Raw genomic sequence first — 72089 nt, forward strand, 5'->3', positions numbered from 1 at the left:
GCAAACTAGGTAGTACCAAAGGACTGCCTGTGGATACCTTCAAGGAACGTTTGGAAATTTGGGATGAAATGCGTGAGAATATCGTTCGTGCCAGCTGTAACGCTTTCCAACAACGATTGCAACTGCTTATTAAAGCAAAATGAGAAAAATTAGAGTTGGACTTGTTTAGGACAAATGTTACTGGATATACTTTACGCGAAATATCACTCAAAATTAAAAATTATGCAAGCGTCTTATTTTTATCATTATTTACTTTACTGACAGTTATTACTACTCCGCATATCCATAGCATATACATATCCAAAACATTTTTCTTTCAAGCCATTAAGTTGGTATAGGTACAAGTCAAGCCACTAGCTTGCGGACGACGAGGCTCCGTCATATTATTCTTTCTCGAATACAAATGAAATTTTGAAATGAAAACGGTTGCATTTTTAGTTTTTAATGTTCTTGTAAAACTTTCTTTTAGCTCAAAAATATTAAACTTTATTTGTCTTCGAGATAATGTTTCACCTCCACCGAATCGGTTGAACCCTGTTTCACAATTTCACCCAGAGCACTAGCTGGAAACGTGTCAAAGATTTTTGCCGCCTTCAGGAGCTTTCGCAGCCGAACTACCAAGTGGCAATGAAGCGTCCCCGAAACTACACATACGTGACTAATCGGCGGAATAGCTTCGTTCTGAGCGTGCGAGGCGAAGACGAAGGGGATGGGATCCTTAGCATCCAGCAGAGTAGGTACAAGAATTGTCTGATGATGCGTATTTTGACTGTTATTTTTCAGTTTTACCTAATAGTTTACAACCCATTCATGACGACACTTTTGCGGGCGACGTGATGTTTGCGCTGGGGGTTGAAGGATTTCTATGTGCGACTAATCGGTACGCCCTTAAGGTTTCTGTGCTGAACTTTTACCTTCGTTGGGTTGTTGGTATAATCACAATTTGAAGAGATTAAATCAGTCAGGCTGTTAGAACCGAGAATAATTAAATATTCTTAGCTTAAAGTAATCCTCCTCTTTAACATCGATCGAAGAATTCTTAAGGAAATCCTAAAGTAGTTGGAGTAGAATTGCAATTTCCTCATTTTCCACTCTCGGATAAATAAACCGAAACAATCGACACCACCGGATTTGATGCTGTGTAGAGAATGGAGAACCCCTTTTTTCCAACGGAAGACACATTCCACACACTGTGTGTAATTCCTTTGCTCAATCACACTTCATTTGCAGCTTTGTTTCTCATACCATCGCATTGGACCGACCCACTACAAGGAGCAAGCAAGGAAGACATGAACCTTCCGATTCCCAGTTGGGTACAGACGGAATGGATTTTTTTATGCCGAGAGTCGTCGTCGTCGTCGTCGCCGTCGACATCCTATTTCTGCAGCTCATCTGCCGCATTGTTTCTCTGATTTCACCTTGCAGGAAATGGAAGCAACCCGCATATCGCTAGACACGACATCTCTAGTGTTGCCGATACTGATGCGAAGACGAAAGCGAATGGAGTATAATTCCAAAATATACCCTTTTTAAAACCGCACTCGGATTGGAACTCTGACTGCCAAGGTTACCGTTGCCGAGGCAGTGAGTCTAACAAATAAGTTTGTTTAAAAGATTTTTAAAACCATAAATTTTTTTAGTCTAATTAACTGTTTAATAAAGGTTTTAAATAATTCATACTCTTATTTTTATGTTTCAAAATTGTAACATTTTTACAATTTCCCTTTGCTCGGACAGCGTGAATCGGGAGAATATAATGTTTTCATTTCAACACTTACTTACGGATACTGATTGCTTCTAACCCGCACCCCCACCATGCATGGGAAGAAAAGTACAATCACGAGACAGTAAGGGGAGCATGCATTTACGGCTTTATTTTTTACCATCCTCACACATGCGGAAAAATGGCTTAACTTGCAACTGACTGTGTGCCTACGAGTATGGTACGATGTTTCTCACCTCAGGACACGACCGTTTCCATGCCGGTGCCGATTGTCTGTGGTGTCTTGTTTGTTACCGTGCAGCGCAGCGGTGCTGTTCCGTAAATTTGGGATAGGATTTTAGCCGAGCCAGGTTTGGAAAATGGCATTTGCGATCGGGTTCCGGTCGGCTTATGACGACGCCGAGATTGCAATGGAAAGTCACAGCTCGGTAATCTTTTGTACAGTATACGGATAGCTAGAAAAATCGAAATCTTTTCTTATTCACCGTACCCTTTTTGTACACAGAGAAGGGACGGTCAGTAAAATATAATTAATTATACTGTTTTTTTTCAATTCCGCTATCGGAACTGCAACAGACGGTTTCCTTCATTAATATCGTCGATGCGCATTTATTTTCCTCCTCCTCACGCTTCACAAATAATCACTGTTCATTTTGAACCCAGTTTCGCATTACAGATTTTCCAGTTTAATATTTTCTTAAAGCCGTTGGGACCAATTTAAAAGAAAATGTATATGTAAACCTTTAGAAGGCTTTGTGATTGTTCTGCGTTAGAGCATCGTACTCGGCTTGGCTACTGAGAGAAATTTACTGACGGGACTTCAGGTCCATCGATAGTTCGGTACTCTGAACTCGGACGCTGAAAACCAAACACTAATCGTATCCGTACTAACGATACAACTATTACATATGCAAACTTACCATTCCATACTGTAAGGAATGGTAAGTTTGCATGTGACTTGCAACAAATGTATGAATTGATACTCCCCAATTACAAACTCAACATAGCTTTTGCCAGCCCAAGCTCCTACCTAGCGCCTCCACGTGGTAATACCCGGTAATACTCTATTGAGTAGCTAAGCTAGGAGGTACGATGCCGCGTGGTTCCCAGATGCAGACGGCTGAGCCACACGGCCTTGGTAGCAGGTAAGTATAATATGTTATTTTAATTATTTGTTTCGTTTTAGCTCATCAAGCACCTCCTATTGTACAATTGAGACTCTAACCGTAACAAGCTTAAATAATGCACATGGATATCGTAAGGAAAAATGAAATTAATTATTGGATATTAGAATGATGGAAACTGACGCAATTATTTTTCATTCGAAGAATTGATGGTGAGATTGTTCTATTTTTCCCATATATTATCCATTTAATTTTATTTTTAATATTTTATTCATATCGTATATTACTGGGTACAAGAACACCTATGAAGAGTTTTTGCGCATCCTCTTAAAGTAGGTGATCAACTAACGTACCCATTTCTACAATCGTAAGGACATGGCCAGGTGTATGGTGTACTTACGGGTACATCATATCAACCACTCATGTTGTGTACGGTTGTCTATGCTATGCTATACTATGCTATTGATACTCCCCAATTACAAACTTACATATAAATTTTGTTTTATAGTTATGGGCAACAATAAACAGCTAACGCTTTTGTAGACTTAATGAAGAAGTACCGGCGACTGTAGCAGAATTCGGATTCTACAAATGCCACTACACTCGGAAGCTCGTCCGTTGATCTGACTTGGTACATACAGTTGAAGGGTAAAAATGACAGTTCGTGCTTTTTCTCCCATCGACCGGACCGGTAAATGTTAGAATTAGTTCCGATACCCTCCGAACACACAACATCCAAACCGCCGTTAAGGGCTACCAAATTATCTCAGAAGAATTCGCAAAAAATTCAAAATCTTCGTCTGTGTGCAAATGAACTAAAAGGGGGTCCCATATACACTTATGTCTCTTTACTATTTATGCTAGTACGTACAATTTTTTGCGTTTGTGTTGAATAAAATCAACGAGTTTCTAACCTCCGATCCTCTGTATCCTCTCTTGCGTCGTTTGGAACAAGTGTGTGAAAATGATCTCATAGTCGCCTGTGCCGACGATATTAGTGTTACGCTGCTTATCACTGCACCAAAAAGTTACATTACTCAAGACCTTCTTGTCCTCCAAAATGTGGTATATAGCAGCAAACTTACAACCAACGGCAGCACACGTTGCAAAACTAACTGCTACTATGAGAACTTATCTTTCCGGATAAGTGCTTGCGCGACTGTTCCGATGCATCAGTTGACTCGCAGTAGAGAAGATGGAGGCCTTAAACTGCATATCCCAGTGATGAAGTGCAAAGCGCTACTTATAAATCGCCATTTGAATGAGATTGGCTCTCTTTCCTACTATAGTTCCTACAATGCCCACGAAAATCCCACTCGACATTCCCTGTCTCAAGCAAATCCTGAATAATTATTCAAACCTTCCCTTTCAAATCCGCCAAAACCCTACCACTGTTCTTATCCATCGTTTTTTCCTGGAACGCCCCGATAGACCAAAAGTGGAAATAGCAAACCCAGGAACCTACTAGCCCCGAATATGGAGAAATATAGCTTCCCGGAGACTATTATCTTCGCAACGCAGTGCACTCTACATGTGGGTAAACCAAAAAGTCCCACATCGACGGCTAATCAATATTATGGGACGCGTAGATGGAGCTTTCGCATCCAGATCCATTTTCAAAATTCGACGAAGAGATTTCCCGTTGATAATCAGCTTAACTGCCCTTTTCCGTGCGGACCGGTCGCAACTGTGACGAATTCACTCTCGAACAACGTTTTTAGTCTCTGCACTTCTAACGCTTCGTTTTCTTTCGGTTTTTTTCACGGTTTTCAACAGATACCGTCTCGACAAATCTTTTTACTGCACAGTATGCGAATCTTCTGTTTATACCGAGTCAAACATCACGAAAAATAGTGCTGCATGCAACACCGTTTCAAAGTTAATTTATTATCAACGACCGTAACTCGAACATTGGTATGTGTACGCCGAACTAGACACAATAGTAAGTAAGTAAGACTTAAGTCATGATGACACACACACGCATGGTATTAGTTTGATTATATTAATTTTATATGCCGTTGTAAGCATAAAATGATTTTTGCTCGAATATGCATGTGTCACACTGCACATGAAATGCGTGTAATTATTCCTCATCACGTATATCGCCTCCAAATACTACGGGTATGCTAATTTTACAGTTCAAATACGACTTATAGCATGCATATCTGTACGCAATGCCTATTTTTTTTACTTTTATATACACACAAAAAAGGCTAGCTGGGTATTAAGTGAACCTTGAACCACAGAGAACTGGATTAGACTTCCAATGGAAATTAGAATATATGGTAAATTTAAGTATCGGAAATGCACGGCGAAAAACGAGCAGAAGATCTGAGAGACAACACAGTAGCAATGCATTTTTCTCTTTTTATTTTAATATGGTTTTAATCATTTTGTCAATCACCGCAATATTACATTAATAGATACGTTTTCTTTCTCCCTTTTTCGGGTCATCCAGCTGGTCCCTTAGTAGCGTAACTCTATACCGGGCCCTTTTAAGAATGTTGTCATCATCAGAGTTTCAGAAAGACCTCAATCACCAGTCCTGCCTGACGAGACAGGCAATGGCGCCCACTAAACCACTAAAACACGGATAGAGCCCCAAGCATAGCCGACATGCCGAAGGCGGGCTCCACGAACTGACTCTAAGATCTCTCTGCCAAAGACCTGATGATGAGGAAAAACAATAGAGAAATCGAATTTGTAAATGTGCTTTACCTTGAACATTTTGTACTACTTGAAATGAAAAATGTAGTATAGAGAAGAAGTGGAGATGTCGTCAGTTCCATCTGACACCGGTTGTCCACCCGCCTTCAATTTTCCAACACAAACAACCACAAATGAATCAATAGGAAGGCAAATTTCGGACCATCAGTGGTTATCAACTTTTCAGAGCTCTACCCTGATGACTTATCAGGCTCGACCGCCGGAACAAATTTCAACCCTGGCATTTATGCACTGCCCCAAGATGGGTCTACGAAGTAAATTGAATGCAGCAAGACGTGGCCGTTCGCGGTAGTCGACAGAAGCTTTAAACCATAAAGCCGCATCCGCTTTCTTTGAGCTCTTTTTGGACTTTCCTTGAACTCTTGATCCGTTTTTCAACTCTTTTAAGATTTGTTCCGGTTTCATTCTAAATTCTTTTTGGATTCCTTTTGATTCGTGTTGAGCTGCTTCTGGACTCTTTATGGACGCTCCTTGGACTGTTATCGAAATCTTTGGACCTTATTGGCTTCTTTGTGGACCCTTTTGGGTTCTTCTTGGGTTCTTTTCAAACTCTTCCTATAAAGATTAAATTCTTCTTGGAATCTTTTTAGACTTTTTGGAGCTCTCTGGATTCTTTTTGGACTCCTTTTGAAGTTCCCTTGGACACGTTTTGGATTCTTTTTTGAATTTCGGTGAATCCTTTTTAAATCGTTTATAACTGTTTTTTGACTCCTTTTGAACTACATTCAAGTCGCTTTTTACGTGAAGGATACGTCCCGCGTAAATCAAAACCGCGTTAAAAAAACCACGTAAATTTCCAAATTCACGTAAAAAACTACGTACATTCCAAAATTCGCGTAAAAAACCGCGTAAATTCCGAAAATCGCCTAGAAAAACCGCGTAAATTCCAAAATTCGAGTAAGAAAAACCAAAATTTCGCGTAAAAAAACTGTAGATTTCTATACTAGGTGAAAAAATAGACGTTTTGAGCACATCCGCGTAAATTCCGAAAATCGCGTAAAAAACCGCGTAAATTCTGAAAATCGCATAAATTCCGAAATTCGCGTTAAAAAAAACGCGTAAATTCCGAAATTCGCGTAAAAAAACCGCGTAAATTCCGAAATTCGCGTAAAAATAGTAGTGTAAAAAACCGCATAAAAAGCGATTTCAGTGTATTTTTCAGTTGCTTCCTCTAGACTCTTTTAGAATTCTTTATAGATTTTTGAGACTCCTTAAGGACCATTTTTGGGCTGCTTTTGGAGCGCTTCTTGGACTATTATTGGATTCTTTGGATATTCTTAGCTTCTTTTTGGAATCTTTAGATTGCAATCTTTGGACTCTTCTAGGACTTTCCTTGAACCCTTGAATCATTTTTAGACTCTTTTAGGATTTCTACACGACTCTTTATAGGTTTTTTTGGACTAGACAGCTTCTATACCCAGGGACCACGTTATGAAAATTTGATCCAATTTTAATGCAACCATTGAGACCCGACACGCATCACATCTTTATTGGTTTTAATGCAGCATACGATACAGTCGATCGTGACCAGTCCAGCTATGGCATATTATGGACGAACATGGTTTTCCGGGTAAGCAAATGTGACTGATCAGAGCTACATTGGATCGAGTAATGAACGTTTCGTGCGCATCTCGGGGACACTATCATGTCCCTTTGAGACGCGACGAGGATTGAGACAAGGTGACGACTTATTCTGCATGTTGTTCAACATCGCTCTTGAGGGGGTGATCAACGAAACGTAAACTCAAATCTCGTTTTGCGTCCACTATTGGGGGGACTATGTAAGAGTCAGTTTGATAGATTTCTTTTGAATTACTTCATTACATTACATAGCTTTACATTATTCACCGAAAAGGGGGAAGGTGTGATGCACAAGTTGTGCATACGCCGTCATAATTCAGTACATTGTCATCCGAAAGTCGCTGTTTAGTGCGCTTTACGGTTCGGAGGAATCATTCGACCACATCTACTACAAAATGATATCGAACAAATCGTTCGGCAAACGGTTCATCTAGCCGATTCGTGTATTGGCCTCTAGGGTAGTCATATTCAAAATATATTTAAATAAAAAGAATTATCTTTCGAATAAAGCCATTTTTATTTATGCGGAATTCAACGACTCTACAAAACTATCACTTCATTGCTCTTCACATCACTCATTCTCCCTGCGAATTTGTTCCTCCTGTTCCGGCGTAAAATCATTTTTAATGTTGAACGTCTGCCGAATCTCCTCCGGTGTTTTATCCTTCGTCATATTCGTCACCGTTTTACTGCAAGTGTCCAGCAGAGCCTTAATATCCAGATAGTTGGCGACCAAAATCAGCTCGAACAGAGTACTCTGGTCGACGCGCAGAAAATCCTGATCCCAATGGCAGATATCGTCCGACGGTTTCTCCCGATTTTCATCCGACGATCGGTGCCGGATCGTCCTTGTGGTAAGTGACTTCAGTACCACTCCAGTACCTTCCGGAGTATTACTGCGGCCACGTTCGGCAGCGAAACGAATTCCTCCTTCGTAAAGTCCAGACCAAGATCTTCGATCATGGTTTTCAACGTTCCGGAACATTTGACGATGTCGACGGTTGTATGGAAAATATGGCCGTCCAAGGATTGCAGTTTAATGGAATTGCTGGCATTGCTAGATATTTTTTTAGTGTGTCTTGTTAACTTTTATTAACGAACAATGAAATTGTTGTTTTCAACGAAACTGATGCTCTTCAACCGAATGTTGAATGTCTTTGTTGGTGTCAATTGACATTACTTATTCAAGTCTTAAGGTAGTTGAAGAAGGAGCACCGGTAATATGGTAGGTAGAATAAATATTAGAAATATTTAATGCATTAGAATTACTTTTTTATGCAGGAACTTTAGCTTTTCTGAACCTTCTAAACAAAATAATTTAATGCGCATATGCTGCAAACCAACGGAGATTGCTGAAAATTTAGTAAATATTCTATGGGATATTTTATTATGGTCGCTATAGACCAAATCGATCAGGATGGCCTAACAGTAAAACTACAACATTTCTGCTCACGGATGTATTGTTAAGTTAACAAAGCTGGCGAACTGATTTAGCTTTTTACCAGACCAAGCTGTATGCTTTATAGCTTTGTAGCGAAACGTTTCATTAATTTATGGCTTTGGCTACCAAGCAGCAAAAATCGTAATCGGTTTTATTGCTGCTTTCTGATAAGACTACTTAAGCTTAAAATTATAACAAGCTTATGATTCTTAAAGAGGTTATAAACCCCTTCGGAAGATCTGGGTCCCTTTGTCGGAAGGCAGTTTTATAGCAGTCATCAGGAAGTACTGGTGGAGCTCGTAGATTTCGTAGATGGTAGAAACCATATCCTACGGATAGTAAACTTTTCTGGTGACTTGGTAACTGCCGGTCTGCCGCGTTTACAAATAGTACCGCAGGGTAGCAATTTGGGACCACTGATATTCTGTGTTTGTATACGATGCAGCGTTATTACTCAATTACGGAAGGCTTTTTTCGTTAATGACCTAAAAAATCTATCTTATATTCGGATGAATTGAGGACTGCAGAATGTTACAGGAGCTCCGGAACTTGTTTAGTGACTGGTGCGTAGCTTTCATCGCACTAGAAGCGCTATAGTGTTTGATTACGAAATTACCGAAGCCAAACAACCGTCCAGTTAGCTTCAAGGTACGATGCTGGTCGCTTGTTGGACCAGCGACGTCGCAGTGGTCGCATGTTCGAATCTCGGCTAGGCGGTGCTTGCTAGATAGAGTCAGTGGGAACGTTACACTGGCCCCGTAATTTTCCTGTAGTCTAAACAGCCGGCTGCGAAGTCCGTCGATAAAAAAGGGTAATGTCTAATGACGGGTTAAGTCCACGGCTTTCCTTTTTTTGCCGGAGCCAAACTGAATAGGGTAGAACCGCTGAAGGATCTTGGAGTATTACTTGACGACGAGAAACTCACTATCTAGTCCCACATTTCTGCCATAACTGACAAGTCCAGTCGTAGTCTTGGGATCATATTTAAGAACGCTGGTGAATTCAATGACCCACTTTGCTTCAAGGCTCTCCATTGTTCTTATTCTGTCGACCTTGCAGACACTCTGAAGTTACTAGCATCGTTTGGATAGACCCATTGAATTTGTTATCGAAAACTAGAAACGTTGCCAACAGTATATTGTTTTGTTGTCGGCCCACCCAGTGTAATCAGTCATTGATTAGAAAGCATTTTTTGTCGAACCAAAATAGAACAAATCCTATTAAATCCTAATTAGAGGAATAGTTTGTTAACGGTACGAGTAAAGCAATGGTTTATTTCATTTGTTCAAGCTTGTGCTTCGTATATAATGCCGGAGATGATTTTTTATATTGAACCTCTGTCCCGAAAATCATTCATAAAATTTCTACCAGCAGCTCCAACACTGTAAATCTAGCTTAAAAATATTCCTCCAGCGACGACACCAGTTAAGTTAATAAAGTAGCTACTCGACCATAATCACCACACCGATAACCTTGAAAGCTGTCTTCATTAACAACCCCACTTCCGGCGGACGATTTGTTTATCTCCTCCGACTAATGACCAGCCGTTACCGTTGTTGCTGCTCTATCTGCTTATCTCCGACTAACTAAGTAGTAGAACATTCTAATTTTCATTCATAGAATTGTGCTTCCCTCACGCCAAGATAGCCAAGAAATGAAAAATGACCGCTCATTTTCTTTCCCACCACAGAGGCACACCGAATTCATTAGCATAATTCTGTCGTCAAATTTTAATGCGTCCCCATCAATTCGGCAGGCCTTCGCCAACGGCGACGACGGTGGCGGCTCAATTTTCCTATCACTGCGTCCAAATCTAAACCGTCAAAAAGCTGCTACTCAAATTGAACCATCATTTTTTCCTCCGGTTTGTTTGTTCGTTTGAAAGGAAAAACCTTCTACCGTTATCAGATTTCCACACCGACCGACCGACCGTCGGCATTTCAGCAAGCGTGGGAACCAAAATTACGCTGGAATTTCGTTCTGGGAAAACGCAAGCCGAAAGGACGGCTCTCTGTTCCGTTCGTCCTTACTCGCCCAAACATGCCAGCACACTGCCGTGTGCTTCGTCGTGGTCGACCTCGGATTCGTCCCCCCGGGGGGTGTAGCCTTTGGATGAACACTTTCTGCGTTCGTTCGGGCGCTCGGTCCGCGTTGCCGGTCGATATCTTTTCGAAGCGCGGCGACGGCATCTGCGCAGTCCGTCTGCGGGGCCCATTGGGTTGGCGTAGCTCAAACTGCTGGGGAGTCCTGTTGTCCCGCTCTTTCCCCCCTAGATGAAAGCACTGTGCAAGGTGCAGAAACGAAGAAAAAAATCACTGCTGCACTGCAAATGACAAGATATTAACGCCTTTTTCTACGTGCTGGGGACGTGACGAAGGCAGGCGGAACTGGAGTTCATCCACTTCGGCCCTGCTCCGGAACCGTGTGTGTCGTGCGGTTAGAGCACTGATGACGAGACAACACGGGGAGGCAACGAGAGCGACGCTTCCGCTTGGTTTGACGCGCGTTCGGGGTTTCGGGCAAACTTGAACCACGCGCTCTCTCTCTGCTCGAAAGCTGTGTGCGAGCCCAGTTTAGTTGCAAACTTTGCCAACGTCACCGCCGAGCAAATCGCGCGCACCGCACAGGTAGAATTCCGGAACTGCGGAGACGTAGAGCGCCAGCAGGCTTCGGTACCCATCGAGTGTGTGCATTTTTTTTATAATTTTTACCGTGCGGCACCCGCCGGAGTGCGGATTCCTAGCGTCGGGGACAGGGAAGGCAGGGAAAGATAGACAGGTAGTGATAGCCCACGGATTCGGGATACATCTTGCCAGGGTGTGGAAGAGCCGGGCTGAAGGAACATCAACAACAATAAAGGAAAACTAGTGCAACAATAAGACGGCTTAAAATCGGGGATTCGGCTGTGTTCTTCGAGAAGAAATTGCGCTACCGCTGGTGCTGTGCTGCCGGGGAGGAGAATTTCCAGGCAGCGTAGAGCACGGTGCTGCAGCAGGACCATGCGGAAGAGGGTGAGTGGTTTTTCATTCTTTGTGCTTCGACGAGGGGCAGCAAGCGGGGGAAGCGGCTAGATAATAACGGTAATAAACAGATAGCCTTAGTTGTTTGTCTCGGAGTTACTTCAGTAAGGAAGGCGGGGGCCCGGGAGGAGAAACGAGTATCAACAGTCAGTGTCAACCTTCGGATTCCGGCGGAGGGAGGTTGAGTTCGCCAGTGCAGTTTAAACTAGTCGTCGTTTAACGGGAGTGGATCGACCTGCAGGAGGGCAGGAGGACGGCTCCGCTGTGGTGCCCGTTTTAATCTTTTGTCATCTCGAAAAATGTATAAAACCATAAACGAATAAAATGATAAAGGAATAAACAGGATTGGCCCGAAACTCGGTTCGGTACGGGAATTACTCGATTGTAATCCGTGCTGGCTGGCGGTGAGGGGACTAGTTTGGAATCGGGAATGCAGTTTATGTTTTCAACCGGAAGCTGAGGTTAGAGTGTTGTTTTGATTTTAGATTAAATTCAACTGAATTGAGTAAACTAAACTACCAAATTTGAACATTTTGTCGATTCACGAATTTTCTTTTTCAAAAAACTATTAAGATTATTATTTAAAAAGTTTTGCCAACGTTACGAGTTTTTTTCTGCATTCTAAATGAATAATTTTAAAAACAATGATCAATGTGAATTTTTAGGTACTTTACAGTACTTTTTCTGCTTATTTAGATCACCGTGACACTAATGTTATTAGAACTTGTTGATTGTTTTCGGTGAAAATCAAAAATTATTGATTTGGTGTGACGTTTCTGCCAAATGTTTTCCTTCGGCCATCATCAGACGTAATAACGCGTCAATTCTGCAACATCACTCACAACAGTTGAACTGGGTTATTTTGAATGCAATCTCAATGTACTTTCGTTTTATTTTCGAGCAAAGATGGTGGCACAAAATTATGCATTCCCGATTCGGCATTCTTAAATTAATAATCGTGTATTTTCTGTTAGAGTCGATAGAATTGTAGCAGCTGGCCCTGCAATTGTCCTGTACTCTAATAGCTGGCTGCGAAGTCTGTCGTATAAAAACAGAAGGTCAAATTAAGATAACGGAATGTAGCACCTAGGCTTTGCTTTTTTCAGTATTTTCGTATATTGTCAATCTGGTAACTTGCAAATAATGATTATAAAATAATTTTAAATAATTTTTCAGTGGTCTTTTCAAAAGAGATTTTCATGATTTTCTTTTGTTTGCAATTTACATCCATGCGTTTTTGTCATGCTATCGGAAGGATTATTTGTGGAAAAGTATAGGCACATCTAAAAGGTTGCCGAAAGTTAAATGTAGTATTACGGACTAAAGTAGGAAAGTACTGTTAATTTTATTCAACACTAGCTGACCCGACAAACTTCGTATTGCCACAAATTAACCTGTGTTGTACATAAATCATGAATCTTGGATGATCTTTGTCACAATCTCGAGTTTTGCAAGTTTCTGAGGAGTTCAACCTTAGATGATTCAGTTACGTAACTATGAAAGCATCCCAGGTAATTAATAAGCATCACCAATGCTATTTAAATGTAGGCTAATAAGCATTAAAGTCGCCTTAAATGCTAATTAAATGCTATTTTGGCAAAATATACAGCTACTTTACTGATAACCTTCTTATAGTGCTGACAATGCTAATTTACAGCTAATTACCGACACGAAGAATTTGAATACAATTTTAGATGCCAATTTACAACACCTATGCAGTCAAAAACATAATATACAACAACGTGCAGTATAAAATGCCAGATACGCTGATTTGCTGCTTATGTTAATGCTTATTAGTTACCAGGAATGGGTAGTTCAATATACAAATTATACAGTAAAGTAGAAAACAACTCCCCTGTCCCCTCATTGCATAGCCAGAAAGCGGATAGTAATATTCGCCATGATTGTACAACATTTCGCCGAATATAATTTTGCGAAAAACGTGAAGTGGAATGTACCATTTCACGGAAAACTTTTTTGTGGAAAGTCCCATTTCGTGATCCTCGCCTTACTCGCAGTCAGTGTTGCCACATATTCATCTGTACTGGAAGGTAAAAAAATCTTTTTCATCTGTACTTTTGCTTTCAAAAATCTGTATCACAAAGTTGGTTTGTTACATAAGGAAACCTGGTTTGTTTGCTTTAAAAAATACAAAAATCGCAAATTACTGAATTCTTTGATGATATTGGTACATAACCTTAAAGACAGACACGTTTTGTTTTGTTTGCATTCATGTCAAGAGGTGCTCCTCTGTTGATTTCAAGTAACAAAACTGAAAGAAAAAAATTAGTTTTTGACACCCAAAAAATCTGTACCCATCTGTACTTTATGACAAAAATCTGTAATCTGTACCGTACAGAATCTGTACCAAAAATATCGGAAAAATCTGTACTTTTCCAGATAAATCTGTACATGTGGCAACACTGCTCGCAGTCGCTCGTTCCAGGAAACCCAGGTAGACCTAGCAAAACAAATAAACCTAGACAGTAGTGATTTCTGCGGGGAGTTGCCTCCCCCCAGTGGGCGGCGCTTCCGACGACGGGTCACCGGCAACACTCGCGGCCGTCTCGTCCTGAATGATCTAGTGTTACTATAGATAGCTTTTGTGGTCTTGTTATTGACTAATGTTTTATGGAAGAGTCTCGAATTTCTAGAGTTCGATTAGTTTTTGAGTTTCGCAAAAAAATCTGTTTTATTTGTATGGGAGTCCATATCCCCCTACCACAGGGGTGAGAGGTCTCTAACTATCATAAAATAAATTCAAGACTCCAAAATCTCCCACATGCCAAATTTGGTTCCATTTGCTTGATTAGTTCTCAAATTATAAGGAAATTTGTATTTCATTTGTATAGGAGCCCCCTCTTAAAAGGGGAAGGGGTCGTAATTCACCATAGCAAAAAATCTTGCCTCCAAAACCGCTTACATGTCAAATTTGGTTTCATTTGCTTGATTAGTTCTTGAGTTATGAGGAAATTTATTTTTCATTTGCATAGGAGCCCTCCCCCCTCCTAAAGTGGGGAGGGGTCCTAATTCATCATAGAAAATATTTTTGCCTCCAAAAACCTCCGCTTGCCAAATTTGGTTCTATTTGCTTGATTAGTTTTCGAGTTATGAGGAAATTTGTATTTCATTTGTACAGGAGCCCCTCCTCCTAAAGTGGGGAGGGGTCCTAATTCATCATAGAAAAAATTCTTGCCTCAAAAAACACCCACAACCCAAATTTGGTTCCATTTGCTGGATTAGTTCTCGAGTTATGAGGAAAGTTGTATTTCATTTGTATAGGAGCCCCCCCCCTCTTAAAGTGGAGAGGGGTCCTAATTCACCATAGAAAATATTCTTGCCCTCGAAAACACCCACATGCCAAATTTTGTTCCATTTGCTTGATTAGTTCTCGAGTTATGAGGAAATTTGTATTTCATTTGTATAGGACCCCCCCTCCTAAAGTGGGGAGGGGTCCCAATTCATCATAGAAAAAAATTTTGTCTCCAAAAACACCCACATGCCAAATTTGGTTCCATTTGCTTAATTAGTTCTCGAGTTATGAGGAAATTTGTATTTTATTGGTACAGGAGCCCCCCCTCTTAAAGTGGGGAGGGGTCCTAATTCACCATAAAAAATATTCTTGCCCTCGAAAACACCCACATGCCAAATTTTTTCCATTTGCTTGATTAGATCTCGAGTTATAAGAAAATTTTTATTTCGTTCGTATAGGAGCCCCCCCTCCTTAATAGGGGAGGGGTCCCAACTCATCATAGAAAAAATTTTTGTCTCCAAAAACACCCACATGCCAAATTTGGTTCCATTTGCTTGATTAGTTCTCGAGTTATAAGGAAATTTGCATTTCATTTGATAGGAGCCCCCCTCCTAAAGTGGGGAGAGGTCCCAATTCATCATGGAAAACATTTTTGTCTCCAAAAACACCCACATGCCAAATTTGGTTCCATTTGCTTGATTAGTTCTCGAGTTATGAGGAAATTTGTATTTCATTTGTATGGAAGCCCCCCCTCTTAAAGGGGAGAGGAGTCCTAATTCCCCTTCTAAAGAGGGGAGGGGTCCCAATTTACCATAGAATAATTTCTTGTCACCAAACACACCCACATGCCATATTTTGTTCTATTTGCTTGATTTGTTCTCGAGTTATGCAGAAATTTGTGTTTCATTTGTATGGGAGCCCCCCTCTTAGTGGGGGGAGGGGTCTCTAACCATCACTAAAACCTTTCCTGGCCCCAAAAACCTCTACATGAAAATTTTCACGCCGATTGGTTCAGTAGTTTTTGATTCTATAAAGAACATCCCGACAGACAGACAGACAGACAGACAGACAGACAGACAGACAGACAGACAGACAGACAGACAGACAGACAGACAGACAGACAGACAGACAGACAGACAGACAGACAGACAGACAGACAGACAGACAGACAGACAGACAGACAGACAGACAGACAGACAGACAGACAGACAGACAGACAGACAGACAGACAGACAGACAGACAGACAGACAGACAGACAGACAGACAGACAGACAGACAGACAGACAGACAGACAGACAGACAGACAGACAGACAGACAGACAGACAGACAGACAGACAGACAGACAGACAGACAGACAGACAGACAGACAGACAGACAGACAGACAGACAGACAGACAGACAGACAGACAGACAGACAGACAGACAGACAGACAGACAGACAGACAGACAGACAGACAGACAGACAGACAGACAGACAGACAGACAGACAGACAGACAGACAGACAGACAGACAGACAGACAGACAGACAGACAGACAGACAGACAGACAGACAGACAGACAGACAGACAGACAGACAGACAGACAGACAGACAGACAGACAGACAGACAGACAGACAGACAGACAGACAGACAGACAGACAGACAGACAGACAGACAGACAGACAGACAGACAGACAGACAGACAGACAGACAGACAGACAGACAGACAGACAGACAGACAGACAGACAGACAGACAGACAGACAGACAGACAGACAGACAGACAGACAGACAGACAGACAGACAGACAGACAGACAGACAGACAGACAGACAGACAGACAGACAGACAGACAGACAGACAGACAGACAGACAGACAGACAGACAGACAGACAGACAGACAGACAGACAGACAGACAGACAGACAGACAGAAATCCATTTTTATATAGTAGATAATTCAAAACATAATTGTGAACAAATTGGAATCTGTTTCTAAAAAAATCTCTAGAGGCATAAATTCATTATTTATTTACTTTGAGTAACATGGCTAAATATTGATGCATAAGCATCAGTAATTAAAGAGCAGATCACTGAAAGGTCATTTACGCGCGTTCAACTGTACTTTCGCATAGCAATTACTTGCTCATGGGAAGCTTGGATAGTGATGATACTACTAGTGGATTTTGCTTGCAGTCCACTTACATTCTGGTAGTGTACCCATACAAATGAAACACAAATTTCTGCATAACTCAAGAACTAATCAAGTAAAAGGAACCAAATTTGGTATGTTTGGGATTTTGTTCTAAGGTGAATTAGGACCCCTGCCTTCTTCAAGAAGGGGGGATCCCATACAAATGAAAACACCAATTTCCTTATAACTCGAAAACTAATCAAGCAAATGGAGCCGAATTTGGCATGTGGGAGTTTTTGGAGGCATGAATTTATTTTATGATCGTTTGAGACCCCTCACCGCTGTGGTAGGAGGATAAGGACTCTCATACAAATAAAACAAATTTTTGCGTATGTGTCTGCTATGTAGCAAGCGGTAAGCTGTGAAAGTAGACTAGCAAAACTTCTCGGAGCAAGAGACAGTGTACCGACGCCGCTGACTTATGTGCCTGTTGTCATTCATATCAAAAGAGAAGGACATTCGAATGGCACGTCATATTTGCGATGCACGTGCTTTGGCAATGTTATTTGTAACCAATGGCCCTTTTCAAGGCCACAAGCGAGTTATAGTAAGATTATTGAAACATGTCAAGCTAGGCATAAACATATTTAATACAATAATCTGTAGGCTAGTCATTCATTACTATTTCAACCTTTATTAGGGACACAAGTGATTTTTAAAAGAAATCTCTATGTCTTAATGTTAGCAGGCGTTGTACTTAAGAGCCCGCATCCACGTGTTTTCAAAGCCAGCATTGCATTCAATGAAGAATTTAATCTGAATATTTCGCTCTTCTCTTTTAAACATTTACTTAAACAATTGCACTCACAGATTCAGACCTTTCACATCTGCAAAAAATATTCCTGCCTCATCTGATCCAGCGGGGAATTTCAAAAAAGTAACAAAAAATGGCGATGTCACAAATGACGCAATCCCTTGAGTTAAAGACCGTACTCGAAAATAGTGCAACAGACAAAAATTATCAATCATTTATTTTAAGTCGGATATTTTTGAAACCCTCAGGGAATAAATAAATACATATTAGCTATGTTTTTGGCGTTGATTTATTCAACCTCCTCTCCTAGGCTAGATGCGCACACCTTAGACTTAACGTTACCCATCAAATCCAGGGCAACACTTGCGCCATCTGTTTTACATACTTTCATGCACTCTTTGTTTAATTCGTGTTTTTTTTTTGAAAACCTTTCCTGTTTTCCGGAGCTTGCCCTTCATAATCGCCTAGAATTTTTCTATTGGGCGAAATTCTGGTGAGTTTGGTGGTTTGCCTCCTTTGGCACAAAAACAACATCGTTGGGTTCCTACCACTCCATTACCGGTTTCGCGTAGGCACGATGCCAGATCAGACCAAAACAGAGTGTTACCTTCGTGGGACCGAAAAAAGAGTACCGTACGCTTCTGGAGGCATTCTTCTTTATATATTTGGCTGTTGATGCTTCCGGTCGTTATGTACGGCTTACTGAATTTGCCGCACCCATAGACCGCCTGCCACATCAAGTGCTTCTTGGCAAATTTGTCGACCTTCTTCTTCCGGAACTTCTCCGGAATATCCAGGCGGGACTTGTCGACGAAAAACTTCAGCCCGGAGATCTGCTTAGAGCCCGTTTTAATGTACGTCTCGTCGTACATTACGATGCATTTCGGCTGCACCAACCACTCGCGATACAACTTCCTGGTGCGTGATTTGGCCACCGTATTCTGTTTATCGGTTCGGGAAGGCACCTTCATTACCTAGGAGACAAGCAATTCGGCCCACTTCGTTGTCTGCTGGACGAACTAGACGAAAGAATTGACCTTCTTGGCTCGAAACTGGCTTCTTCTCGAAAGGTACAGATTGTGCTTGAAGTAGTTCCTCGACTTCCATGCCTTTACGGGGTCGGTCGTCTGGGCTTTTTTTCCGCTGCCAGCTCGCCGCTGGGTCGTCTGGACTCCTTAAACGATTTTACTACACGGCATACGGTCGAATGGTCGATTTCCAACAATTTCACAATCCATCTGTGAGACTGCCATGGATTTTCCACGACCGCGCCCATAATATTTTGCCAAAGCACTTCTTGCTTGGAAGCCATCTCGATAACCGATAACGATAACACTCTAAAATAGTTTTACCCAAAATTTCATTAATTTTTACAAACGCAATAAAAAGTTATACACAAAAGAAAGTGGCTCAATATGACAGCTCTGGGTGTATTTCAAATATCCCGGACTTGGCTAAGCATTATTGAATGCGACCGACATTCTGAAAGTCCAGTTATTCAAGTCAAGTCAAGTTGCGTAGTTTGATTTCGAGATTTAATCAAGCGAACGAGATTGTAGCTTGTCTGCTTTTTACACGAGAGTACCGCGTGTGCATTCCTGTTTAAGTAGCTGAGGTTAATGGTGTAGACAGTAATGCTAGATTGACCTTGAAGGACCATTCCTAGTAGCACAGTTGTTACAAATCAGTTGTGTCGACCGATATGTGACCAATTTTAGTCATAAATGAGTTGCTGCAACTAAAAGTGTCAAATGTGTGCTGCTTGGGTTCTAGACTTTGGAGTTGATCTATTCATAGATTTCGTTGTCTAGCCGGTACCGATGCTCGACTGCAAGCAATTGAATCACTTGATAGCGGTATTACAGTATCCCTTCAGATTAGTTTCGAGCGACATCCGCCGAGTCCACTTTATTTGGCCACGCATGCGTGGCCAAGTTTCGTCTACCGTTATTGTATCTGCGAAAAAGGTGATGTTGAGGTGAAATTCTGCAGCTGATAAAATTAAGCGCTTTCAACACACCTTCGCCAAAATGCTCGAAAATGCGGCACTCAGTAACACAGTCTCCTTAATCCTCTATAACGCTTTATTATCCTACTAGTCAGACATTGATGATCCACTCGAGAGCGCTTCTTCTGCTATCGCTGGAGAGTGTAATAATGGGAATAATCTTTCTCCTCTTATACTTTCCAAGGTTAATTTTAGGATGTTGTTCATCCTAAAAATTTAAAATCGACATGTTTCCGATTTTTTGCTTAATTCTGTCGAGTATTAAATCTAAACTAATTTTAATATTTTAGGAATTCTCATTTTTTCTATTTTTTATCATATTTTCTTTTCAATTTTACTAGTTTTGCGATCATATCCTTTTGTGATTTCGTGTCAACTTATATATAAAAATGAATTTCTGTCTGTCGGGATGTTCCTTATAGAATCGAAAACTACTGAACCAATCGGCGTGAAAATTTGCATGCAGAGGTTTTTGGGGCCCAATCGGCGTGAAAATTTGCATGCAGAGGTTTTTGGGGCCAGGAAAGGTTTCAGTGATGGTCAGAGACCCCTCCCCCCACCAAGAGGGGGGGGGGGGGCTCCCATACAAAGGAAACACAAATTTCTGCATAACTCGAGAATTAATCAAGCAAATAAAACAACATTTGGCATGTGGGTGTTTTTGGTGACAAGAATTTATTCTACGGTAAATTGAGACCCCTCCCCTCTTTAGAAGGGGAATTATGACTCCTCTCCCCTTTAAGAGAGGGGGCTCCCATATAAATGAAATACAAATTTCCTCATAACTTGAGAACTAATCAAGCAAATGGAACCAAATTTGGCATGTGAAGGTTTTCGGAGGCAAGAATTTTTTATATGGTGATTTAGGACCCTCCCCACTTTAGGAGGGGGGAGCTCCTATACAAATTAAATACAAATTTCCTCATAACTCGAGAACTAAATCAAGCAAATGGAGCCAAATTTGGCATGTGAAGGTTTTCGAGGGCAAGGATATTTTCTATAGTGAATTAGGACCCCTCCCCATTTTAAGAGGGGGGCTCCTGTAGCAAAGAAATACAAATTTTCTCATAACTCGAGAACTAATCAAGCAAATGGAACCAAATTTGGCATGTGGGTGTTTTAGGAGACAAAAATTTCTTCTATAATGAATTGGGACCCCTCCACGTTTTAGGAGGGGAGGATCCTATGAAATACAAATTTCCCCATAACTCAAGAACTAATCAAGCAAATGGAACAAAATTTGGCATGTTAAAGTTTTTGAGGGCAAGAATATTTTCTATGGTGAATTAGGACCCCTCCCCACTTTAAAAATAGGAGCTCCTATACAAATGAAAAACAAATTTCCTCATAACACGAGAACTAATCAAGCGAATTTGAGGGACCAAATTTGACATGTAAGTGGTTTTGGAGGCAAGTTTTTTTTCTATGGTGAATTGAGACCCCTCTCCTCTTTAGAAAGCGAGTTATAACCCATCTCCCCTTTAAGAGGTTAGGCTTCCATACAAATGAAATGCAAATTTTCTCTTATTTCGAGAACTAATCAAGCAAATGGAACCAATTTGGCATGTGGGAATTTTAGATGGCAGAAATTTTTTCTATGGTGAATTACGACCCCTTCCCCTTTTAAGAGGGGGGCTCTCATGCAAATGAAATACGAATTTCCTTATAATTTGAATACTAATCAAGCAAATGGAACCAAAATTGGCATGTGGGGCCTTCAGGGGGCAGAAATTGGAGATTTTGGAGTCTTGAATTTATTTTATGATAGTTAGAGACCTCTCATCCCTGTAGTAGGGAGATATGGACTCTCACGCAAATAAAACAGAAATTTTTGCGAAACTCAAAAACTAATCGAACTCGAGAAATTCGACTCATAAAACTCGATTTAATAAAACATCAATAACAAGACCACAAAAACGATCTATAGTAACACTAGATCATTCAGGACGAGACGGCCGTGAGTGTTGTCGGCGACCCGCCGTCGGCAGCGCCGCCCAGTGGGGGGAGGCAACCCCCCGCAGAAATCACTACTGTCTAGGTTTATTTGTTTTCCTAGGTCTACCTGGATTTCCTGGAACGAGCGACAGCGAGTAAGGAGAGGATCGGGAAATGGTACTACCGTGTACCCCCGTTGGTATGACCTTGTTTAATCTGAACATTTTTAATCTGTACCCCGGTGGTATGAATGCGTTCACACTAAAAACCGATCAAGCGTCACACACAATTGACGTTAAAGTTGACCGGTAAATTAAAAAAAAGCAAAAAATCTTAATGCGTTTCCTCTTGCTTCGGAGCTTTGGCAATGTAGCTCATATGCAACTTACCTCTCTCCAGCACTCAAAATAGACCATTTTAGTCGAAACTATCGAGCCAATTTCGTCTTCTACAAATCGACCCTTTAGAATTCGCGCATGTTTGAAATGTTTTCAAAACGTTTGTTTTCGTCAAAACAACAAGTTCATAGGGTGCGCGTCTTGCGCGTATGTGAAAATGAATAGAGTTACCAAATATTCAGATTAAAAATGAACTCGCCCAATCTGAACGAGCTGTTTTTCATATTAGCGGGGGTTGAGTGTATCCATGAAAAAGTTTTCCGTGAAATGATACATTCCGCTTAAGGTTTTTCGCAAAATGATATTCGGCGAAATGTTGTACAATCATGGCGAATATTACAATCCGCTTTCTGGCTATGCAATGAGGGGACAGGGGAGGTGTTTTCTACTTTACTGTGAGGAAAAACTGCAAATTTGTATATTAAACTACCTATTCCTGGTAACTAATAAGCGTTAACATAAGCAGCAAATCAGCATATCTGGTATTTTATACTGCACGTTGTTGTATATTAGCTTTTTGACTGCATAGGTGTTGTAAATTGGCATCCAAAATTGTATTCAAATTCTTCGTGTCGGTAATTAGATGTAAATTAGCACTGTCAGCACAGCACTATAAGAAGGTTATCAGTAAAGTAGTTCTATATTTTGTCAAAATAGCATTTAAGTAGCATTTAAGGCGACTTAAATGCTTATTGGCCTACATTTGAATAGCATTGATGATGCTTATTATTTACCTGGGATTCTTAAATAGTTACGTAATTGCCAAAATGAATCATCTAAGGTTGAACTCCTCAGAAACTTGCAAAACTCGAGATTGTGACAAAGATCATCCGAGATTCATGATTTATGTACAACACAGGTTAATTTGTGGCAATACGAAGTTTGTCGGGTCAGCTAGTTTTTTATAAAAACTGTCTTCAAGCAACATTTAAATCTTATATGGACACATATTTTTGCTGAAGTTTTCAACCATGCAACCAAATAATGTTCTGCTTAGTAGAATTACTCAAAATATTTCTTCTAGTGAAACATAACAAAATAAATTCCAGCAATCGTCACTCCACTGCACTGCATGCACACCTTACGGGTTCACGCACTCACACAGCTCGATCTCAAGCATCGATTTCTTTTATTTTAACCCTTCACCAAATTTGATTACCATCATAATAAAGCGCATAATTTCTTCGAAACCCGACAACCCTCTTCCGTTGTCGACCGTCGTCCGGTCCGGTCGGTGTCGGTAGTGTTTATCGTGGCGTCGTCGTTCAGCCCTAATGCGGTGTTAGCGAAGGACGAAATAAAAATCAACCCCTTTCCCGATGCGGGATTGAAAAGTGAAACTCGCGCTCAAACATTTTTGTTGTTCGATGGGCAGAGGGAAAAGCGAGGTGGAAAAGTATCATGCGTGTAGGTACCGTACGTATGAGCGTACGAGGTGACTTTCGACCGTTTCGGTCCTCAGCCGTTCGGTGAGGGTGGTCAGGAATTGCGTATCCGAACGGGCGAAGGTAAACAACAATGTAAGCAACCGAGAGGGTTGCGAACCCGATGGCACGATGATGGCACGGTATGGCTGGTGGGTGAGAGAAGCAGCGAAAACCTTTTGTTAATTCAATACCTTGAGCAGGTCGGGCCGAGTTTTCTGCCTTTGTCTCCCGGTTTGCTTGCTGCTTGCCTGGTTGACTTCTAATTTTGGGTTCGATACCGCACTTCTAATAGCAGCATCCGGGTTGGTCATCATCATGCGTTCAGCCGGAATGTCATTATCGTTCGGTGGAGATTTTATGGGGTGCTGAGTGGTGATTGGAGGAGGTAACAGATGAGGGCTGCTGTTTAATAAGGAGCGATCGATTTTTCTCGTATGTTTTGTAATGTTTGCGTAGAAGAGCTGCGATTTTGCACGAATTATCAGGCAACAAATAAGTTTTATTTTAGGCATATTTATCTACTATTTTGTTGAGTTTTATGATACAAATTAGGTGCAAAAAACTTACGAGTGGCACTGATTGAGCCATTGTTTCGCTACAAATTTTTCTTCCCGACTTCAAGTTAACATAAGATAAGGCTAAAGCCGCTTCATTACTCAAACTGAGTGCCCTTCAAAACTAAAGCGAACCCCGATGGGAGATTGGTGCATGATAAATTATGCGTATTTGTGCGTACACACGCACCCTCTACATGCGTGCCAGTGGACGGGGGACACCCAGCGCTAATAGAAATTAATGGATTCCGGACATGAGCCTCTTCACTGAAACAATCTTCCTCTTTTTTGATGTTCTTTGTTCCCTCAGGTTCCTGCCATGTAGGAAACCCGGCTGCTACGGCTGCTAGTTGCGAACACGACGTCCGTCCGAGATATGCACCAGCGGCCCAAAGCGGTGCACATCCGAGACGACGAAACCCATTCGGCTAGCCCCGTGGATCTGCGGTCTCGTATGGATGATTCATCGCCACCGCCAACGGAGCACAGCCAGCAACAGAAACCGAGACAGCCCAGACCGTCCACCGACCGTCGTAGTGGCATGCAAAGAACTTCCTCCGGGGTAGTTTCCGTATCCACCGTCAGCAGCAGCACCGGTCGAAGCGTCGACCAGCATCACCACCGACAACAGTCACTTCAGCAACATCAGCAACACCCGCATCCGGGCAGCTATCGTCACACGTCGTCGCACGGAAGAAAGTTGAGTCCCGGAAGTGACGGTGCGGTTAGTTCTTCAACGACTACCACCGCCGGTGGCGGTTCCGGTAGCCATCCGCAAGCCGAAGCGAACTTGGACCGTTCTGCCGTAGCCCTACTGCGGCACAGTTCCTCGGATTCATCGCCATCGGTCGGTGGATTGTCTTCCGGATTGAAAGGTGAGTCAAACCTGAATAAATAATGACGTCCTTGTCGGTGTCGGTTGTCCGATGGTACGTCCTGGTGGAGAGTTCTTTTTTCTCACACATTTGTACCTCCATTTGGTCGATGATCGATCTGAAACTACCATCGTGTAAGAAGAGGGAAACAACATCCAAATGTTCTTCTTTGCCGAAGTCGATGGAAAGTCACTTCCAGCTTCCTCAGTCCACACCGACAGAAAGATAGGATGGACGTGTTTGGAATATTTGCAAGCACATACATACGAGGGGTCTTTGGTCCTCCTTCAAACATGTGTTACACTGAAATCGGTCTGATTAGAATTCTTTGTCCGGTGCTCTTAACTCTCCCCCTCCCACATACTTTGTTCTTCCTCAAGCCGGAGGATTCACACTCACCCAGCTGATAAGGACCTTGTTTCGGTAGCCGATGCTTAGCCTCTCTACAACAGGAAAAGGGTGTTGGTTTTATTTTTCTTTCCCCCGTCCCATCCTGGACAGGGACATGGATGTAAAAGGTGGTAGCCGTTGGACGCTGGATGATGAGCTCGGATTTTCCCCTTCTGCTGACGGCTGACGGAACGCAAAAAGGTACTCTAGCAGCAGCAGAGGGGGGAAATCATACAGGTTAAAATAGTTGCTTATTGATGGGACGATACACGCGTGTGGATGGTAAATTCATTTACAGAACCATAAAATAAGGACTTAACAGCGGCGGCAGCACAGCGTGCGCTGCGACGGGGAAAAGATTCACTCTCCGTTTTCGGGAAAATATTTGCTTAGGATGCCAGGTACGGGATTGGGTTTGTGAGCATGTGTGTTTGAAGAAGATGAGCTAATTTGAAAATTGGCTGTGTTTTTTTGGGTTACTTCCAGGAGAGTTAAGATTTAATTGCAATTTTGATGGAAAAATAAGTGGCTTCGCATAACATTAGCTGAAAATAATATGATTTTTTCTACCTTTCGCATTGCTTAACTAATTATATTTCACTTAGGGATCAAAGATATAGCAATTCTAGACGAAGTAAGCAAACTTCACTGATCACTTTACTGTCCGGCCATAGAGGACACGACACAGTTTAAAAAAATTAGGTGTTTTCATCAAAATCTTGTATTTTTATGCCAAATTTAAACTGTTTCGGAAAACAACTTTATCACGCCTACATACATACGCCTCATAAATATGACATCTTTTAGGACAACTAACATCAAATAGTTGCAACTGTACTTTTATGAAATTTACTCGATTCTCTTTGTTTTATTAGTTGAATCGTTCGACAGTTCTCATTTGTTTACCTTTTAAAACAAAGATGTCATAATTGGTACTCCATAAAATCTTGCAATTTACTATTGTTACATGCTTTCCGAATATTTTTATAAAACTTTGTTTTTGGGAAATCCTAGTGTCCGGCCACAGAGGACTTCCCCATAGACACTAATCTCGTTGGCAACATTTTTCATATCCATCGCCTCTAGAAAAAATACAGTTGATTTTCTATAATCATACATGGATCGCTCTGTGCTTCTGAGCTATTCGTCATTTCGACTAAAGATTGCAAAATTTGCGGGTTCTGCTTTAATGACCAAGGTGTTTAGCGATTCGTCATTCATCTTCTGGTCACTGGGGTAGACGGCCAACATTGTCTACTTTACGGAGCTAACCATGCGCTCCCATGTGCCGCCCATATTGAAAGGCGAACAGTTTCCGGCTAGGCCTCGGTGACTTGCAAAGCAGCGAACAATTTTGTTTACAACCCGCACGAACAAAAAAGATTCACACAGAATCTCCGCGATTGCTCGCATAGTAATCTTGTGAAGAAATTTTGCCTTGCTTATAGAACCAGGATTCTTGTTCAAAAATCCAATAATGGAATCCCTAGGATACGTACAACTCGGTGAAAGAATCACCTTTAGTATGAAATAGTAATTCTGAAAGCAGGAGTCCTGGTGTGTTTGTAACGAAATGTATCGCTCGAATGGTAAGATAGGTCACGAATGCCTCGTACCTTTTAGCGTTACTGCATTTTGATTTCATTACTAATCTGAAATAATTCAGCCAGACCTAGTTGAAAGCTCCACCGGATGAAATATCCGGTGCTGCTTAGGCAGAGGTACTGAGAATTTCCCTTTCACTTTTCGTCCTTCCACTTGCAAAATACCCATTCCGTTAAGGCAGGGCGTCAGCTGGTACGACTCACTAAATTAGATTAACCCTACTTGACCGGTTCTTGGTCGATCACGGTTCCGTGAGAGCATCGTGATTTCGGTTTGAAGTTTTTATCGCTATGCCATCCCCAGCTAGCATTTTCATATGTATAAAAAAGATAAAAATCAGCATTACGTACAGATATACAGGCGTATAATTCGTATTTGATGCGCAAAATTGGCATATCCGTACTATTTTGGAGGCGATATACGTGATAACGAATAATTTTGAACTTTCCGACTATATAAGTATTTATATACGATAATATCCGATTAAGCGCGAGTCGCTCCGTACTACTATACGATTTTACGCTGAAAATCGTATGTATGTCAGTTATTATCATTATATACGATAGAAAATCAACTTGGTCCTACTTTATCCAGCTTTAGTTACGATTTCGAGTTTGTTAGGAGATATTTACGATAATTTACGTACATTGATATACGAGTTGGTGCTCGTCAGCAGCATAAAGCCGGAGTTGCTTGTGCTGTTAGTCGTCTCCATTCAATTCAATCTTGGGCCACTCATCTCTAATTTTCCAGTCGTCTCAGCAGTCGCAAATCACTTTCGACCTAGTCGAGGCATCTTGCACGTTGAGCCCCTCTGTTTCTGATGCCAGTGAAGCTGTTGAGGAGCTCTGTTTTCGTCGCAAAGTCCGCAAAGTACACCTGGCTTCCCGCTTTGAATGAGCTACGAGATCTCCTTATTAGTATTGTTTTCAACGTTCACCAGCGATCCCGAATACACGAAGCCATCTACCACTTCTAGTTCGTCACCGTCAACGGTTACTGTCCGTGGGAGGCGTACAGTTGTTTCCTTTAAGCCTCGATGTATTTGGTCTTTAACACATTTATTTTTAGCCCAAACCTCATAGATTCCGCTTTCAATCTGGCGTTGATTGTGAGATGTCAGATTGTCTGATTGTAGAGTCATCTGCAAAGCCTTCGAGTTGGCTACCCTTGGTGAAAATCGTGGTTCTGATTTCGATGCCCGCTCATCGGATCACCCTCTCAAGAGCGATGTCGAACAGCATGCAACATAAGCAAAGCAAAGCCTGGGTGCTAATTCCGTTATCGAAATTTAACTTTCTGTTTTTTTATACAACAGACTTCGCAACCAGCTGTTAGAATACAGGACAGTGCGGGGTCAGTGCTACGATCCTATTGACTCTAATACGAACATAGGACGACTGGCTTATTAGACCAGCGTCTTACCTCGAGGCCAACTGGGAGACATAAGCCGTCACCTTGACTCAACCCTCGCCGTGTCTCAAAGGGACTCGAGAGTGTCCCCGATGTGCACAAGCTTCCAATGTAGCTCTGATCAATCGCGTCAGTGTATCCGGAAAACCGGGTTCGTGCATTATCTGCCATACTGCCATAGTGGGTTTCGATCGACTGTATCGTATGCTGCTTTGAAATCAATAAATATGTGATGCGTGGACACGTTGTACTCCCGACATTTCTGCAAGATCTGTTGGATGGCAAAAATTTGCTCCGTAGTGGGGCGAGCCCCCATGAAGCCTGCCTGACAATTCCCTACGAAACCTTGTGCTATCGGTGACATCCGGCGTAACGGGATCTAAGAGAGTACCTTGTAGGCGGCGTTTACCAGCGTTATGCCGCGATAGTTACAGCAATCGATCCGATCACCCTTTTTGTAAACGGAATAAACCACTCCTTCCATCCATTCCTCCGGTACCATTTCCTCCTCTCGAATCATGGAAATTACCCAGTGTAGAGTCGTTGCCAGCGTTTCTCGTCCATGTTTATAAAGCGGTCCTTACCAGCGGCTTTGTATGAAGACCTACAACCCGATTTCTCCATCTCTCGTTGAGGTTCGATAAGCAGATCCTCCAACTTGGGTAAAGAGAAACGGTACACATACTTAATAAGCGTTACTTCAATGCCCCTCATTTACCTAATTTTTGGCTCTTTTCCCTTCACGTCTTGTCCCACTCTGTTTGGATACTATAAACACCTTTGTTTCATAACTTTCTTCTACTGTCCCCTTCGCCGATTGTAAAAAAACTGTCGCTGTAACAGAGAACAAAAAATATTTGCAATGAGTCAAAAGTAAGGTGTTCAAACTACTACGCCTCCTTTACAGTTTGACTTCATATTCCAATAGATAAACACATTCTGGAATAAGCAGTTGTTTCATAGCCACGAATTTTCCACAAAACTGACAAAAACCAGTCATCTTAAGAGAGTTCTCGCCCGGTACTTAAGAACTAATTCCTTCATATTTCGATTGCCTTACTTTTCCAAACCCTAGCATGCGCTTTGAAGACTCGTACTGCACTTTCTATTTAAGTGAAACGGGGCCACTACTGACAAGAGGTCTTCAAATATTGGAACTTTTGCACCTAATTGGTTGAAAATGGTTAAAAAATTAGAATTACACTTTTGATACCTCGAAATAGTGGACCCCTTATTCGCCAAGGGGCCTAACAGTTTCAAAAAAAAGTTGTAACAACGGAATAAAAAAAATTTTGTCGGCCATCTTGGATTTGGTCGCCATATTGTATTTTATCAAAAATCGCCGTTTTCACCATGAGCCCCCTAACCAATTTTCATTTTGAAACCACCATTGGAAAGCTGAGAAAAACTGCTACAAGAAACATTCATAAAATTAGGTGTGCAATAGCTTTAACTGAATAAAACAACCAGTTATTTGTAGCAAGGTTTACAATTTTCATATAATTATTGTGATATTTCCAAAATTTGCTATGAAACAAACTACAAACGACGCGGTTTTGTAAAGAGCCTTATCTCTCCTATAAACAAAGTGAAAAAAAATTGACGGCCATGTTTTATTTAGCCGCCATGTTGGATTTTATTCCTCCAACCGATTTTAATTTTAAGACCACCATCGGAAAGCTAAGCAAAAATGCTAATTTTTTCACACACGCGTACTCATTTTAACGAACACGCCGGCGTAGGCATCCTTTTCGGACTCTCGCTCTTATTTATTCATGCACTGCAACGAGTTTTTATGAGTGTTTGAAATGCAGTGCAGTGCACAGCATACACCCGGGCAACATTACAATAGATCAATAATATTGTGGTCAAAGTGATAAGCCCATAAAAAAATAGCTACAGTCGTCACTGCCTTTTGTCGTTCCAGTCCGAGCTGATGATAGCGATTACTACTCGTGACGGCTCGCACTCCCACCCGTGAGTAGAATCGAGGGCGAAAAAGAAGAAGAAGAAGAAGAAGGAAGGAACAAGTAATGCGAAATTTATATTCCAATGCGCCACCAGCCTCACGAGCAGTTGATTCCCCACGAGTTTTTTGACTCGCTAATAAGCTAGGCAGGAGGGAGGCCCTGTAGCCGCAAGGTTACCGAGTCTGCCTTGACAAGCGAGTGGTCATGGGTTCGAATCTTAGTAGAATCAGGCCATTCGATGTTAAGTGACTTAGCATAGGTTTATTCCCAGGCCCCTCCTCATCCTTCCTGCATTCTGCATTTACTAACAATGAAAGCCTCTTGCCAGGGCAAGTTGTAAGAGTGTTACTTGCTTGAGGTGCTAATGTAGCCTCTTGTTCAAGGGTAAATTATAGCTTGTTCCTGGTTCTAGGAACGAGATTGGTGATGCATAAGCACTAAGGAACACATACATACACACATACACACCCTCACTCTGTGCTGAACTCTGCTTTACCGACCATGAAGCCTTTAGCCGGGGCTGGTTATAAGAATGATACATCCTCGAGGTGCGAATGAAGCCTCTTGTCTAAGGACAAATTATAACTAGTCTCCGCACTACCTGACTATAGAGCTAGATTGGTTGAAAAGTAGTAAGAAGCGTAGAGGGAAAAAAGGGGTGAAAACACACCGACACTTTAAGCACGGATAATAGCAGTTCGCTCATTCTGTAGCGATACTGCAATAACAACGAAGTGCGGACCAACACCTGGATAAGATCACAATAGATCAAAATGCTGGTCGTAGTGATAATATCCACACAAAGAGAAAAAAAAGCTAGTCAGAAAGACGATGGGAGGATGTGTGTGTGCGCGAGTGTGTAGGTAGCAGAATATCTGCACATAGCAATGGCAGCTGTTTCTTTTACACCTGCGTGTGCGGTGTAAGCGTTGAATGCTATGTTTCTCATACTGTTTCGCGTGCGAGTAGGCATCTTTGACATCTCGCTCGATTCGCAACATTGATTCACGCTTAATGTGGAATTATTTGAATTTTGGTTACGCTAAACCAAGCGACGGTTTCTGCTATTGCCGATATTTTATTTCGAAGATTTAAATTTTCTCCTGAAAATTTCTTGACGGAATTTAACATTGAGCAGATACCAAGCTCAAGACGCAGTCGGAATTTATTTGGAGAAAATACGTGAGACGTTTTTTCTTGACCGGTTTTGCAGCGTGTGATAGAGCATTATCATGTAACAAAATGACTTTGTGTCGTTTTGTGGTATTTTGGCCGTTTTTCAACCAAAGCTCGATTTAATTTGGATATTTGCTGTCGGTAGCGTTCAGTATGGACGGTTTCGCCAGGTTTGGGTAGCTCAGTAGTAGATTGAGCCCTCTAATCCCACCAAACACAAAGCATTATCTTTTGTTTCAATTAGGCCGTGCATTTGATGTGTTGATGGACGCCAAGGACGCTCAAAATAAATCCACTTTCGATCGCCAATAATAATCCGATGGAGGAAGGATTTATTTTATACCTGGCGAGCAGCATTTCACATGTGATTTTTGGTTTTCCAGTTGTTTTTCGTTCAGCTCAGGCGGAATCCATTCAGACCACTGCGATTTTCCAAGAGCTTGTTCGTGAGACATTTCAATTTTGGCGATTTGGCGTCACAGGCTAAAGTTTTCCTACGATAACAAGTCAAATTTTCTAGAACCGAGGGATCACTGCTGTGATTGCTGTTACAGCTTACTGGTACATCTAAAATGATAACGAGTTCGCCTTAGTTCGCTGATCAATGTACCGCGTCGTAGGGCATAATTCACATAATATATTGGGGAACTGGCTGTTCAGTCTTTAAATGAAGTAGACAAGTTGTTTTCTTTTACGCCAACGTTTCGATCTTATGTTTAGAACTTCTTTAGGGCTTCTAAAATATGTTTTTACTAGTTAATTGTGACCTATCTTGTAATTCGTGCGTGGATTACAAAGTTTTAACTGTCTCTTTTAGCCTATAGTGTTGTCAGTCTTTGGGTTTAGATGCATAATGGGCTGGTAAATGTTGCATAGTCAATATTATTGATGTAATTGATCATATTTGAACTCAATCGTTTGTCTATAATCTTTCAAATAAGTTGATTGTGTTACAATTTCACTTATTTGTAGCACTTTACTGGACACGGTCCAAACTCAAAAACATTTGCTTTCAGGAAACACACAGAAACCCCTCGAATATATATTTTTCCAGGTAGAATAGAAAACATGGAAAGCTTCCCATAGTGTAGTGCGTGGTGGTCACGGTATAAGCAATTAAGCATAGTGCGGGCTAAATGTGATCTCCCCAATAGATTCGCGGTCCGAAATGACTTCTGACAGTAATAAATTCAACCTATAGTTCCCGTCCACCATCCATCAAATCAGTCCGCGGGACGCAGTTTGGCCATCACTGGTGTAGATAATCAAAAAAACAGAATTAACTTAAATTAGGATCAATCACCGTAGACACTCACTGTAGTAGATTTAATTTTGAATTAATTTAATATTTCTACTGACACATTAGTAGGTAGTAAGTAAGTAAGACAGTTTTTTTACATTCAGGGATTTTATTTTTTCTTCAACAAAATTTTGGTCTTGCTATGGGAAGACACTTTACACTCTCACCACCCCTGCAAGCTTCCAAAAATGTCCAAAAATGACTACGAAATAATTTATTCCATCGACCTAAATTTCGTCATTTAATTGTTTTTGGCAGTATCTAAACTGTTACAAAAGTTCATTTCTTATTACTCATTTTATAAAATATCGTTAAAAGTCTCAGAAAACCGTCTTTTTAGCGAATAACTCAACTGCAAATTAAGCTCATAAAACTCCTTTTTTTTCCTTTTTTCCTTTTTTTCGGGTTATCCAACTGGTCGCTTAATAGCGTATAAAACTCTGCGCTGGGCCCTTTTGTGTTGTCAACAAAGTGTGAGGGAGACCTCAAACATCAGTTCTACCTGACGAGACAGGCACTGGCGCCCACTAAAACACAGGTAGAGCCCCAAGCATAGCCGTCACGCCCATACCCACAGGCGGAGGCGTTTCGGCCCTGCGCGGACTCCACGAACTGACTCTAAGATCTCTCTGCCAAAGGCCGGAATGTCATATTTTAAATATAATGATGATGATGACGATGATGATGATAATGATGATGATGAGAAGAAAAATAATAGATCGAATTTGTAAATGTGCTTTGGACTTTTTGTACCACTCGAGTTGCAATATGTGGTATAGTGAAGAAGTGGAGAATTCGTCAGCCCCGCCTGACACCGGTCTTCAACCGCGCGCCCGCTTTCAGTTTTCCAACACAAACAACCACAAATGAACCAATAGGTAAAACAAATTTCGGAGCATTAGTGGTTATCAACTTATCAGGGCAAATTTAATCTTTCATCCCCTTAGTATTCACAGTGCATTCCCACGATACAAAGTAAATTGAGCGCAGCACAAGCTGGACGTTCGCGGTAGTCGACAGAAGCTTCAAAATATAGAGACTCGCCCGCCTTCCAACCCTCGAGACCAAAGTGCTGTAAAGCTCTGGGCTTAAACGTCTCTTTAAGACTCGACCCCTTCCCATCGACAGAGCCCGCGGACGGCCATCAGAGCTCAGGACAGCCACGGGGCCAGTGCAAAAATCCTACTCTATCTAGCAGCACCGCCTAGCCGAAACTCGAACACGCGACACGAATTGACCTAATTTTCCCATCTGCTACCTAAGAAGTGCTATTACCCGTAATCATTACAGAGTGGTCCTTCGGCATCCAATCGGATCTGGTATCCCGCTTACATCCCCTTACTAACCCTAAGCCCCCGACCAACTCAATCAATCCGACATTTTTCGGAGATATTTGTGACAGTTGTGATAAATAAGGATGAATCCCAGAAAACTTCATCTATTGTCAGAGATCCCCATACTGGCCTTATTCTTAAGCGGAATAAAAGCACTTTCTGAACAACGCAACAATCACATTTGGTAAATTTTTACCCCGAGTCCCACTTGAAATCACAAAAGTATTTTGATATATACCCACATTCAGAAGTAAACGTGACCGCTGTTCATTTACTGATTAGTTAAAAAGCCCTACACCACGACAAGGTTCAGTTTTATCGTAGGGGCAAATTAAGCTCATAAAACTCTTAACAATAATTTTGCAATGTAGATACTTTTACTATGCTGTTGATGGGAATCGCTTGTTTGTCTAGTGTGGTCGTGAGGAGGTAAATTTTTCTGTTCTGGCGGTTTTCAGCATAGGTAGAGCAGAGTACACTTCGAATGGAATTGTTGATCCAACTTGTCGAATGCTCATTCTGGTGATATTTCCACGGCACAATAAAGCCCGAAGTATGTACTTCCGTACATGTTCCTCCTCGTTTCGGCCCAACTAAAACCATCGTACACATACCTCCTAGTACCATCGAAAGCCATCTAATTAATTCAAATTGTTGATTTTGATAATCGCAAATTTACTCAGTAACTACTGTACGCTGCTGTGTACTGCAACTGTAGATGATTTTCCCTTTTTCCCATCGGCCGAAGGCCGAAACAGGTTCGTTCGTTCGTTCATCATTGCAAACTACGAGGAAATTGTTGTAGGTAGCGACTCTGTTTGCCATTTGCCGCTCCGTGTGCTTATTATTGCTGTGTTTATCTGTTTCGGGAAAATTTTGCATCCCGAAACCACTCACTCGAGCCCGGTCGGCTAGGACTCGAGATCTGCTCTGGTTGATAGCGGTGTGGCACGCCGGAGTTTTCGAAAACGGTGAAATATTGTTTGCGCACTCGACTTTCAAAAACCCGTCGTCCCGTCCCGTCCGATCCGATCCGCCGTCCGACACAGGTGTGGTGTGGTGAAACGATGTAACTTTTCCTCTTGCTCTCCCTGCTTGGTGCGGTGCGGTTTTCCTGCGACGTTGTTTGCTTTGGCACGTGATCCGTCGTCGTCGTCGTCGTCGTCGTCATCGCCATCCTGGCGAAACATGATTTTAATTAGTTGATTCTCAGTGCCGTTGTTTTTTCCGAAGAGTCGTTGCTGGAAGTTGTGAATTGGAACCATTGGAATTTGGTCACTGAAAAAGTTGAACCGCAGAATTTTTGTTTAAATTCTATATGATCAACGGGGTTTTTTGTTTTTGTGATTGTTTTCACAGAGTCTAGCAAGTGTCCAACGCCAGGCTGTGTAGGGCTTGGTCACGTCACCGGACTTTATTCCCATCACCGAAGGTGAGTTTTGAATCAGAGAAGTTTCTAGACTTGCTTTCTAATTGTTTTGACTTTCACAGCTTATCTGGATGCCCTCGAAGAGATAAGGTCTCTTCTGAACGTAAGTAATAATTTGAACATACAACTTAAGAAGCGTGGATAAGCTTGTGTATCTTTTCTTTACTCAGTACTTGCCCTCCACGAAACGATTCTAAAATGTCCAACCCCCGGTTGTAACGGTAGAGGTCACGTCAGTGCCGGCCGTAACTCGCACCGTAGTCTCTCCGGTTGTCCGAAAGCGGCCGCCAGTAAGGCTGCTGCCCGTGAACTCAAGTACCAGAATGGATTGCTCTTCCGACAGAAGCTTCACTCTGCAGGTAACTTTGCACTTCAAGAATTTTTCGGCTCAAGACTTAAATAACCAAGTTTACAATTTCAGTCCTAAACTATCAACAGTTGAACGAATACAGGTCATCACTGATCAGCCAGACGCAGCACAGTCGCAGTTTGTCCCCGATCGATCTTCGACCGGAACAATTTTCACCCGTAGACAACAGTACAGTTGACGAAGAGCCCGAAAACCTTAAGACCACCGATCGGCGACCAGACGAACCTACCGAATCTGGACGTAGCGAACCAGAATCGGCCAAAGAACTTAATCCGGTTATTAAGACCGAAAAACCAGACTTCGACGGTGAACTTTCCTCCGGAAACGATCGACCGAACATGTTGGACGCTAGCATGAGCTACGATCGTCAGGTGGACTACCGCTACAGTCACCAACAGCATCAACAGTATACGAGCAGCAGTCACATGGGTGGCTCCGCAACGGCAGCATCCGTAGGCTACGAATTCGCCGGCTACCCGAGCCGACCGTACGATACGGGAGCCTTCGAACGATACGATCCACGGTACGGTGCTGCACCGTACGTCGATCCCCAGATGATGGAAGACTACAGTTCACCGTCCTCGGCGGTGGGGTTTCAACAGGCGCAAGGTCACACATCGACAACCGTTGGCCTTGCGCCGGGGCAGCCCTCCACACCGACTACTCCGGTGCTCAAGTTGGAACCGGACGAGAACAGCAGCTCGACTGGACCGCTCTGTCCACGGCCACTGTATCATCCCACCAGCAGCACCAGTATCAACAGCAACTCTACCAGCAGCAACAGCAGCAGCAGCAATATTGGTGGTACGGTAGTTGTTCAGAAAGCGACTCATCAGCAACCGTCTTCAGCAATCAATTTGAGTGTCAAGATCAGTTCGGAAATGGATTTAGTCGGCACTACCAGGGGCAGCAGTAGATCACCGGCCGTTGGTGATCGTGCACCAGTGATGGACCTGTCCGGAGCAAGCGTCTCTTCCTCAGGTGCTAATCGACAGGAACAAAGCGCCGCTTCTAAAGTAACCAGTCCGCAACGGCAAACGCTGGATTTGAGTGTCGGTCGACTTCCCAACAGGTCAGTCTTCCATCCAATTCAATTTATTCCTAAACCAAGATTGGATTTCTCAACTTCCACAGCACCGTCAGCCCACGGGCCAATCAACGAGCTTCAACAACCGGGTCACCGGTTCCCAAGTCCCCCCAAAACGAACCGATGGATTTCAGTGGACCCGCAACCCGACCGACCGCCGGACTGGGCTTTGGCTTTATGGCTCCACCGCCGGTTGCTATGGGCTACAGTCGAGATTCCACCCCGGACAGTGCTTCCTCGCATTACATCTCCGACGGCTATCGAGATCATAGTGGTAAGCATCCAACCAACCATTCAACATCCACAGCACAGCAGCACAGTAGGGAAGCATTAAAATTATTACCTTTCCTTCCTGTCGCCGCACTGGTTGAGCGACTCTCACACATCAAAAGGCATCAAAGCGAAAAATCGCATCCAACGAACTGGGCAGAGTAGAGAATGTCCATCAAAGAGTGATGATTATTACTAGCCAGGTGGAAATCCTTCCCATTCTCCGGTCAGCACCAGCACGGCATAGTTAATGGTCCCAAACGAGCTGGTCAAGATGAAAAAGAATGCATATTTTTCCTGTTTTAAAATATTTCTACCCTCCCACCGTCCGTCCGTCCGTCCATCCATCCATCCGGTCATACCGAACAGTTAAATACAATGCGACAAAAGAATTTCCCTTCGGCTAATAACGGGAAAACGCTTTGCGAGCCTTTTATGTCACACCGACCGAACCGACCGGAGGGAGGATCAAAAATCTAAGGAATTTTTCTGCCACCTGCGGTGGAACCGGCCAGAAACCGGACAAGATTTCTAATTATGTATCTTTTTTCCCGACTTGGACTTCAGCTTACTCATCATCGGGTGGCTACGGAATGGCTGCTATGGAGTATGTGGCCAGCTCCGGTTACCCGGGATACGGTCCACCGGGACCGTATCAAAGCTGCAGCCCGTACGGAGCACCTCCACCACCATCGAGTCACCATCACCATCACCACCACCACCATCATCTGTATCCATCTTCGGGAGCGTACGGCACTGCAACTGGTCACCACTATTCGATGCCACCACCCAGCCACATTCCGTCGCAGGATCGACTGTTGAGTGATGGGTAAGTGTTCAGGTTTTCCCTCCCCTTTCCGCTTCAAAAAAAAAGCGAGACGTGTGTATGCGTAAGGATTGACGGTTACACTTTCAGCCTGGCCGGGCTGAGCAGAACCTATCAGCATGTCAGCTCGCAGGAGCTGCGCTGTCCGACGGCCGGCTGTGACGGATCGGGACATGCCACCGGCAACTATTCGTCCCATCGAAGTTTGTCCGGCTGTCCGCGGGCTACGAAGCCGAAAAACAAACCACGCGATGGCTCCGAGGCGGAACCGTTGAGGTAAGTTTTGAAGCTAGACACCTTCCGGTATTGAAATGCAAATGAAGATTGGAAATTTGAAATTGATTAATGAAAACTTGAAAATAGCACTCATAAAATGGAACAACCGGTAATTAGAAAATTATGAGATTCATTAGAAATGTAAAGGCTCAAATAGAGTCAATAATAAAAACAAATGTGATAAATAGGCAAAATTTAAGACAAAGTGGATTTATTTTGTTGCTTTTGCTGCACTAAAACTGCTCAGAAACTGCTTTCGAATTGCTTTGGTGCAGCCCTCAAACTGCTCTAAATCTGCATTGGAGTTATTCTGAAACTGCTAGGAAAATTTTGTAAAACCACTCTGAAACTACACGCAAAGTACTCTGAAATTGGTCTGAAACTGCTTTCAAATTGCACTGAAATACCTCAGAAAATATTTTAAAATTGCTTAGAACCAGTTCGGAAACCTGTCTTGAAAATACTCTGATACTTTTCTCAAGCTGTTCTGAAAGTACTCGGACAATTTTATGAAACAACCGAGAAACTGTTTCGAAGTTCGTCCGAAATTGCTTTTAAATTGCACTAAAGCAGCTTTGAAACGCTTTCGAAACTTCTCCCGGTGTATTGGTTAGCATTCACACCTCTCACGCCGAGGGCCCGGGTTCAAATCCCAACCCCGCAGAAGTCACGATTGACTTAAACGTGTTAAACTGACTATTATCTAACAAAAAAACTTATCTTCTTTGCCCTGAAACTGTTTAGAAAATCTGATAAGAGATTGGCCCGAAAATGCTTAAAAATTGCTCAGAAACTGAGAGACTTGTCTGAAACTTTTCTGAATCAGGTTTGAAATTAATCTGAAGTTGCCCTGAAACTACTTAAAAACTGCTCAGAAAAGGTTTCAATACTGCCGTGAAACTGCTCTGAAATTTCCCTGAAAGTAACTGAAACTGCTATGAGACATTATCGAAATTGCTCTGAAACTGCTCAGAACATGCACTTAAACTACTCCAAAACTGCACAGAAAAAAACTGCTCTAAAAGTGCACTGACACTGCTCTGCAACTTATTTGCAGCAAACCCTGAAACTACCAAGAAACTACTCTGAATGTTGTCTGAAAACGCTTGAGAACTGCTCTAAACTGCCCAGAACCTGTCCAGAAAATGCCCTGGAAATACTTGGAACTATTCAGAAAGCGCTCTGAATCAGAAACTGCTCAAAGCCTACACTGAAACTCTTTTGAAACCGTTAAGAAATTCCTTTAAATTTGCTCTAAAATTATTTAGAAACTTTACCAAAACTGTTCTTAAACTGCTGTAAAACTGCATTGAAACTGTTCAGGAACTAATATGCGACCTATCCGAAACTGCTCTGAAACTCCTGAGGTTGCATTGATTCAAGACTGATTTGAAATTGCTCTGAAAGTATTTAGAAATTGTTAAAAAAATCAAAAGTTGCTCAACTGTGAAACTGTTTTGAAACCGCTCAGAAACTACTTTGAAAATTTTACGAAACAACCCTGAAAGTGCCCAGAAACGGCACTGAAATTTGTCGGAAACTGCTGTACAATTATTCTAAAACTTTTGAGAAACCTTACCAAAACCACTACTCTTAAACAGCAATGAAACTGTTCAATTGGTTTGAAAATACCGAAACTGCTATGATACTTGTCCGTAACCGCTATAAAACTTCTCTGAAGTTGTTTTAAGACTGCTTTGAAGTTGCTCGGAAATTATTCAGAAAAATGCTTTAAAACTGCCCTGAAACTGTTCGAAAAATGTCCTGAAAATACTTCCCAAGTAACAATTGGGGTTCTATTACACTCTTATGATGGCATTTAAGACTAAAATTGGTCATAAAAACCACCATAAGAGTACAATAAAACTCACATTGTTGCTTGGGTTGGAACTATTCAGAAGGCGCTCTGAGTCAGAAACTGCTCAAATCCTACACTGAAACTCTTTTGAAACCGTTAAGAAACTACTTTAAATTTGCTCTAAAATTATTCAGAAACTTTACCAAAACTGTTTTTAAACTGCTGCAAAACTGCATTGAAACTGTTCAGGAACTGATATGCGACTTGTCCGAAACTGCTTTGAAACTCCTCTGAAGTTGCTCTGAAATTATTCTGAAAATGCTTTAAAACTGCCCTCAAACTGTTCAAAATATGTCCTGAAAATACCTGGAACTATCCAGAAAACGCTCTGAGTCATGTCCAATATCAGCTCAGAAACTCCTTTGAAGTTGCTTTAAAACTACTTTGAAACTGTTCAAAAATTGTTAAAAGTACGGAAGCTGCCTTCAAACTGCTTCAAAATTCCTGTGAAACTGTTCTAAAACTGTCCAAAAACTAACTTCTTCAGAACTGGTTTTACGCAGCTGCTTTGAAATTTTACAGCAGTTGCTCTGAAATTTTAAATGTTTTAAATTTGCTCTAAAACTACTCTGAATCTGAAATGAAACTACTCGGACAATGCTTAGTGAATGTTATGAAGCTGTTTTGAGGATGTTGCTTTTAAAATGTTTAGCCCAAGTAACAATTTGGGTTTTATTGCACTCTTAAGATGGCATTTAAGACCAAAATTGATCTTGAAGACCACCATAAGAGTACAATAAAACTCGAGTTGTTGCTTGGGAGATAACATAAAAAAGTCAAAATTAAAAAAAAATCAGAAAAGCTGAAAACTGGAATTGTAACCAATTAAAAAAAAGCAAATAAGAATAGCATAGGAAAACTAAAACAGCTACACATTCAAAGAAAGTGAAGAATAAACAGCAATACATACCACGAGTGAGAGAGAGAAGGACTGAGAGAACGAGAGACAGACAGAAAGAGAAAACGAGAGAGAGACCGAGAGAAATGAACAATCAAGACCGAAAGAAGAGAAAAAGTAAGACCAAAGAGAAAACTCAAGACCGAAAAAAGTAAAATCTAGACTGAAGAGAAAAATTAGGAACGAAAAAAGACAAAAAACAAGGTCGAAAAACTAGAGAAACAAGATTAAAAGATAAAAATCATGACTGAAAAAAAATCAAGTCCAAGAGAGGAGAAAAAAATCTAGACGGAAAGGTAAGAAAAATTAAGACCGTGTGAAGAGTGTGAATCAAGCACGATCACAAGAGGAAAATCACGACCGGGAGAAAAAAAAATAATACGAAAAGAGAAAAACCAAAAGCAATAAAAAACAAGAATCACGACCGAGAAAATTGAAAACTTAAACCGACAGAAGACAACAAGCGAACAAAACAACAAGACGAAGGAACGAGAAAAATTAGGAACGAGAAGAGAAGCAACAAAGCCGAAAAACGAGAAAAACAAGAAGCAACGAGATTGAAAGAAGGTAAAAATCAAGTTTGAAAAAAAATCAAAACCGTGCAAAGAAAAAAATCCAGACGGAAAGATAAGAAAAATTATGACCGTGTGAAGACAAAAATTAAACACCAGAAAAGAGAAAAATCACGTCTGAGAGAATAAATTAAGACGAAAAGAAGAAAAAGACTAAAACCAGTATAACAACATAAAAAAATCAAGATCGAGAAGAGTCAAATTGAATGTAAAGAAAGAGGAACAACAGGACGAAGGAACGAGAAAAATTAGGAACGAAAAAGAGAAAAAACAAGGTCGAAAAACTAGAGAAAGAAGAGTAAAAGATAAAAATCACGACTGAAAAAAAAATCAAGACGGAAAGGTAAGAAAAATCAAGACCGTGTGAAGAGTGTGAATCAAGCACGAGACAAGAGGAAAATCACGACCGGAAGAAAAAAAATAAAACGAAAAGAAGAGAAAAACTAAGAGCAATAAAAAAAAAGAATCAAGAGAATTGAAAATTTAAACCGACAGAAAACAGTGGATCAACACAAGACGAAGGAAAAGGAAAAATTAAGAACGAGAGAAGAGAAAAAACAAGACCGAAAAAAGAGAAAAACAAGATTAAAAGCAGATGAAAATCAAGTCTGAAAAAATCGAAACTGCAAAAAAAAATCCTAACGGAAAGATATGAAAAATTAAAAGAATAAGAGAAAAATTAAGAACGAAAAAAGAGAAAAAACAAGGTCGAAAAACTAGAGAAACAAGATTAAAAGATAAAAAACACGACTGAAAAAAATCAAGTCCGAGAAAAGAGAAAAAAATCAAAAATCAAGACCGAGAAAATTGAAAATTTAAACCGACAGAAAACAACAGGAACAACACAACAAGAGGAAGGAAAGAGAAAAATTAAGAACGAGAAAAGAGAAAAAACAAAGCCGAAAAACGAGAAAAACAAGAGTAAAAGAAGATAAAAATCAAGTCTGAAATAAAAATCAAAACAGTGCAAAGAAAAAAATCCAGATGGAAAGATAAGAAAAATTATGACCGTGTGAAGGACAAAAAGCATAGTAAATGACCCTTTGGGTTAAAACCACTCTAAACAAAATAAGCACCAGAAAAGAGAAAAATCACGACCGAGAGAAAAAAAGACGAAAAGAAGAAAAAGACTAAAACCAATATAACAATATAAAAAATCAAAACCGAGAAAAGAGTAAAATTAAACCTAAAGAAAGAGAAACAACAGGACGAAGGGAAGAGAAAAATTAGGAACGAGAGAAGAGAAAAACGAAGACTGAGAGAAAAGTGAAGACTGCGGGAAGAGAGAAATCAAGACCGAGAAAAGCGGAAAATTAAGCCGAAAGAAGAGAAACAAGGGAACAAAATGAAGGGAAGAGAAAAACTAGAAATGAGAGAAGAAAAAAATAATGACCGAGAAAAAAATTTAGACCGAAAGAAAATAATTCAGACCTAAAGAAAAGGAAAGCAAGATAAAAGATAAAAATCAAGGCAGAAAAAAATTTAGTCCAATAGAAAAGAAAAGTTAAGACCAAGCAAAGAGAAAAATCAAAATCGCGCAAAGAAAAAAATCAAGACGGAAAGATAAAAAAGGAAGACCGTGGGAGGAAAAAAAGTCAAGAAAAGGGAATAATCAAGACCGAGAGAAAAAATTAATACGAAAAGAAGAGAAAAACTAAGACCAATCAAAAACAAAAATCAAGACCTACAAAAAGAAAAAGTAAAATCGAAAAAACATAAAAATCAAGACAAAAAAAGAGAAAAATCAGGAACGAGATAAGAGCAAAATCAAGACAAAGGAAAGATAAAAATCAGGAACGAGACAAAAGCAAAATCAAGACTACAAGAGAAAACCATAACCGCGATAAGAGAAAGAGAGATAATAAAGACCGGGAAAAGAGGACGAAGAGAAGCAAGAGAACGAAGGGAAGACAAAAATTAGAAACGAGAGAAGAGAAAAATCAACACTGAAAGAAGAGAAAAAATAAGACCGTGGGAAGAGAGAAATCACGACGGAAAGATGAGGAAAACCCAGACCAAAAGAAGACAAACATTACAACCGAGAAAAAAAATTAAGACCGAAAGAAGATTCAAACTAAAAGAGGATAAAAATCAAGACCAAGGAAAAGCAAAAATTAAGATCGAGAAAGAAGAAAAATAAAGACCGAAACATAAAACTCAAGGCCAAGAAAATAGAAAAATCCAAAACGAGAGAAAAGAAAAATCAAAACTGAAAGAATAAAAATCAAGACCAAGAAAAGAGAACAATTAAGATCGACAGAATAGAAAAATCAGCACGAAAGGAAGAAAAAAATCAGGAACGAGAGAAGAGCAAAATCGAGACTGAAAGAAGTGAGAAATCAAGACCGAAAAGAGGAAAACAAGATTAAGGGAAATGAAAAATCAAGACAAAAAGAAGAGAAACACCGCAGAAAGAAAGAAATCAGAAGTTATGATTCAGAACCGAGGAAAGACAAAATTAAACCAAAAGAAGAAAATTTATGACCGAAGGAAAAGGGAGAAATCACGACGGAAAGAGAAAAATCAAGACCGAGGGAAGACAGAAATTAAGCCCGAGAAAAAAATTAAGACCGAAAGAAAAAGATCAAGTTAGATAAGAGAAAAATGAAGATCGCGAAAAGAGAAGAATCAACGCCACAAGAAGAGAAAAATTAGCAGTAAGAAAGCAGAAAAATTAATACCGTGAGAAAAGAAAAATCCAGACCGAAAGAAGGCGAAAGTCGAGGCCGAGAGAAGGCAAATATCAAGACCCTGAAAAGAGAAAAATCAAGACCAAAAGTAAAGAAAAATCAAGTGCGAGGGAAGACAAAACTCAAATCCGAAAAAAGAAAAATCCAAAACGAGAGAAAAGAAAAATTAAAACTGAGAGGGGATAAAAATCAAGAACAAGAAAAGAGAAAAATTAACAAAAATCGACAGAGCAGAAAAATCAGGATGAAGGAAAGAGAAAAACGAGAGAAGAACAAAATCGAGACTGAAAGAAGAGAGAAATCAAGACCGAAAAGAAGAAAACAAGATTAAGAGAAATGATATATCAAGACAAAAAGAAGAGAAACACCGCAGAAAGAAAGAAATCAGAACCGGGAAAAGAGGAAAATTTAACTGAAAGAAAAGGAACATCAGGACGAAGGGAAGAGAAAATTCATGACTGAAAGAAAGAAATTTGAGACCGAAGGAAGGGACAAAATCACGATGGAAAGAAGAGAAAAATCAAGACCGAGGGAAGACAGAGATTAAGCCCGAGAAAAAAAATTAAGACCGAAAGAAAAAGATCAAGTCAGATAAGAGAAAAATCAAGATCAAGAAAAGAGAAGAATCAACGCCACAAGAAGAGAAAAATCAGCACTAAGAAAACAGCAAAATTAATACCGTAAGAAAAGAAAAATCCAGACCGAACGAGTACGAAAGTCGAGGCCGAGAGAAGCCAAAAAAAGAAAAATCCAGAACGAGAAAAGAAAAATCAAAACTGAGAGAGGATAAAAATTCAGATCAAGAAAAGAGAAAAATCAAGATCGACAGAACAGAAAAATCAGGATGAAGGGAAGAGAACAATCAGGAACGAGAGAAGAGCGAAATCGAGACTGAAAGAAGAGAAACCGAGACCGAAAAGAGGAAAACAAGATTAAGAGAAACGAAAAATCAAGACAAAAAGAAGAGAAACACCGCAGAAAAAAAGAAATCAGAACCGAGAAAAGAAAAAATTAAACCGAAAGAAGAGGAACATCAAGACGAAGGGAGAAGAAAAATCAGGACTGAAAGAAGAAAAGAGAAGAATCAACGCCAAGAAAAGAGAAGAATCAACGCCACAAGAAGAGAAAAATCAGCAATAAAAAAAAAGAAAAATTAAAACGGTAAGAAAAGAAATATACAGACCTAAAGAAGACGAAAATCGAGGCCGAGAGAAGGCAAATATCGAGACCCTGAAAAGAGAAAAATCAAGTCCCAGGGAAGACAAAACTCAAATCCGAAAAAAAAGAAAAATCTAGAACGAGAGAAAAGAAAACTCAAAACTGAGAGAGGATAAAAATCAAGACCAAGAAAAGAGAAAAAATAATATCGACAGAACAAAAAAATCAGGACTAAGGGAAGAGAAAACCCTGGAACGAGAGAAGAGCAAAATCGAGACTGAAAGAAGCAAGAAATCGAGACCGAAAGGAGGAAAACTAGATTAAGAGAAACGAAAAATCAAGCCAAAAAGAAGGGAAACACCGCAGAAAGAAAGAAATCCGAACCGAGAAAAGAGAAAAATTAAACCGAAATAAGAGGAACATCAGGACGAAGGGTAGGACTGAAAGAAGAAATATTAAGATTAAGAAGGAAGGGAGAAATCACGACGGAAGAAAGAGAAAGATCCAGAAGAAAAGTAGAGCAAAATCATGACCGAGAAAAAAAATAGACCGAGGAACCAAGGAATCAAGAAAGATAGAAATTGAGCCCGAGAAAAAACATTAAGGCCGAAAGAAAAAGATCAAGTCAGAGAGAAGAGAAAAATCAAGATTGAGAAAAGAGAAGAATCAACGCCACAAGAAGAGAAAAATCAGTAGTAAAAAAACAGAAAAATTAATACCGTAAGAAAAGAAAAATCCAGACCGAAAGAAGACGAAAGTCGAGGCCGAGAGAACGCAAATATCAAGATCCTGAAAAGAGAAAAATTAAGACCGAAAGAGGAAAATCAAGACCAAAAGTAAAGAAAAATCAAGACCGAGGGAAGACAAAACTCAAATCCACAAAAAAAGAAAAATCTAGAACTTTGAGATAAAAAAATCAAGCCCGAATGAAGAGAAAAACCAAGAATGCAAAAAAATAAGACTAAGGGAAAAACATCGAGTAAGTGATCGAGACCGAAAAAAAAGATACACACAGAAGAATAAAATCCAAATTCAACAGAGAACAAAATTAGAAATATATTAAAATACACTGGTCGCTTTTTACCCGACTATTTTTACGCGAATTTCGGAATTTACGCGGTTTTTAACGCGAATTTCGGAATTTACGTGATTTTTTTACGTGAATTTCGAAATTTACGCGGTTTTTTACGCGAATTTCGGAATCTACGTGGTTTTTTAAAGCGAATTTCGGAATTTACGCGGTTTTTTACGCGATTTTCGGAATTTACGCGGTTTTGATTTACGCGGGACGTATCCTTCGCGTAAAAAGCGACTTGAGTGTAATGCATTAGGACTGCAAGAAAAAAAAATCAGGAACGCAAAGCAAATTAAAGCAAAACCGCATAGAAGCATAGCACAAAAGCACAAAAATGTAATTGTAGAACGTAAAACTTAACAGAAAAACAGTGAAAGAAAATATCAAACTAAAGGCAAATCAACACAAGCAAAAAACAGAAAATGTTGAAAGGAAAACGCCGAAAAAACAGCAACTAAAAAGCAGAACTGCTGGCAATAAAAAATGCACAAACTAGAAAAACAAAAACAAAAAATAAAAATTATAGCAAAATAGCAGAATAACAAATGTGATATGTGATGTAATTTTTCGTGACTTTTGTGGTTTTGGAATTTGAAGCCAAACCCTCCGCGTGGTGAGTGGCGTTACACCGACGAGGAGGGGAGACGTTGATTGACCGCCGTTTTGAGGTACGCGGAACGTATCCTTCGCGTAAAATGTGAAGTAAAAGTGATGTAGTAGTAAATAAAGTCAACAATTCGACAAATCGCACAAAAAGAAAATTTGGAAACAACAAAAATCAGAATAACGTGAACCAGAAATAGAGTAAAGAAAGTGAATAGAATAAATTGGAACAAGAAAAAGCCTGAAAGCAGGGATAAAAATAAAGGTGTAAAAATGAAATAAAAAATCAATAAAGGCAATCAAAAAATAAATAGACAAAAAAGTCATACAATTGCAAAAATACGCTAAAGTTAAAAAAAAATTAAATTGACAAGTAGAAACAAGGTAAAATATAAAAGCCAAAATTTGCTTCAGCAGACAAGTAGGAAATTGACGACAGAAAACAAAAGAATTAAGTTGAATAAGCAGTTATTTCTAGCGTAAAATCTTGTCTTTCAGATGTCCAATCCCTGGCTGCGACGGTTCCGGACATTCCACGGGTAAATTCCTTTCTCATCGTAGGTGAGCATACTACTACCTTTCTCACACGGATGTCATTCGAATTGTATTCGAAACTCATCTTATGATCCTCATCCATCATTTCAGTGCATCCGGGTGTCCAATTGCCAGCCGCAACCGGTTGAGAATCATCGACAGTGGCGGTACCAATATCGGAGGAATGAAATTCGGCAGCGATTCCGGATACTCCACAGATGGTTGTGAAAGTAAGCGGAGTAATTTTGATCAGAACCTGAACTCAACCGAACTGACAATTTCCTCTTTTTCAGCTTCCAAGAAAATACGTTTCTCTGAGGAGGGATCCGACAGAATTTCCAGAAACTATAACGGTAAATGGTTAATCAGGTTTTTAATGTTTAAATGACATTGTTTCATCTCTATAGTCATTAACGAGCTGGTCAGTTCCAATGACACGCGAAGCAGCGAAGCCAGCAACCACTCCGTGGCTGATTTGGTTGACGGTTACGGAAGCCAGCAGGAATCCTACTCTAGCGAACACAAACCATCGCTGTCGTCGACAGGCGACCAGCAGCCAACAGCCAGCACCACTACGGGTGGTGAGGATCTTCTCTCGCTGGAAGCGGAAATCTCCGAACTGCAGCGCGAGAACGCTCGAGTCGAGTCGCAGATGCTGCGACTCAAGACGGACATCAACGCCATGGAATCGCAGCTAAGTAGCGCCGATCGGGTACGTAGAGCCAGGTTGGTTGACGACTTCCTCCTCCTTCCCATGTTTCCGTTTATTATGTACAACTCTTGTAAAGCACTTCCGGCTGTACTTCCCGCATGACAGCCCACAGCCCCAGGAAGCCGGGAAGCGGGGGGAGATAATCGCTTCTAATCTTGTTTTGGTTGACCCGAAACTACCCGGTCCACATTAGGCGGCAGCCAGCCAGCCGAGGGAAAAAAATCCCAACTTCAAACTGCCGTAACGGCAAATCAAATTCAATAAAGTCATAAAAAAGCATAAAATAACAAAACTCATCGAGATACGATCGGTCGTAAATTGTCTGCCTGCGTTGTTGCTAGAGGAAGGGTGGTCTGGCCATCAGGAACTGACTTTCACTGTTATCCGGCTACCGAACAAGCCAAGGGGGAGCCCGACGGAACGTCCAGAATTATGATGTTTTTCCTGCTCGTCGTTTGTTGTTTTTTTTTCGCTCGTTGGAGAGTGACCCTTTCTTCCACCCCACGTTGTTTTGTTGAAGGTTTTTTTCTTCTCTGGGTATCCCTTCGGCCCAGACCGGAACTATCACGCTACGCCTTAACCGTTCAAGATAGTATCAATAAACACGGGCGGAAATTTGTATCAGCACCGTTCCGTTGCACACGTACGTTCTTTCAAGGGTGCGTAGGAGTGGGAAATGGTCGCAATAAAACGATTATGATAATGTCAGCTGCTTTCTTTATTTTCGCTTTCGGTTTGCTTTGCAGTTGCAAAACAATTTATTTTTGGTCAATTTTAACTGAGCTGCAGAAAATTTCCGAGCGAGTGTTCTTTATAGATGTCGTCCCCCTTGTTTGATACTCGTCAAACTTTGTCGGTAAACCACGATTGTAACCTTGCGACTTTGCCATGATTGAAGACCCGCGCAACCAATAGAAACTTCCAAATTAGATTAACTCCCTTTCGCCAGTGAATCGCCAGGTACAACCTCGCGGAATGATTTGTTTCCTAATTTTTGGTTCACCCCCCCTTCGCAGGATTTCTGGTTCGGTGTTTTGTTTATTGAGTCGTCAAGGTAATTGTCATGCAATTAGCCGATTCATCATTCCATTTCCGACCCGGGGTGTAACCGAAATCGTTGCAACCATCACAACGTTACTTGTAACTTTCGCTTCATTCCGCGCGCGGGTCGAAGTCGAAGCAATGACGTGTGTAACCTCAATTTAGCAGTCATTTTTTTCGCTTTAATTTTCCTAAACATTCCAAATCTTGCCAACAGGATTGAGTTGGTTGTCTTTAACATTTGTATGTCTTTTCTTTTTTGTAGAAAACTCCAGCTGTCCGTGACAACGATGTAGGTGAATATTATGGCGGTCAGACAACTAGTACTGCTTCTACTACTACGCCTAACGGTGACATCGTCTGCTCACAAACATCATCGGAGCAGGCCAGTACGCTGATGAACAACAATAGCACCATTTGTAAAAATCAAAACAATCAACCGGAAACCGTTCAACTGGATCAGTACTACTCGAAACTACAACCATCCTCGTCCAGCCAGCAATATTACACCTCCACCGGACACGGTGGCTATCTGGACGCTGCTAGCGTCCCGCACTACGGAATCGAACAGCAATCGCTCGACAGCCGATCCCGTTACTACGAGTACGGTTCGGCTTTGACTGCTACGGCGGCACCGATTTAAGATCGATGCGAGTTCCAACAGAAAACAAACTATAAAATGACATTCATGTATAACGAATTTTAAACTTGACAACCACTGCTTCTCTAACACTTTTAATTTCATTAATCGCTCGAATCGCTCACTTACATATCAAAGTAGGACAAATCAAGCAAAGCGACGGTTCTGTGTCCGGGAAAAGTTTCTCGTTGAAAAGGTTGGAAATCGCTATGCTGCTGTAATTACTACCTACACACCTACTTCGTATCGATTTTATCCTGCAATAAATCCGTAAAGCATCTGTAAATTGTGACGATAAAACCTTTCAGCAAAAAAAAAGACTATGAACTATCAATAAATTCTGTGTAGAATCTTTGAATTTTACTTCACTGTGTTTGTTTCTCTTTCTACGTTCCTATTAGGAATTAGCATTAACAAACGGTCAGCCTAATTTAACAATCATTTGAAAATTAGGTTTTTATATCACAGGGTACCATAACAGTTGAAAATGTAGCTTTGAACCACTCAAAGCTTCACTCTCCTATAGAACATCATCTAGTGACCTCTTTGGGCAAGCTGTCAAAATTAAAAACGGAGCAGGCGCAGTAGCAACATTAATAGAACGAAATAAACAGAAAGGGCTGAAGTCAGTCCCTACAAAGCTTCGAAAAATATTCATAATTTTACAGACATTTAACTGAGAACGCTTTTGTAGGTCAATCAAAAACGTCAAAGTAGCAATTTCCATAAGCTGAATGGTGAACAACAAGCGGCAAAATCCCTAGCAAGGATGGTATTGCGACCAACTTTCTAAAAATGGGATAAACTAATGTCAGAAGGCTGGTTGAAAGGTCCAATTTGCTCTATCTATACAAAGAGGTCATCCCATCCCATCGGTCGTAGCGACTATCGAGAGATTACTTTGATCAATCCTCCATAGATAGTGCTCTCTCGTATTCCGAAGTACAAATTGAGACCGTTAGTGGAATTCTTCATCGGAAAATGGTAATTTCACGAAGGAACAGATGTTTACTGCACGTCAAATTCTAGACAAACCCTGGGAGTACAACATGCATGTACGCAGTTGGTAAATTTCAAGGCGGCATACGATTTAGTGAAGTGAAATTAATGAGCGAGATTTAAAAAAGGGGGTTTATTTAATTACTAGCTGACCCGACAAACTTCGTATTGCCACAAATTAAACTGTGTTCGTGAATCGTGAATCTCGGATGACCTTTGTCACAATCTCGAGTCATGCCAAATATGGTTCCATTTGATTAATTAGTTCTCGAGATTTGAGGAAATTTGTATTTCATTTGTATAGGAGCACCCCCCCCCCTCCTAAAGTAGGGAGGGGTTTCAATTCACTATAGAGGAAATTCTTGTCTCCAAAGAGACCCACATGTAAAATTTTGTTCCATTTGCTTGATTAATTCTCGAGTTATGCAGAAATTTGAGTCCAATTTGTATGGGAGCCCCCCTTTTAGTGGGAGGAGGGGTCTCTAACCATCAGAAGAACTTTTCCTGGCCCCAAAATCCCCTATATGCAAATTTTCACGCCGATCGGTTCAGTAGTTTTCGATTCTATAAGGAACATAGAGCAGACAGAAATCCATTTTTATAGGCATAGATTTGTATGGGAGCCCCCCCCCCTCTTAGTGGGAGGAGGGGTCTTTTGCCATCGAAAGAACCTTCCGTAGCCCCAAAAACCCCTACATGCAAATTTTTACGCCGATCGGTTCAGTAGTTTTCGTTTCTAAAAGGAACATAGGGACAGACAGACAGACAGAAATCCTTTCTTATAGGTATAGATTTTAATTTAAACCGTGATAGATCAGACTGCCTCAAAGTGAAATGAATTCTCGTTGGTTTTTTCTTCAAAAATGATGCTTACTAGAGTATTGCAGTTAATGGGATTCACTACATGTCCGTTATCACTAACTTTAATCGAGAAAAGTTATGGTTTCGGCGAGACGGTGCAACATGCCACACCGCGTTGCTGATGCGTTCTTGGGCAAATAAGAGGATAAAAGTTGCAGAGAATTTGAGTAGAATACAAGCAGAAGAACAGTTGATCTTGAGGTAAGACGCTGACTGGTCTAACAAGCCAGTCATCGTATATTCGAATCGCGACTGGATCAAATTTAGAAAACGGAATGTACCACATAGGCTTTGCTTTGCTTTGATTTGCAAGCAGAAGAGTAGCTTTTCGTCAAATAAAAGTCCGCCGTCAAAATGAGGATTATCAGATACCTAAGTGTTATAAAGCGATGCGATAGCCGAAGACGGGAGAACGTGAATTCCGCGCAGTAGATCCTATTGCGGGCACGACAATCAAATATCACATCTACTATAGTAGTGGCGGTAAAAAAGCAGAGCATGGAGTCGGATTCATGTTACATGGAGAACAAATGAAGTGTGTCATTAAGTGGAGGTCCGTCAATGCACAGTGGTTTGAATGCTCGAAATCGTGAACTTTTTTGATAACTCTTTTCATAGTATTTTTTTTCAATATGGCGTCTTCGAAAGAATTTCTGTATATCAATAGATGCAACGACTGGTGGTTAGTATTAGTTCGGAACTCAAACACAAGTGGCGCTGCAAAATTTAACTTTCTTGTTTGATGATATGCTATAATATGTTCGAGACAGTTGTAGATAATCTTATTATGAAGCTTTTTGCTGAAAACAGTTTTCCTCTAAGTATTACAGTTTTTGCGATATTAGGCGTCTTTCATGACGGACCCCAAACTAAACGCGTATATTCTATACAGAGCGAGTTAATGAACGATTTAGGTAAAAATTAGCCATATTTCGTACTGCTATAGATTAAAAAGTAGGTAAAAACTGGCAACCGAGATATGATTGAAGTGAAGGTACATGTAAAACTTATCTTAAAACATGTTAAGTCATTTGTCTCTTTTAGTATCTTCATCATTTAATTTGCATTTAAAAACCCATCTAAGTCGTCTAAGTCTACTGTGAGCAGCCGATTTGGAGAAAATTCGTCATCTTATGCTTCCAGTCAGTTTGCCGTTCAAATTCTTCGATATGAACGCAAAGCGGGAGAACGACAGTTGTTTCTTGAGAGGCCGCATGAATAATTATAAGACGGCAGCAGCGCAAGCGGCAGATTGAGTGGATTCAAAAAACAGTCAAATGATCGTTCAAGAAGCGCAAGTTGAATGCGGAAACCGTACGCATTCACGCAGTCACATTCAACTTGCGATCCCTTTTTAAGCCCTGATTAAGGGCGAATTACGAACGACAAACCCGATGGCGTAAAAGAGGAGTTCTATGACCTTCTCGAAAGGACGTATGGAGAGTATCCAGGACATGACATAAAGATAGTCATCGAGCATACAAATGAACAGGTTGGACGCAGAGTTCTTTCGTTCGATTATTGGTAGAGAAAGCCTCCACAAAAGACAATTGTCTGAGGCTGATAGTTGCAGCCCGAGGAATGCCTATCTGTAGTACCTATTTTGCACGATGGAACACTCGGAAGCACACCTGGAAACACCCTAATGGAGAGGCCTGCTCTCAGATTGACCACGTTCTGGTTGATGGTCGGCAGTTTTCTGACGTCGCAGACGTGCGAGCCTTCCGGGGACCAAACGTCGACTCGGACCACTATCTCGTAGTAAGCAAGTACCGCGCCCGGTTGTCCAACGTATTCAAATCGAAACCAACAAGGAAGATACGACTGAATATTCGACGGTTATCAGCGGAAGAAATTGCTGCAGAGTACTCTCGGAAGACTGATGAGCGGATCGGTGAACATCTTTGTTGGCGAATACCAGGGCGGTTTTCGAGAGGGACGCTCCAAACCAAACCACCAAATGTTCTACTTGCCATAGATCCTCGATAAGTTCCGGGAATTCAACTTGCAGACTTACGATTTGTTTATAGACTTCAAAGCGGTTTACGATTCAGTTAAACGAAATGAGCTGTAGCAGACTATGCTTGAATAATTCTCCCGGTGGTACTCTATGGCCACAAAGCATTGACGTTGAAAGAGCCGTGACCGACGAGCTCTTGACGTTTTTGAGTGTACGATCCTGCGATAAATTCCTTCGATAAACCACCTTGCGGTACGCCTATCAGAGCGATTGAACATCCAATGAGCTGCGAACGGACTTGGTTGTGATGGGTAGAATGAAGAATCACCTGATGTATTGCACTATCCACCAGACGAAGATAGAGCCGACGACAAGAAGGAACCGTTCCACTCGCAGCTGGAGGCGATCTACAGTAGCAAGGTAGCAAGGCAGTAAGGAGAGCTGATGATCAGACACAATGACCAACGAACGGGTTTATAGCCTGTAAATCGACAATATTCTCATCAATGGCCAGTATTTTTCGAACATCATTAACATACGCTCCCTACGGGCAGCGCATATCGATTCGACTGATTACCTAGCAAAAAAAATGCAAAGCCTTGGGCTTAAACGGCTTAGACCAACTTCGTGTTTTTAGTCTTGACCTTGAAATGAGGTAAAGCATATCTATTAATTTTTTTTGAAGCGGTGGTTCTACAATTACAATTGATGAAGGGACGGTAGGGGAAAGTAAAGAAAATGTTTTGGAATGAAGGGCAAACAGCGAAAAGATGAGGGGGGGGGGGGGGGTTATTGGTAGCAACGCTTAACAAATAGTTATTGTGACTCCTACCTTTTGTCCTTTTTTGTGTTCAAAAAAACATTAACTTAAACGTCTTTCTAAGACTTGATTCTTGTTTATCGACAGACTTCGCGACCGCCTGTAAGAGTACAGGACAGTTACGGGGTTAGTGCAAAAATCCTATTGACTGTATCTAGCAGCACCTCCTAGTCGAGGCTCGAATATTGGACGACTGGCTTGTTACACCAGCATCGTACCACAAAGCTATCATGGTGAATTACCTAGCAGTTAAACATTCGGCAATTAGCAACGCGTGCCGGCTAAGTAAGAAATGCTTCGACCCTCGAAGATGGATTGGGCAAGACATGCTCGACCATCAGTGAGGTTGCAACCGCGCTGCTAGGTGAAGAAACCCTTAAGACACAAAATTACTGGAAGATGAAAGAGCGCTACAAGCAGGAAGGAGATCGTAAAGAGTTAAAACAATTACGGGCCAAGATATGCGCAAGTTCTCTGAGAAGATTAATGTCGGTAATATTACGTGCCCACAAATCATATTTACGTTGGTTTCAAGGCAACTTACAATACAGTCGGACGCAATCAGCTATGATATATCATGCACGAGTACGAATTTCCGATTGAACTGACGCAGCTAAAAATTGGAGAATAGGAAGTGGAAGATAGTGCTGCCTATTTTTGGTAAGATATAAACGGAAAATGGAAAGTTGCGCAGAAGTACATGAGTACATATAAAATGTAACTGCACTATTTGGAGAGCTTCTTATCGTGCATCTGGCGAAAGTCGGAAAGCTATGGTAGATCGGTCAAGTCGTAAGGATGCCGAATGACCGTGCGGCGATATTGTTCTCTTCAACGGGTTTATAGCCTGCACCTTAACGAACAAATAAATGGTCCAACCCATACCAAGAATAGAGCGTTGGTAATACCCCTCAGCACGACGCTATCACTGAGCAACATCTAAGATAGCTAATTGAATTGCTGATACTTTGAGATTTCCGGCAGTTATTTGAGAATTTCTGTGGCTAATTTCCACATTTCTAGCGATTTACCGATTGTCTGATACAACATGTGTGCGAGAATTGTCGTGCTGGTGGATATAACCTTATCGTATCGCTTTTAATACTGTAGTTGATTTTTCTTCAATGGTTTTAGTAGTTCACAATATGTTACATTAAATTGGTCCCGCCAAACGCAAACATTTTGTCGGGTGATCGGCGTGAAAGCACGTCACGACACACTGCGTATTATATTTTGTATTTGGAACTATGTATCATAGTGGACCTATTTATCGGCATGCATGTGTCCTCAATAAGATGCAGAGGCCTTTTCCGGTTTTTCCGCCAAGGGGTGCATTGATCTGCGCCCTGATAAATGTTCAAAGCTTCGATAGCCGAGAAAACTCAGCGCTTCGGATAATATTCGCGACGTGATAGCGAAGACGCGAACCATCACTTTTCCGCATAGCCAACAGGAGGCGAAATTTCCCGATCAAAAGCGCTACCCGGTCCGTCACCTATCGCTCTCTAGCGGATCAACGCAGAAAACAGGCAGTAGTCAGTCTCAGTCTTCCTGTGTCTCTCGTGTCGCGAATTCTTAGTAGGTCACATTTCTCGAGTGACGTCACTAATGTTATGCATTTTCCATTGCGCTCGCTGCAATCGCAGTAGGCGACAGATGGAATCTCTCGTCCAATATGCACACACCTTTCAAACACACACACACTCTCTCCCTTTCTCTCTCTCTGGCTCCCGCATACGTTCAAACGCTCGCGAGGGGGTGGTAGTTTTTGCCAACGTCCAAATGTTTTCCTCCAGTTTTCCGACGGCGGTGGTTGCAGCCAGACACGACACACGAAAACATATCGAGCGACGAGAGAGCTGGAGAGCACGGGTGAGAGCGGCCGCGTGTTTCGTTGGAAGCCTTTTCGGGGATAAAAATTTCACCGGCTCATAAATTTTAATTGCTGGCCCGGCGACGACGACGACGACGGCGGCGGCGGCGTGAGACGACGCGCGAGACGGGGTTTGTTTTGCGTTTTCGCGGATGCTGTTGTTGTTGGTGCGGTCGTGGTCACCATGAAGCAGCAGCGGTAGGCTGCATCCGACTGCGTGTGGTCTGCTGTGCTGTGCTTGGTACCTATCAGGAACGGCTGTTGTGCCGTAGTCGTGATTCCTGCGGGCCGGATGTGGATGTCAGATAACGGTGGCGACGGCGACGACGACGACGGCGGTTGTAGAGAGCCTAACTCTAGGCGAGTGCCGTGAGTGTGTGTGGGTTCTTTTTTTCCTATCTTGTCTATTGGGTGGCCAGCCACTACTGGCGAAGATGCACGGGATGCTGGAGCTGGATAGTGGTGGAAAGCAGTGTGTGTTACATAATCTAGCGGGAGCAGAAACCATCATGATGGTGATGATGATCATGATGATGATGATGGCGATGACGACGACGACGACGGCGATGGTGTAAACGTTTAGTGTGTAAACAAGATCTCTCTCACCCGCGCGTGTTTTGCTAGTTTGGGTTGTAATGTACCGAGAGGAAGCGCCGAAGGATCGGTTCGGCAGGAAGTGATACTAAGGGCGTTCACGCTACTGCTAGTGATGGCAATTTATGTTGTATATTTGGAATCGGATTCGAAATACTTCGCTATGCCGGATGCTCGCCACTACAAGGTGCTAAAGTGAGAAACGCGTTTAGTAGTTGAGTGAATTCCGATTGGAAACATCGCGGTTTTCGCGATTTCGAAAGATGGCAACGTTCCAGCGGAGTGGCTCTTATCAGTAGGTCGAGTGGAAAGTGGAGAGTGGGTGTTTCGGTAATCACTCATACAATCGCATCAGCGAGGATTCTGGGGGAGAGCTCTGGAGAGCGAAAGAGTGAGAGGACGATGCTGTGCGAGAACGGGAACGAGTACGGGTGTTCGTAAATAAATCATTCCGCTCAGATGATTGATCTTCGAGAAGCAGGACAACGACTGTAATATCAAAAACAATAATAACAACGGCAGCATTGACGAATTGCACACGGCCGTTAGCGAGTGAGTGAGTGTGCGTGCGCTCAGGAAAACCTATTCGACGACGACGACCACCACGGTGTAAACGGGGTAGCACTGCTGTGTACTGCCTAAAACTCACAGGAAGACAGGGCTCTCGTGTGCTGGAAGAAATCGATTCGAGAAGTTGTGCAGATTGTGCACTTTGCAAGTGAAAAGATCCAGCTGGAGGTAAGCGGGAATCCCTCAAAGGTTAGTTCGTGGTGCAGAAAATCTGGGGCACGTGTAGCCCTCCAAAATCACGACCCCGACCGTGAAGTGCGTGAAGCTATGCGGACAGGCTAACTTTTGGCGTGACAAGGCCCTAGTCGAGAGCGTCAGCGACGACGGAGAGAAAGAGTGCCACAGAAAACGCGTAGTGCAAAACACCATTTTTTCTGCCTTCGTGTCAACGCTCCTACGGACCGGATGGTGAGAACCCAGGAGAGGAACACGACGTTTTGACACACACGGATCGGACGAGGAAAATCTGCCGAGGAAATTTTTCTACCGTACTCTAGCAGCGTTTTAGGCTGGCAGCCAACCTTTGACCGAAAATTTGCAGGCATTCGGGCGCAGGAGGCTGCAATAATAGTTGTTATCTATTGCTAGTGATTAGAAGTGCTTGTGTTTATCGGAGTCTATTGCCGTTTTGAGTGTATCGTAGTCCTTCGCGTGAGTTTTGGTTCATGTTCCAAGTGCCATTCGAGACACCCCCGCGCGGTCTCGAAGAAAACCGAAAAAAGTGAGCTTGCAGCCGTCGTGCAAATCTTACAAGTGTCTAATTCGTCTGTGTATCACACCTTCTAGCCCCTTTACTCCAAGAAGAAAAATAAAATAAAAAAAGGTTATACGAAAGCATCCAATGCTGCCTACCATTCCAGCCAACCTCCACAAATCGCTGTAAAATTTCCGATCCTTACCGCTGATTGTCTCACCACTAGTAGTTAGAATCCGTTCGCCGTCTAGCATCGATGTTGTTATCTTCGGAAATATAGAGAAGAAAAAAGTCACACGGCCAAACCCATCATCGTTCAACACACCCATACACGTATACCGCCGTATTTGTTTAAGCGAAGCAAAAAAAAAAGAAAAGAAACCTAGTGTTTAAGATCTGCTCAATATCCACACAGTGTCTAACACAAACCTAGTAGTAAGTGTTTTTTTTATAATCACTGAGAAAAAAAACGGCGAAAAGTGCCACACACCGAATACAGGAATCTACTAGCGTTGTAAGTGTTCATCATAACCAGTACCTCCTCAACACACGTACACAACCCCCCGGCCTAGACCCGGCCGAAATCCCCAAAACATCGGATTCCGCACACCCGCGCGATTAGCGTTTAAGCGAAAAGAAAGAAGAACGAAGGGCGTCGTAGAAGAAACGGGAAACGGAATTAAAATCCTCTCGATGACACCAAAAAACCGATGATAGCCTAATGCCAAGTGATAGAACTAGAGCAAACCAATAACCCGAAGTGTTGTTGCTGTTGTTGTTGTTGTAAAATTGTGAGTGTTTTACAGTGAATGTTGAAGTGAAGTGAATCCCAGCACTTATCGTCGTCCACTGGACTGGACTGGAAGAAGGTTAGCGAAAACAAATAAACAACCCGTACGGGGAGGAACGAACGAACGAACGGAACGCATGGAGCACTGCTGCAGCTGTCGGGGAGGACGTCAACAACGGCTAGAGGGTATGCTGCTGACGGTGTTGCTGCTGCTGCTGCTGGCGGCCGTTCTGGTGGCCTGCGTTGGACAGCATCACACTGCTGCCGCTGGACTGCAGAAAAGAGGTGAGTGGCCTTTTTCGGTATCAAGGGCAACCCTAGTCTAGGCGCTGTGGAGCGAATTTTTTACTGTGAGAATTATGCCTTGCCCTTCGCAAGCGGTCGAGGCTTCGGAAGGTGGGGCACAGTCAGTGGTTCGATATTGTAAACGTCCTTGAGGAAATTTGGTGTTGGAGTTTACTTCTCATATGTAAGGCGTTTCACAGTGAATTGAGTTCGGGAGAATTGTTCTGTTAACATACTTGTAATTTTGTTGAAAAATTGAAAATGGTTTTAGAAGAATCAAAGCATGTAAATAGCATTATCCGTGCTTAAAGTAACGAAATTTAAAGTTTCATTTTTAGTGTTTTAAGACTTGACTTGAAACATTATCATAGAAAAACTAGAGATATTGGATTAGTTGAAAAGGTTTCAACTATTTATGGGAACTTTCTCAAAGACCCTGATACATACTCAAATCTAATGTGCCTTACAAAGAGGTTCCGAAGATATCTAATCATTTAAATAGAAATAATGGAGCTTATACCTAGGGTCTGGGTTAATGGAGTAACAGAACGAGTGTTGGTAACAGTTTATAGAATAAAAGTTCATAAAAATGATAGTCCTGAAAAGGCTTGTTCTAATTTCATTTGCACCCGACTCGTAGGCGGTGGTATCGTAATTTCGTTTTTCTTGACGCCTGCGCAGGACGAGAGTGAGAATGGTTAAAAATATAGTATACATTCGCGGCATATCTTGGGTCACTCGTCGCCAACTTCCCAGTTGTCTCAGAAGTGGCAAATCATTTTCGGCCTGGCCGAGTGATTCATACGTCTCCGCCACTCTTCGCTTTTAGCTAGTACTCCGCCAAATCTCAATCCCCGAGATGGGTACGAAACACATCATTCGATCCAATGTAGCTCTGATCAGTCGCGTCAGTTTATCCGAAAAACCTTGCTTTATCTGCCATAGCTGGTCTCGATCAACTGTATCATATGCTGCTTTGAAATTAATAAAGATGTCATGCGTGGGCACGTTGAACTACCGACATTCCTACAAGATCTGTCGGATGGTAAAAAGTCGGTCCGTAGTTGCGCTCCCCATGATAATTCCATACGAAACCTTGTGCTACCGGTGACAGCTGGCGTAACACGATCTTGGAGAATCCTGGACTACCCGTCGCCAATTCATTGAGCGTCTCGACGCACGAATGTCGGCTTCAACTTGGCCGAGCCATCCGGCACGTTGGGCCCCTCTATTCCTAGTGCCGGTACGGTTCTTGAAGAGAACGGATTTTACTGCACAGTCGTCGGGCATCCTTACAATGTGGTCGGCCCGCCGCAGTCTCTCAACTTTCGCCAGATTTACGATGGGGATCTCTCCAAGTAGTGCCTGCAACTCGTGGTTCATACGCCTACGCCACTCTTCGCTATCCGTTTGTACTCCTCCAAAAATACCGTGGACCCCCGCTAATTTCAACGTTTCCTCACGCAAATTAACGGGGTTAGTTTTTAATTTGCACAACTGGCAACATTAGATATGCTGAAACTCGTATGAACTGGCCGTCCTCATGCTAAAGGTCGTTATCAGTAATCCAGATCGATTTCTGCTTTCATTTTCATTAACTTTTTTTCGACTGGCCGCCCTGCTCTTTGTTATTGTTTTGGTGGTATAATTTAGTTGCAAGCAGCGAATATTTCATTCTCCGTTTTTATGAGAATCATTAGGAAAACGGAATGTAGTGCAGCATACCACTCTAGCGCCACTTTAGAGTAGTGACAGCTAGCTAAATCAGGCCAGAATGCTACGTTACCCTTATGTTTATTGTTTACGAATGAATGGCAAAGTTCGTTTCTTCAAGCATTCTTCCATGTATAAACTTGATGTCATTGTTGAGGAAATGGTGAAAGGCTCAATATTCTGTCCAAAGCTACATGTTTCTTGCCAGATTATGGGCTTCTTTGCGAATTTATGAGACGAAACACGCACTTATACTTGCCTGGCACATCGCCACGCTCCGTCGCAAAGTAAAATTTTTGACCGTGAGGATGCCTGAAATCCATGTGCCCGTAGGTTTCGTCATCCATTAAATTACATCCCTTGAATTTTGTCAAAACTAGCTCGTATAAGCACCTAGCACGCTTCTTGGCTATCAAATTCTGCTTCCAAGTGCCGATTCAAATGTTTACTGGCACTGTAAGACCTATAGTCTTCTCGAGCGAGGATATTCCGCGAGGTTTGATAGTTGGCATCATTCCTTCTAGACATATCCCGTATGGCAATGCCAGGATTGGACTTAACGCACTTTAGTATCTTCCCCCTCAGCTTTCGGTCCCTAGTTCCGGTTTTCTTAAAAGTTCTTTGCCACCTTTCCACTCCTAGATTCTCGTTACATTACATACTGTTCTAAAAGGCTGCTTTTGGAATTTTTACCACTTTCACCAACCTTGCTTCAGACCACCCTGGATTTTCCTCCAGGTGTTTGTGTAAGATTTTTTTCTTCCCATTCTTTAGTGCTCCGCAACGTGGTGAAATATATTGACGAAACTTGCACCAGTTGTTCTTCATAAACATGTGAACAAAGTTATGTCAAATGGTTTTAGTTTCTACCACAAGCGGCGTACCGGTGACGAACGAAGGGCATCCAAATTTACTTTTAGTCTATTACCTAAACTTGTTGCGACTAAAATTTTTACTGCGGTTGAAGAGCTAAAACGAAAAAAAATTAAGATAACTTATATTACGCTTACTTGTTAGCAAGGCCATGCGCCTCAGTCGTCTGTCCATAACCACACTTTTAAGATCAGACAGCCGGGAACCACGCAGCATTGCACCTTCTAGCTTAGCTACTCGATAAAGCATTACCGGGTATGGCCACATGGAGGTGCTAGATCCAAGCCTCTCGTAGAGGCTTGGGATGCCTAGAGATATGTTGGACGCTTCCCAATTTGACTTTCTCATTTTCTACTCTTCGCTTCCGTTTTTACTTCGCCAATAATAGTTGGCAACAGGTTTCGTTCAAATACGCCAGGTGAAAGTATATCTTCTGGAAGCAAAGTTACAATTTGAAAGCTCAGCAATTTGATAGTTCGGATAACTATTCTCGTGCATCATCGGCTTAGCTTTTAGTGCTGGACTGTATCGTATGCTGCCCTGAAATCCACGAAAACATGATGAGTGGGTTATACTGTTGACATTTCTAAAAGATTTAACAAAGTGTGAAAACTTGATCCATTGTAGCACTGGCTCCCATAAAGCCTACCTGATACTGCCCTACGAAATCTCTCTCTAATGGGGAATAGACGACTTAGGAAGCTGTCGGGACCTTACAGACGCCGTTGTCCAACGTAACGCAACAATAATTAATGGGTAGATAGGACAAATTACTCCATCCATATATTTCTCCGGTAGTTTCTCCTTCTCCGGTAGTTTCTCCTTCTCCGAAGTCCTTTAAATTATCCAATGAAGTGCTATTTAGTGGCTCCTTGATAGGAGATCGAGATATCTAAGTGACCCAAGATGAACATGTAATCTGAAGTTGAAACTGTGGAAAAGATGTTGGCTACTGATGGTAAAACTGCATTTTGAAAATTAGCATCTCGAACTCGATACATCTCCGTAGTACATTCGTAGACTTACAGTCACACACACTTACTCCACACACAGCCAATCGTTAAATTCCAGTATAGAAGCCGAAGAGAAGACGATGAACCTGTTGTGCAGAACCTCGTAAGGAGGTCAGAGGTCGTAAGGATAGCAGATTCGTTGGTAGCACGTTCAATCATCGATCCAGATCTCGTTCAAGGCCAGTGCTTGAAAAAATTGGCATCCATGCATGTAGGGCGTAGGCGATTATAAAACGCATTCAGCGCACACAGTTTTACCCCTGGTAGTATCATGCCCATGCACATGCCTACTGAGCTGCTGACAGTCCTTCAAAACAATTCATTCATGAATTGCAGTGCTGAATGATTGCTCGACTAGCCTGTCAGTCCATTTTCTTGCTCTTGACTGATATTTCAGATCTGTTCAGTTCAGTGTAGTTTTTTAACCTACCTGCTTTTTTAAATCAAGCAAAACCTGGCTTAAGGAAATTAATTAAAACTTCGGAGCAATGTTTACGTTTATTGTAATTTCGTTTGCCATTGTCGGCACTTCAAAATGAATGAATGATTCATATTTGATTTCATTCACGAGAATGAATGAATGTAGAGATCAACACGAACATGAACGCAAGTGATTCGCTCAAATCGTTGTTTTCAGGTTGGCGATGCTCAGTTCTTTTTATCTGTTTGAGCAGTATGTTGAGAATGAGCAGTATATTGCATCAATTCAGGAGTTTTTTTGGTTCTGTTTTTCGGCTATGTAGTCTGTATTTAGCAGTCAAAACGATGTTTTGCTTCTATATCCGACGTTTCGGTGGTTTCGGTCGGATATAGAAGCAAAACATCGTTTTGACTGCTAAATACAGACTACATAGCCGAAAAACAGAACCTAAAAATTGCATACTACAGTCGGAAAGCATACGTTAAAGTTCAATTCAGGAGTATTGCATAAATTGAATATGATTTCTAAACACTGTTCAAGGCTGTTATTTCGTATGGACGGTTGAGACACGCTAACAGATAGTCGTAAATGCTACCGTTCGTTCCACCGACGTTTTGGTAATAAACATAGATGCCATAGTGGGAGTCATACAGATTGTTCTGTGGCGCGTTGTATGACATTATTCTAGAAACAGGAAACAAAGCACCCGGGGGAATCCAACTTGACGATAGTGCGCTTGCTGTTCAGGGTTTTCAGAAGCACCCTTCCTCACATCCACATGCAGGGCCGGGACGACTGAAGCACGCTGGTAGAATCAGCCCCACTGCGGTAAGAAGTGAAGATGACAACGAATAGGAAACAGCAGCCTCATCTAAAGGCTCATATTGATAATAAATTCAATGATTCATGTTACCAGAAGTCGTCTTTTTTGTCATTTCTTGCAGTTGTGCGAGACATTCTGCGGATCGAACGAGATTTAAAGTTCTTGTCCAGGAATTTGTCCGAAAACGCCCACATTGTACTACCTTCATTGCGCCACGCTCCATTTTCCATTTTGCCGCAAAGCATTGATCATAGAAATTGACGCTCAAAAACCCGAAGTGCTCGTCGATCAGCTTCCTTCAACGTCCATGATTCATGTCCGTAAAAGGCCACCGTAAGATTTAGTGTTCTGTAGAGAGCCAAAATCGCGGCTGCGATTCGCCATTTTTCTTCGCAGCTTACATTGTTGTCACGTCACTAGCGTACCAAGGTATCATCCGAATACCAATAAGCATGTGAGATTTGATGATGATAGTCTCATTCCTTTCCGCGTTTGCTCTTCGTATTGGGCATCACAAGGCAATCTCCAATAGCAGGTCAGAGAGTGCATAAAAGCGATTGAGGTTTTATCCGTCATTCTGCCGCATGATCTGACCTGTTCTGACCGTGTTTTACTGAATCGTACGCAGCCTTAAAGTCAACACACATATGATGAGTCTGCAAGTTGTAGTTGGCGAATCGTTCGCTTGCACCGGCGAGCACGTGTTCCTCGTACTCACGCTTTTTACCATAGACGGCGAGTTCTTTTTTCTGTTCTGACGTTAATTTCTTTGCTCTGACGTGTGGCCGCAGTGAACTTGCGACTCCTGGCCAGGTTCTTGTCATCTGTCACTCCCTAGAATTCAGTATCGAACCAGTTGTAACGCAGTCTTCCCCGCGTCGCGACTACCACCTCTCTCGCACCATGGACGCTCGTCCACAACCCACTTCACAATCCTGTCAGACTTAGTGTTGACCGTCAAATCAAGGCATGATCGATCTAAAGTCTACGTTGAATGCCTAGGCCCGAGCTTGTCGAAGAACTAACCCTTAACATAATCGGATTTATCGTTTGTCAATGTGGTTACTTGAAAAACTTGTTCTTAATTCTCAACACACAGTTACGATCATCTACGGGCCTCCACAGGGATAACTCGTTGTTTTGAATTTTCCAACACTACAAAACTGATTCCAGGATCCGCCACTGTTGTAGACGTGGTACTTGAATGAAGTTCCTGCAATAATGTCTACTGCACGGAACTCCCTTTCTCTGGAATTTGGTAACCGAACTTCCCGAACAGCAGTGATCACATAGATCCTAGTCGATGCAGCTCTCAAGCAAGGGCACTCAAAATTGCACTCCCTAACTGAGCTGCATAAAGCATTTCCGAGCACGGTCGGTAATCGTTCGTCATCATTTAATTTATACGCTCCTTCCAGCTAACTGTCCCTATTTCAGACCCTAGACTAGAAGTACGTCAAAAACGCCATGGAGAAATCGAAATAATCAAACCGAAAATAACTTAAACCAGAGTTTGACCGCTAAAGATAAAATTAGCAAAGGAAGTGGGACTACATTAGACGAGCGAATTTGAACGTGGATCTCACGGGAATAAATCGTGTGTCGCAGGCTTCATTTTGCTCATCTTATGCATACAAAAACAGAGCAATTTGCTTCTCACAATGATCAAGTGCTTTCATTTTCTGTTCAACCGTTTCCTCTCCCTCCGGACGATGTCTGAATACTGTTTTCTATTACGACCACTCATCTTGCGCAGAAGGAGCACAACTACAAGCAGAGCTAATATTTCCAGTGTGCGAAGACTGGAGACACGAGGTTATTCGCTCCGTATCCCAAAAAAAATATGCGATAGGCAATTATATGGACTGGAACGATTTGCTCCGTGACCTTGAGAGCATGCATTCGGTACCGCTCCGGCAAAAAAAGAGAGATGAAACCAAACTGATGCTCAGTCGTCGGCAGAGCAAAGCAGCAAAGCACTGCAAAAGCAAAACAAAATTCGTCGCATCGGGGAAGGACATCCGACTGAGAGAGAGAGCAAATCGATTCGTCTTCTGCGCTTTGCCGGAAAAACGCCGAGAATTGAGATTTTTTGCAGAGCACGGCAGAAGCCTGCGACCGTGTGTGTTTTTGCGCTTGATCCAAAAGTTAGGGGGTTATGTTCTTAGGAGATTAATAATATTACACACAGTTCGTAATCGACGTGAATGAATGAAGTGAAGCATTAATTTAGGTAGTCAGAAAGTCTAAGAATTATAGTAGCTGATTTTTGCAAGAAATTACAAACGCAAAATGCCGACCTGATCATCCGTAGCAAGAGATACTATCTATAAATCTAGCCAAATTATCAATTAAGAAGCACTTAAAGCAGTTCCTTCTTTGCTAAAGCGATAATATGAGTTTTCAACCACCCGTGAGATATTTCTGTTAAGTTTTTCCAGCACACATCGTAACACATACATAGGGTTTTGCGAGTCCTAATAAAACGGATCATATTTGAAGTAAAATAATAGCCATCAATTTCGCAAGCAAGCAAACAAGCGCCCAAGCAATAATGGCGAAACTTTCCCTTTTTTCGACTTTACCCGCAGCAGCAGCTGCCAAACAAACCAGAGAATCCGCCGATGCGGTGCGGCGGTCCTGCCAATCGATCCAGATGATTCGATTTCCAATATTAAGACGCGAATTGATTGCTTGTCGGAGGGAGAAGAAGGGTCATTAGACCGGAGCCGCCGGGAGGAAGGGGGTTAAGCGGGTTAAGGATTTACGAAAATAAATCCGGAATTTTTGGTTGGCGTTTTTCTGGTTTCTTTCTGTTCTTTCTCTGATTGCTGGCCGGCAAACTTTTGGCGTGGGCCAGCGTCTGGCCAGTTTTCTACTCACTAGTAGCTCTAACTAGAGCTGCTGTGATTGTCGGAGAAAACGGCAGGAAAATGTGCAGTCGCAAGAGTATTGCTAACGATGCTTGATTGACAGCTGTACCGGTGTGTGATGGCCTCTTTCCGATTCTCACCGTTCGCCATTATCCACACAAGAGTGGAGGAAAAGAATTTTGAAGGTAATTTTAATTAGTAATTTGGGGTTACGCTTTAGGACACGACAGAGACCGGTATTTTCCGATTACCAAGGTGAAACACGATAAGCTCGAATCGAATAAACTCCATTAGCTCCAACTGCATCAAATAAACAGCCGATTCATACTTTGAATATATTTTCTAATCAACCGTGGCGTGGGATAATTAGAATAGAATCACGTTTCATCGCGTTCCGCACCGAAGCAGCCGCCTAAAGGAGTAGTAATGAATGCTGGAATTTATCAATTATTCGGTGGATTTAAATTGCAAATCATCACTTATCCACGATGAAACGAGCGTCACGGGAACCGAAACAAGTGTTTCCGGCGAGGAATCAAAGCCCGCGGATTTACCGGTAGGGTAACCGTTTGTGGTTTCAGCGTTGGACTCAACCTCAGCAAGAGGAAGAGATTTACAGCTTTACCCGATTTTCCGTTTCAGAGAGCCAGTCATAGCGAAGAAAATCTTTCGGTTGGGTCTTACAAATTCAATCTACCTCGCAAGAGGAAGCTTAAATATTTACGAAATACAGTTGAAAGCGGTCAAATAAATCGTACAATCTGATGACCTACAACGTTTATAATCTCGACCTGTAAAAAGCAATCGAAAATTGTGCCAAACAAAAAATGATTGCTAATCCTATAGCTTTTTCCTCATATAAAAAAACGCCAGAAAATAAGGGCACCAAAACACTTTCCACTAGTGTGCTCCCCTCGAAACGGTAAAGTCCTGATTTATGGTGGCCTCGCCAGTTTCTCGTCACATCGGTCGAAACGCTTGATTGATGCCGCTGGGTTTTCAAACCCGTTGATTAGAGCCGCAACCAGCGCCAGCGCCCGGTCCAGTCAGTGGCTGCCAGGCTGCCAGGACCAGGAACCAGGATATAAAACTAAATTGGACCAATATCAACATCCACCTCGTCACGATACGGTCACCACCGCCGCAGCAGCAGCCAGCAGGATGGAAGTCTAGTGTTATCTTCCAGTCAGTCAGTTAGTCAGTCAGTCACCACCCAGCCAGGTGCAGGGAGCAGCAGCAGTGCGTTAGTTAAATCATCGGTATCATGCACGAGCCACCCTTCCGTAGATATTTGGAGCGTATAATCAAAACACAATACTATCAGCGGCTGTTTTGCTGCCTACCACACTACCATTACTACCTACTGCTTCCGCTGGTTTTGCTGCTATGGACTGCGGGAGGATGGTGGTGGCGCGAAAGAGAAAAAGGGAGAGCCAAAGTGGGAGAGAAAATTCCCGAGCGAAGATGCGAAAGGTTTTTCCAACCCCCGTAATTGACGAGAATGTAATAAACGGCCTTTTGGGTGCATCTTGCACTGTCCGTGTACGTGTGTGTGTGTGTGATGAGATTTTTTTATCTTCTTCACTCTGGGAGAGAGACTTTTTTCCCACTCACAAAAAAAAGACATTCCTCTACAGAGGGAAAACCAGTTGCGGACGACGGAGGAGCGTGGTGGAATAATCTCAGCGGATGGTTGCGATTTTCCGGTGTTTCGATTCCGAAAAGGTACATACTTAGAGCGTGAGAAAGTGAGTGAGACGTCAGCTCAGACGTTCGTTCGGTTTGACAGTTTATTGCGGCTGCGGTTGTGGAATGTTTTGCTGTAATAATGGGGATGGATATGGAAGAAGTTGTAATAATAATTATGCGTTATGTTATGTTATACGCGGTGTTTCCACAGCATTCCAACAGTTTTTTATAAGCAAAACTGTTGGTTTGTAACATATATCGTCCAAATAAAAATAGCTTTCGTTTGAAGAAAAATACCTCAGGTGGTGTAATTGGTTGAACAACAAGCTCAACTAGAGATTGAGAGCTGTGAGTTCGACTCTCACCCTCAATAAGTCGATCTTTTTAGTCTAGGATCAAGATTTTCAGTTCATCCTATTTTTGATGCATGACATTAAACATTTACTCCTTCCGGCAAAGAAAAATACCTATCATTTTTAACCCAGTGGATCCAGAGATATTAACATTTATATCATCTAATGCCGAAAAGATCAACGTAAAATTCCTTTTATTTTGCCAAAACTGCCAAAACAGTCGTGCCGTAGAAATTAGAATGAACAAATCTTTATTTTAATCTCAAAACATTTAAACTAGTTTAACTGTGATATTAAGATAAGCATCGTCCGTTTTTTAAAACATTGTGAGTGATACCAATGTTGCAAATCAAGCAAGAAGCAAGCAATGCCGACCCGTACGCGGGCGAGTGTGAGTAGCATAGCTTCCAACATTTACTCGAATAACTGCTGTTGCTGTGTTTATACAAATTGCTACCGACACACTCGCGAGCACACAGCCTTGTGTTGTAGCCTCGTTCTGCGCAGCTCACTCAAGAAACCAACAGCTCGTTAGCCATCAACATCCCGCGAGCGTGAGTAGAATGAATGGCTGTAGATTTTGCTTTACTTCTTTTCTTTTTCATCTTACGCCCCTGCTCATCTTACTCAATCAAAACCCGTCGCAGGGCATGAAAAAATAAGATATAAAGAGTCCAAAAGAGATGCTCATGCCAGTGTGTTCATCAGAACGATTGCGCGAGTGTGAGAAAATTAAACCATACAAGTGCGGGCTCCGCAACACTGAGTAGTACAATGACAATGGCGCCACAGCAGCGGTACCCAAGGAGTGAAATCCAGCAAATATCACCAAACACAGGCTAATTGCGGATTGCTGGTCATTTGTAGAGGGCCCTAATTGAAGAAGAAGAATGGAACTGCAAGCGACTAGAAGAAATTGGCTGTCAAAAAAGTGGAAAAATAACCAGTACATAGCATAATGGGTTGTGTTTGGGGAAAAGTTCGAGTGATGGGATGGGTGCGAACGGCAAAAAGTATGAAGTATGGCAGTAATAATGGTTTGACAATAAACACAAAACCCAGTAAGGTATATTTAATGCGTTGTAAAATCTATACCTATAAAAATGTATTTTGCATATAGGGGTTTTTGGGCCCAGGGAAGGTTCTCTCGGTGGCAAAATACCCCTCTCCCCACTAAGAGGGGGGGCTCCCATACAAATCTATGCCTATAAAAATGGATTTGTCTGTCCTATGTTCCTTATAGAATCGAAAACTACTGAACCGATCGGAGTAAAAATTTGCATGTAGGGGTTTTTGGTGCCAGGGAAAGTTCTTATGATGGTTAGAGATCCCTCCCCCCACAAAGAGGGGGGGCTCCCATACAAATTTATACCGATAAAAATGGATTTCTATCTGTCTGCCCGAATGTTCCTTAAAGAATCGAAAACTACTGAACCGATCGGCGTGAAAATTTGCATATAGGGGTTTTTGGGGCCAGGAAAGGTGTTTATGATAGTTAGAGACCCCTCCCCCCACAAAGAGGGGGGCTCCCATAGAAATGAAACACAAATTTCTGCATAACTCGAGAACTAATCAAGCAAATGGAACAAAATTTTACATGTAGGTGTTTTTGGAGACAAGAATTTTTTCTATGGTGAAATGAGACCTCTCCCTACTTTAGGAGGGGGGGGGGGGGGGCTCCTATACAAATGAAATACAAATTTCCTCATAACTCGAAAACTAATTAATCAAATGGAACCATATTTGGCATGCGGGTGTTTTTGAAGGCATGAATTTTTTCTATGATGAATTGAGACCCCTTACCTTTTTAGGAGGGGGGCTCCCATACAAATGAAATATAAATTTCCTCATAACTCGAGAACTAATCAAGCAAATGGAACCAAATTTAGCATGTGGATGCTTTTGTGGGCATTTTTTTCTATGGTGAATTGAGACCCCTCCCCTCTTTAGGAGAGGAATAATGACCCCTCTCCCTTTTAAGAGGGGCGGCTCCCATACAAATGAAATACAAATTGTCTCATAACTCGAGAAGTAATCAAGCAAACGGAACCCAATTTGGCATGTGAGGGGTTTTGGAGGCAGGAATTTTTTGAATGATGGTTTGAAACCTCTCACTCCTATGGTAGGGGGATAAGGACTCTCATACAAATAAAACAGAAATTTTTGCGTAACTCAAAAACTAATCGAACTCGAGCAATTTTAGACTCTTTCATAAAACATTTATCAATAACAAGACCACCAAAAACTATCAATAGTAACATTAGATAATTCAGCGTGAGACGGCCACAGGGCGCGAGTGTTGCCGGCGACCTGCCGTTGGAAGCACCGACCACTGCGGGGGGCATCCCCCCGTAGAGATCACCTCAATCTAGGTTTATTTTCCTAGATCTACTGACCTATATTACTTTCCTTCAGTTGGGTCACCCCTGCGAAATGGTACTTTCTACGAAAAGATTTTCCGTGAAATGGTACACCCCGCGTAAGGTTTTTCGCGAAATGGTATTCTGCGAAACTCTATATTCTGCGTTATGGTCAACCGAGAATTGGTGTTCCGCAAAATGGTATTCGGCGAAATGGTTTGTAATGATGGCGAATATTTAAATGCTATCCGCTTTATTTTTTCAGGCTAAGCAATGGGGGGAGTTGTTTTCTACTTTACTGTGAGG

At 41.8% G+C, this 72089-nt stretch overlaps 1 protein-coding gene and 1 pseudogene across 1 annotated transcript; one reads left to right on the forward strand and one right to left on the reverse strand.

Annotated features, from left to right (window-relative positions):
* Positions 1-7711: 7711 nt before the first annotated feature.
* LOC128737670 (S-phase kinase-associated protein 1-like) lies at positions 7712-8193 on the reverse strand (annotated as a pseudogene).
* A 16300-nt stretch (positions 8194-24493) lies between these two features.
* Positions 24494-50222, forward strand: LOC128732370 (uncharacterized). Its single transcript, XM_053825619.1, is given in 13 exon segments — positions 24494-24992; positions 35540-35612; positions 35672-35712; positions 35780-35968; positions 36031-37051; positions 37114-37340; positions 37904-38165; positions 38253-38438; positions 47758-47853; positions 47938-48065; positions 48120-48179; positions 48234-48538; positions 49845-50222. Coding segments are annotated over 13 exon segments (3465 nt in total).
* Positions 50223-72089: the final 21867 nt, after the last annotated feature.

This window comes from Sabethes cyaneus, chromosome 1 (assembly GCF_943734655.1).
Source record: "Sabethes cyaneus chromosome 1, idSabCyanKW18_F2, whole genome shotgun sequence".
Taxonomy (NCBI): Eukaryota; Metazoa; Arthropoda; class Insecta; order Diptera; family Culicidae; genus Sabethes; species Sabethes cyaneus.